The sequence below is a fragment of the Trichosurus vulpecula genome, chromosome 2 (genome assembly GCF_011100635.1).
Source record: "Trichosurus vulpecula isolate mTriVul1 chromosome 2, mTriVul1.pri, whole genome shotgun sequence".
Classification (NCBI taxonomy): Eukaryota; Metazoa; Chordata; class Mammalia; order Diprotodontia; family Phalangeridae; genus Trichosurus; species Trichosurus vulpecula.
Window position 1 is genome coordinate 84,608,037 of NC_050574.1, and position 72,089 is coordinate 84,680,125.

Sequence of the window (72,089 nt, forward strand, 5' to 3'; positions counted from 1 at the left end):
AGCTATGGAAAACATTGTACTGAAGGCCAGGGAGAGAAAGAAACTTGCTTAGGAATCAAGTGAAATGATCCTGGACCAAAATCCTCTGGGAAGTAGGGTGATTTGACCAAACCAAATGAAGGGTCTAAAGTGCTCTAAATGTGTAATGAAACAAGTAAGAACTTCATAATTTATGCACCTAGGATTACCTGCTCTGCAAGGCTTGAAGGGAAAACAGAAGAGCTTGGTAAACCTAATGATCTAGGCAGCAGAAGGAAAAGTGGGGAGACAGAAGAACAGAGAAAGGAGAGAAAGGGAGAGAGAATTGATGAGATGGAAAGAGTAGATGGCACATAACCTCAGAGGGGAAGAAGAATCTGAGGAGTCCAAGAAAGAACATCTCCCTTCCCCTATGAAATCACTAGTCTGAACCAGAAAAAAAATTGAACTTACAATTGTAAGGCTTATTTCGGGTGAAAGTTAATCCAAAAACTCACATGTGTATATTTTCTTGTTTGATCCTCATAACAACTCTGGGAAGTGAAACACCTCTTATTTATCCCAATTTGCCAAATTAGGAAGCTGAAGCTCAGAAAAACTTACTAGTTTGACTATAGTTACTCAGCCAGAAAGTCTTCTACCTGGGCCATCTGTAACTTTCACCATATCCAATTGCCTTGAGATTAAGGAGTAAACCATGGGGAGAAGCATACAGGGGCACAGAGAAGCCAGCAAGGGAGCATTAGCAAATATTTAGGAAAATGTTTTTTAGCTCTGCTATGACAATCCATAATATGTTTTCCTATCAATGTTTAACCTAGAAGGGGACGGGAGATAAGGGGAGAGTTATGTCTCAGGCAAGGGCTTTGAGAGAGTCCCAAACCTTGAGGTGGTATCAATCTAGCCTGGCAACTGAGCTAACAGACAAGAGACCATCTCCTCCCAACCCTCCACCCCCCAACACATGCACCACCCTCTCTTCCACTGGCTTCATTCCAGGGTAGACACACCCAGATTAGAGCCAATAGAGGGTCAGCAGCCTAAAGGGCAGGGCTTTGGGAAGAGGCATAAAAGGCATTACTGAGACAGCTGAGGCATCGCACTGCTTTTGACACATCTTTGTTCACAGGCAGACTCACAAACCCGTCAAAATGGTGCATCTGACTGGGGAGGAGAAGAACCACATCACCAGCCTGTGGAGTAAGGTGGCCGTTGAACAGACTGGTGCTGAGGCTCTTTCGAGGTAAGTAGTAGGGGCCATGGAAAAAGGGTGAAGGAGAAGGGCAGAGAATGGAAACTATGGCTGGTCATTGAATGGCATAAACTTCACTACTTCTCTCTCTCTCTCAAAGGCTGCTCATCGTCTACCCCTGGACCTCCAGGCTTTTTGACCATTTTGGTGACCTGTCCAATGCCAAGGCTGTCCAGTCAAATGCTAAGGTCCAAGCCCATGGTGCTAAGGTGCTGGTCTCCTTTGGTGATGCCGTCAAGCACATGGACGACCTGAAGGGTACCTTTGCCAAGCTGAGTGAGCTCCACTGTGACAAACTGCATGTGGACCCTGAGAACTTCAAGGTAAGTTCTGGGGCTGCTCACCTGAGGAGCCGCAATAGGAGGCTTGCCCCCACACAAAGCTCTAACTAGGGCAGGAAACAGAGGCTTTGCCCCATGGCATTGATATGTAAACAAGACATTAAATATGTACAATTGCTTCCATCAGGTGGAAGCAATTGAGTTCATTGCTTGGCTTATGAGTAATTAGTTAAATTTGGAAGCTACTAAAATGCATTAATATTTTTTCTTAGTTACTTACATTATTTTCACATGAGGAACTACAAGAGCACAGCTTAAAATAGAAGGGATTTCAGAAATCCTCTGCCTTTATTTTGCACGTTAGGAATCTGAAGCTGAGACATGTTAAATAACTTGTCTAAGGCCACACAGAACAACATGCAATTTGAATCCATGCTGACTCCAAATCCAGGGTTCTTCCCACTATACCACACAGAGCCCTCATATTGGGCTATTTCCCTCAGTATGCCACTTCCTGTGGACACCAGAATTGCTAGTCAGATGTTTGCCCCCACAGGGTCCTAAAGGGTAAGTGTCTCAGGAAAAAGGGTTAGGGGCAAAGCTCAGGAAGAGACTCACGGCCTAGTAAGTGAGGACTCCTCAAAGGCTTGTAGCAGCCTCTTGTGCTCCTATCTCTAGCTTGACCAAATTTCTTTTCTCTCTCTTTCTCATCCTTATTATAGCCTTCTTTAATTCGCTCTCTTTTTCTCTCTCTCACTTTGCTTTTGATTTCTGCTTCACCCTTTTTTCATTCTAATATCTCTCCACATCCTGCCTCCCTACTCTCTCACTTTCCTTCCTTTCACTGTCTCTGAGGTCTGCTTTCCTATGTGCCTCATACATTCTCTTTTCCTTCTACTTCGTTCCTTTCAACTTCTCTCCCCTTCCTTCATTTCTCATTCTCCGCTAATTAAATTCCTTTTCTCTTTAATTTTCACTTTTCTGTCTATCTCTTCTTATTTCTCTCTCTGTTTCCCTCCTTTCCCTCTTCCTCTGTCTCCCTTCTTCCCCAATTCCCTTGCTATTTCATTAGGTTTACCAGGTTCTTTAGTTTTCCCTTCAATCCTTCATCTCTCCCTCTCTCCCCGCACCCCTGCCCCCACCAGGATCATGTAGGTCTCAAAGACTCCCCTGCCCTTTGCTAAAGGAGACAGAAATAAAGTTATGGTTGGGTGTTATGGGATGGGGTAAGGGGAAAACTTTTGGAGAGAAAAAGATACTTCTATTCAATAGGAAATGAAATAGTCTAATGATGGAGCAACATCTGGAAAATAGATGTGGGGAATTCAGAGGGGCATTATGAATAAAAGGGACTGGCCTCTACAATTTGGAACCTATTGGGTGAATATGACCCAGGAAACAAGGCTGGATGTGGGGGTGAGGTGGAATACAGATGGGTTGCCTAGGAAGTCTGGACAAAAGCCTCTTTAAAAAGGTTCATTATGTCCCTCTGTCTATCTCTTCCACAGCTCCTGGGGAACATCATTGTGATCGTTCTGGCTGAGCACTTTGGAAAGGATTTCAACGTTGAGGTTCACAGTGCCTTTCAGAAACTCGTGTCTGGTGTGGCCCATGCCCTGGCGCACAAGTACCACTAAGCCCCTGCCCACCTAGAGGCCTTCAGCCAGCTGAGTCCCCTGTGTGCCATATATCCATCTTCTGCACATGGAATAAATGGTGCCTGGCCCTATGGGAATAGCCCCTGACCAATAAATTGCATTCAGTCCAATGAGCTTCATGTAGCTTTCTTTCCCTTCTGTTTGTTTTGTACCTCATTTTAGGGGAGTGGGTAAATGGGAGGAGATGGGAAAGGAGAATTGGAAGCGAGAGAAATGACTTAGAAATATGGGGGGGGGGGAGAGAAGAACTAGAGGTCATGGGAAATGAAAATTTAGGGAAACTAAAGAGACAGGGACCTTAAGGGAGAGGTCAAGAGAGCATGGTTGTGAGGGTTCTTGGTAGAAAATCCAAAGGGGAGGCATTCCCAGATTTATAGCCTGTGGGCAGGACACCTCTCCCTCCCCTGAGCACCTCTCCAAATTATACCAAAGACAAAGGCCCCTCCCCAGTAAATATTGCTTGAATGAGTAAGCCAGTGAAAAAATGAAGAAATGAAGGAACAAATGAAAAACTGAGGGTAGTATTTCACATTGTCCTTATAACCTGGATCCCCAAAGTGTTCTCACCTGAAAAGACAGCTTTTGGAAATTCCCTTGTTGCCCCTACTAGCCAACATCACCACCTTCATTGCAGAGTATCTGGAATTCCCTCTTCTCTCTCAGACTGATCAGATCTTACTCAGGGACAGTGGGGGCCAGCAAGGAGGCGGGAACTTCTCAGCTCTTATGGCCCATAGATAGTCCCCATCACCAAATAGCTTCTGATAGCTTTAGGTGCATGGCTCAGCCTCTCTTGCTTTCTCCCTTGGTCTTTTCCCACAGTCTCCTGAAGTATCATATCCCCCCAAAATCAGGTTAATCAGAATGGGGAAAAGAGCAGCCTATTTTCAGAAGCTTGTCTCCCCAGTCTCTACCCGACTTTCTTCTCTTTTTATTGCTTCCTCAGCCTCGAGAGACTGATTTTAGTCTCTAGGCAACTGAAAGGGATGGGGATGCAGTGGTGTCAGGTTGGGGTTGTGGAGAAGGAATGCATCACAAGCAGCTCCAGTTAGGTAGGCCTTAGAAGTCTTGGAAGGTAATCTAGGCTCAGTCAGGCAGGACCATGTTCATCCAATGGATTTAGTGGAGGATAGCTGCTGAACTAAAGTGAGAGAAGAACTTGGAGAGAGCAGGATAGAAAACAAACTGTCAGAAAACAGGGAAGAGGGGGTGTCCAGGAATAGGAAGCTCAACAGTGTTAAATGCTGCACAGAGGTTAAGAAAGATGTGGTGAAGGCTACTGTATTTAGCAATTTAGAGGCATTGGTAACATTAGATATAATAGTCAAGTGACAGGTTTGGAAGCTGGACAATAAAAGGCTGAGAAGTGAGTGGGAAGCTGGGAAATGGTGGAGTTTGACTTCCTTTATCTATCTATCTATCTATCTATCTATCTATCTATCTGTCTGTCTGTCTGTCTATCTAACTTTCTAAAGATATAATATTTCAATTGCAATAAATAATGGGGAAAGGAAATAGGTGTATTGTTGCTGTTGTGGCTGTTTGTCTGTACTTAAGATCTTAGTATCTTGCTCAGGCTCCGAGTGAAACCATCCCATGGAAGCTTATTTATTTATTTTTAGCAAAGTGCTGAAAGACTGACAATTACTCAAATGTTCATTTTTTTCATTCAGGATTATGCTTAATTTTGCTAGGTATGATATTTTTGGCTAGAACTCCAGTTCTTTTGCTCTTCAACATATAGTGTTCCAAGACCTGCGGTCCTTTAGTGTCTCTGCTGCTAGGTTTTACGTGATTCTAATTGTGGTATCATCATGTTCAAATTGTCTTATTCTTGTGGCTTTTAATAGTTTATCCTTGAACTGGGAGGTTGGGGATTTGAATATAATATTCCTATGAGTTTTCCTTTTAGGATCTCTTTCAAGTGGTGATCAATGGATTTTATTTTCTGTTTCTACTTCCCTTCTTGTTCTAATGCTTCAGGACAATTTTCTTTATTTCTTCTATTATTACATCAAGATACTTTTTTGATCATCGCTTTCGGGTAGTGTGATCATTCTTATGTTTTCTCTTATTGATTTGTTCTCCAGATCAATTGATTTTCTTATAAGATGTTTCACTTTCTCTTCCATTGTTTTTATTCTTTTTATTTTGTTTCATTATTTCTTGATCTCCTAAATTTGCTAGATTCCCACTTCTGAATTCTAATTTTCAAGGTGCTATTTTCTTCCTTAAGATTCTGGATCTTGTTTTCTATTTGGTTGAATTTCTTTTCTTAATCTTCTTGTTTTTCTTGGATTGTTCTTATTTTTTAAAAGTTTTTCCTCAATCTCTCTCATAATGTATTTTTTAAAGTTCTTTTGTAAATTCTTTTTGGGCAGGTGACCATTTGATGTTACTCTTTGGTGTAGAAGAGGGTTTCTTTGCTTCAATATCCTCCTCTGAAGATGAACCTTGGTCTTCTCCATTCCCATAAAAAAACTTTCTATGGTTGTATTCATTCTTGTTTGCCTGTGCATTTTTTTTTTGTAGTTCTCCCTTCTTGCCTGGAACCAAAGCCAAACCTCCAGCCTCCTGTATGTGCTCACAAATGGTGGTGTCCCTGAGCCACTGTTTTTGCACTCACCAGGCATGTGCTGGTTCCTTCTTGCCCACTGTTCCCTAAAGCACTGGCATTCCTTGTCATTCCCTCAATCTCCCCTGGCTCAGATGCCCAATTCCCCTCACTGTCCCAGGGATAAAAGTTCTTGTGGCTGGGGCTGAGGCAGACTCCCAACCCAGCTAATCCTGGGGTTTGCAGCTTGTTGTTTTAGTGGTCCCTATCCTGGAGGTGTTTACTCTTCACAGGGACCAAACCTAGTCTTAGGATTTTTCTTTGGATCTTCTAGGATTGTTCCAGGACAACCTCTGTTGTGCCCCTTTGCTTATTTATTTTTACCCACACTTTTTCACCCTGAGGTGTTATTTAATCTCTTTTGTGGGGGAAAATCTTGAGAGCTTGGAGTTTTCTGACCTATCCCATCATCTTCCCAGAATCCTCTCCAAGATAAATTTAAAGTCTTAAACTTGGCTTAATAAAACACAACTTCCCAAGCGCATGATGAGATATGCATAGTTAAACAGAAGTTTACCTGAGAATTAAGAAAAAAAGGATCTAAAGGTTTTAGTGAATTTCAATCTCAGTAAGGTGTAGGTGGCACAGTGGATAGAGCACCAGGCCTGGAGTCAGAAAGGCTCATCTCCCTGAGCTCAGATATGGCCTTATGTATTTAGAAGCCGTGTGACCCTGGGCAATCACTTACCCCTATTCACCTCAGTTTCCTCATCAGTAGAAAGAGCTGGAGAAGGAAATGGCAAACCCCTCGTATATCTCTGTTGAGAAAACCTGAGATGAGGTCACAAGGAGTTGGAGCTGACTGAAACAACTGAACAACAGTAAAAGTCATCAGTATAGTATGCCAGTTTAAAAAAAAAAACAACAAAAGATAACACATTTCTTAGACAGCATTAAAGTGAGGCATAGGCTCCAGGAGTAAAGAAGTGAGAGCCCTGCTGTACTCTACCCTAATCCAACAATATCCAGAGTATTGAATAAGGGATCATAGATGTAAAGCTGAAGGGACTTTTGAGCTCTTGTAGTCACTTCCTACTCCTTTTACAAAAAAAAGTCAAATTGAGATCCAATAAGTAAAAGACCACACACATAGGAGGATTCACACTTAGGGCATCTAATAAAAATACACCACTCTTTCTACTGCTCCATGCTGCCTCTAGCTGCTGGACACCACTGTTTAAGAGGAACATAGGCAAACTAGAGAGTACCTGGAGGAGGGCAACATGGATCTTAAGGGCATTGTTCTGGGCCCTAAAACAATCAGATGAAAAAGCTGCCGATCTTTATCCAAGAGGAGAAGGGCAGGGAAAGAGAAGAGAAAAGAAGGGAAAGGAGGAGGGAAAGGTATAAGTATTTTTATAACACCTACTATGTGACAGGTACTGTGGTAAACATTTTACAAATATTATCTCATTTAATACTCCCAACAACCCTGTGTGGGAGATGCTAATATTATCCCCATTTTACAGGTGAAGAAACTGAAGCAAATAGAGGTTAAGTGACTTGCCCAAGGTCACACAGCTAGTAAGTATCTGAGACCAGATTGGAAGTTAGGTCTTTCTAAAGAAATTCAGATGGCGGTGGGGGAAGGTAGGGTAAATGTCTTTCTGTATTTGGAAGAGGCATTAGTTTTGTTCTCGGTTATCCCAAGGGGAAGACTCAGAGAAATGGACAGAATTTTCAAAAATGAGATTTCTGTCTTTATGTTAAGACATTTTTTCCTAACAATGAGATCTATCCATAAGTAGAACGAACTACTTCTGGCAGTAGGGGAGTCCCCACTCATTGAAGTTCTTCAAGTAAAAGTTCATTTTATCAGGGATATTGGAGCAAGGATTTTCTATTTCAGTATGGGTGGAACTAGTTGGCAGCTGAAGTAGAAAATTTTTCAGTTCTCAGCTCTTGAGTTATGAATGTATAAAGTTGGAAGATTGTGTTCAGATAAGTGTTTGCCACATTTTAGGGAGAACATTGGGAGTCTGAAGCATCTGAAGAGGACAATTTGAAGCAATTGAAGGGGAGGCTTAACAAAATAATGAAGGGATGGGAGAGCATGCTGTCTGAAGATTGGTTGAAAGAACTGGGGAGAACTGAAGAGAAGAGAAGATTCAGTAGGGATAAGATTACTGTCTACAAGTATTTTAACAGACCATTAAAGGAAAAGCGGTATGTTTTCTGCTTTGCCTCAGAAAATACAAAGAGAAGCAATGGGTACAAATTACAGGAAAGATTCTGGTTCATTTGAAGGAATGGCAATGAGATTTAAGTAACAATTGACAATGAGATTAGTCCAAGGTGGAGCGGCCTGCCTCTGCAGATAGGGGATTCTCCTTGAAGGGGCTGTGTGATTGAAGGCTAGATGACCACTTGCTTTGGAAGAGATCCATGCATAATTCTTTGATCTTGTGAGGTGACAGGTTTTTGTTAAACACATACACACACACACACATACACCATGGCTATTTCTTAAGACTATCTATTAAAGGATGGGAAGGCTTGTATGTGTTTCAGAGACTAAAATATCTACCTCAAGAAAGGTAGCTGGTGGAGATGTATTATAACATGTTAGTAGAATAAGGAAGACAACTGAATGAAATAAAAAGAAAGGAAGGAGCTTGTAGCACTACTAGCTATAAGTTCAAGTGCTTTACAGAGTTTAAAATGTGATTTGAAAAGATCAAATGGGAAGGCATTTGACTGAGCAAAGTTGAGAAGAACCAGTACAACTGGACTAAGAGGAAGTTTGAAGATTAAGAGAGGGAAGGGGGAAAGAAATTTCTTGAAAGTCAGGATAAAGTATCCTGGCACAAGAACAGATTAGGTGATGACCACCATGATAATTTATTCAGATGAAGGGAAGCCATTTCCCTAAAGGTAATATATTTGGCCTGCCTATACAAAATGTCTGTATCCAGCACTTTCCTTGTTGCCTTCAAAGCACACTGCTAATCACACCAGACATGCAATCAGAGCCAAGCTCAAGGACAACTAAACTTCTAAGAGATTACATAGCCCTATCTGACTTCTCATCCTGACATCACATCTCATATCTCCAAATGCTAAATGAAATGGATGTTTAATTTAAATTCAAACCTTTAAACACAAACGTCCAACACTGAACTCATCTTTCCTGCAAAAAACAAATGAAAAGAAAACAAAAAAAACCCATTCCTCTCTCAACTCCTCTATAACTGTTAAGTATACCACCTTCCTCCTAATTGCCCAAGTTCACAAGTTAGGTCTTGTCTTCAACTCCTCACTCTAAGAAGAGAGATAAGAAATAGCAAGAAAGAGTTTTGTCTGTCCAAAAGCTTCCTCAGATTTTTTGCAGGGATGGAGAATATAGCAGATAAGGCAGGTAGTTGTCTATATAGAAAGTTAGGCATCCCCTCTAAGCCATCCCACAAACTTTCTTATATCTTCCATTGCCCCAACCGCTGTAGCCCATACTCTAACCTAACCTAATGCAGGGATCTTAAGAAAAAAGACCTCAGGGCAGAAATAAAAGATAGAGCAGGCCAGTAATCACTGGGGTTTTAAGGAGGTTTTACAGTTCAAAACTTGCTATTTATACATACACACACACACACACACACACACACACACACACACACACACACATATATATATATATATATATATTCCTCCTTTGCTTCTGATACACCTGTACTTACTAGCAAACACATAAACCAGCACCGTAGTTCAGCTGACAGCTGAGGAAAAGTGATGGCACACTTTTCCATCACCAACCTGTGGACCAAGGTAGATGTGGGCTCAGTGGTTAGTGAAGCCTTGGCCAGGTAGGTCCAAGGCTAGGGGGCAGGAGACAAGGGATAGAAAATAGAGAGAAAAGCAGGAGAAGGGAGATGCAGAAAAAAGCTTCCCACTTCCCTTTTGCTCCTCTTCCACAGGTTGCTAATTGTCTACCCCTGGAATTCCAGGTTTTTTGACTGGTTTGGTGACATGTCTCTGCCAAGGTTATTCTGTCAAATGTGAACGTTCTTGCTCATGGCAAGAAGATGCTGACCTCTTTCAGTGACGCTGTCAAGAACCTGAACAACTTTAAGTGTGACTTTGCTTATCTGAAGGAACTTCATTGTGAAAAGCTGCATGTGGACTCTGAGAATTGCAGGGTAAGTCCTGGAGCTGCTCACTTTGGTGCAAAGGTTCTGAGACCCTTCCTGCAGGGCTGCCAAAGAGTTCTAGAAAGGTAGGGGAAGGGGCTCAGGAGTTAGGATTACTACTAGAGCAGGGAAGAGACCATTTGCCCTGTGGCTTAAAGAGATCTTCTCATTCCCCGCTTACAATGGAAACTACACCACTTATTTCCCTGACTTCCCTTCTTTTTCTTCCTACTTCCTTCCTTTCCTTCCTTCCTTCCTTCCTTCCTTCCTTCCTTCCCTTCCTTCCTTACTTCCTTTCTTTCCTTCCTTCCCTTCCTTCCTTACTTCCTTTCTTTCCTTCCTTCCCTTCCTTCCTACCTTTCTTTCCTTCCTTCCCTTCCTTCCTTCCCTTCCTTCCTTCCTTCCTTCCTTCCTTCCTTCCTTTCTTCTTTCCTTCCTTCCTCCCTCCCTCCCTTCCTTTCCTTCCTTCCTTTCCTTCCTTCCTTCTTTCCTTCCTTCTTTCCTTCCTTCCTTCCTTCCTTCCTTCCTTCCTTCCTTCCTTCCTTCCTTCCTTCCTTCCTTTCCTCCCTCCCTTCCTTCCTTTTTTATTTATTTCATTCAATTGTCTTCCTTAATCTACTGTGTTATAATACATCTCCACTAGCTAGTTTCTCTTGGTATTGGTCATTTAGCCTTCTTCAATTACAGAATTCCTTAAAGGAGAATCCCCTATCTCCAGAGGCAGGCCATCTCACTCTTAATTGTCACCTAAATCTCATTGCATAAAATGAACCCTAATCTCTAATGGGGTTTCATGGATAAAGGTTTCTCTGTAGAGAAATCCTTATCACAAGAAATATTCTGTTAGAACTTAAAAGGGAGGAGGGGAAAGTGGAAAGAAAAAGAATGGGGTGCTGATAGAAGGGAGGCCAGTTTGAGGGAGGCAGTGTTCAGAAGCAAAACACTGGTGAGGAAGGGAAGGGTGAAAGGAGAAAGAAAAGTATAAACAGGGGAGAAAATAGGATAGAGAGAAAGACAGTAAGCATAACTGTGAATGTGAATGGGATGAACTCTCCCATAAAACCAAAGCAGATAGCAGAGTGGATTAAAAACCATAATCCCACAATATGTTGTTTACAAGAAACACATATGAAGCAGAGAGATACACACTGAGGAAAGGTAAAAGGTAGAAGCAGAATATATTCAGGCTAAGTAAAAACCAAACCAAGCCAAACCAAACAAACCAAACAAAGAAAAACAGGGGTAGCAATCCTGATCTCAGGTAAAGCTAAAGCAAAAATAGATCTAATTAAAAGGGAGGAGGAAGGAAACCACATCTTGCTAAAAGGTACTATAGACAATGAAGTAATATCAATACTAAACAGACATATACCGAGTGGTATAGTATCCAGAGTCTTAGAGGAGAAATTAAATGAGATACAGGAAGAAATAGCAAACCTATACTAGTGGGGTACCTCAACATTCCACTCTCAAAACTAGATAAATCTAATATTAAAATAAACAAGAAAAAAGTTAAGGAGATGAATAGAATTTTAGAAAAGTTAGATATGATAGATCTCTGGAGAAAACCGAATGGGGATAGAAAGGAATGCATTTTGCTTCATGGTACATGGCACCTACACAAAAACTGACCATTCACTAGGGCCTAAAACTGTACAATCCAGTGCAGAAAGGCAGAATCATTAGCAAATATCCTTTTCTTCTCATGATTCAGTAAAAGTCATGTATAATAAATGGCCATGGAAAATAGACTAAAATTAATTACAAACTAAAAAATCTAATTCTAAAGAATAAGTGGGTCAAACAACAAATTTTAGAAATAATCAATAACTTTGTCAAAGAGGATGACAATAATGAGACAATATACCAAAACTTATGGGATGCAGTCAAAGCAGTTCTTAGGATAAATTTTATATTTCTAAATACTTACATGAATAAAATAGAGAAACAGGAGATCAATGAATTGGGAATGCAACTAAAAAAAAGCTAAAATAAGACAAACTAAAAATTCTCAATTAAATACCAGATTAGAAATTCTGAAAATTAAGGGAGAGATTACTAAAATTGAAATTAAGAAAACTATTGAACTAATAAATAAAACTAAAAGCTGGTATTATGAAAAAATAGATACACCTTTGGTTAATTTGTTTAAAAAGAAAGAAAGAAAGAAGAAAACCAAATTACCAGTATCAAAAAAGGGTGAATTCACCACCAATGAAGAGGAAATTAAAAACAATAATTAGGAGGTATTTTGCTCAACTTCCTTACAATAAATTTGGCAATCTAAGTGAAATGGATGGATATTTGCAAAACTATAAATTTGGCCTGGTTAACAGAAGAGGAAATAAAAATACTTAAATAACCCCATTTTAGAAAAAGAAGTTGAACAAGCCATCAATGAACTTCCTAAGAAAGAAAATCTCTAGGGCCAGATGGATTTACAAGTGAATTCTATCAAATATTTAAGGACCAGTTAATTCCAATACTATATAAATTATTTGGGAAAATAGGCAAAGAAGGAGTCCTAACAAATTCTTTTTATGATACAAATATGGTGCTGATACCCAAACCAGGAAGAACCAAAACAGAGAAAGAAAATCATAGGCCAATTCCTCTAATGAATATTGATGTAAAAATTTTAAATAAATTACTAGCAAAGATGTTACAGTAATTTATCATGAGGATAATATACTATGACGAGGTGGGATTTATACCAGGAATGCAGGTCTGGTTCAATATTAGGAAAACTACAAACATCATTAGCCATCTCAAGAACAAAATTTACAGAAATCACATGATAATTTCAATAGATGCAGAAAAAGCTTTCGATAAAAAAACATCACCCATTCTTCTTAAAAACACTACAGAGCACAGGATTTTAATCGAGTTTTCCTTAAAATGATAAGTAGCATTGATCTAAAACCATCACCAAACATTATCTGCAATGGGGATAAGCTAGAAGCATTCCCAATAAGATCAGATTGGCTAATATGGCAAAAAAGGGAAATGATACATGTTGAAGAAGATATGGAAAAATTGGGACACTAATGCTTTTTTGGTGGAGGTGTGAACTGATCCAACCATTCTGGAGAGCAATTTGGAACTATGACAAAGGGCTGCAGAACTGTGCATCCCCTTTGACCCAGCAATACCACTAGTAGGTCTGTATCCCCAAGAGATTATAAAAAAGGGAAAAGGGGGGCTGCTAAGTGGCACAGTGAGTAGAGCACTGGCCCTGGAGTCAGGAGGACCTGAGTTGAAATTCCATCTCAGACACTTGACACATGTACAAGCTGTGTGACCTTGGGCAACTCACTTAACCCCAATTGCCCTGCCAAAAAACAAAAAAAAAGGAAAAGGACCTACATGTCCAAAAATATTTTACTGTGCTATAATAAGAAATGATGAGCAGGCAGATTTCAGAAAAATCTGGAAAGACTTACAGGAACTGATGCTGAGTGAAGTGAGCAGAATCAGGAGAACATTGTACACAGTAACAGAAATATTTTAAGATGATTAACTTTAATAGACTTAGCTCTCCTCAGCAATACAATGATCTAAGACCATTCCATATGACTCATGATGGAAAATGTCATCCACATCCAGAGAAAGAACTGTGGAGACTGAATGTAGATCAAAGCATACTAGTTTCTTTTTTTTGGTGGGGGGTTATTTTTTTTCTTTCTTGTGGTTTTTCCCTTTTGTTCTCATTCATCTTTCACAACCTGACTAATGTGGAAATATATTTTATAAGGTTGTACATGTATATAGCCTATTAGGTTGTTTGCTGTCTTGGGCAGAAGGGAGAGGAAGAAGGGAGAAAAAAAATTAGGAACTCAAAAACTTATAAAAGTGAATGTGAAAAACTATCTTTACACTTAATTGGGAGAAAAGACGATTAAGTGGAAACAATAAGGAAAAATAAAAATGGAAAAAAAAGAACTTAAAAGGCGTTCTTACATTGTCTAAGGGTGGTTGGACTTAACTGGATTCCCCTTAAGGCATGACTAGAATTCTTTTGTTCAGGCCTCCATATACCTGTGTTTTTCTCACAGCTTCTGGGAAATGTGTTGGTGATTGTCCTATTTGAGTATTTCAGCAGTGAATTCACTCCTGTCTGGCAGAAACTTGTAGCTGGAGCAGCTACTGCTCTGGCCCACAAGTCCCACTGAAACCCTGAGTGCTGGTGGGCTGGACTTGGAGAAAACAATTCCTGGAGCGCATGACCTGAATTGGGGAAGGATCCAGAAGCACAATCTACTAACAATCCCAGACCCTGGAGATCTCTTTCTTTCTGAAACTATATTTGTTCATGGTCCACACTTTAACAAGAAAGGATTAGAGAGGGGATGGGAAAGACATGAAAAGATTTTCCCCAGTGCCAATAAAATAAAAATGAGTACTTGGTCATGAAGGGAAAGGTGAAAAGTTATATCATCACAGATTCAGAGTAAAAAGGGACCCTCAGAGGTCTTCATATCCAACATTGTCTATTTTTTTGGAGGGGGGAAGGCAAGGCAATTGGGGTTAAGTGACTTGCCCATGGTCACATGGCTAGTGTCACGTTTCTGAGGCAGGTTTTGAACTCAGGTCTTCCTGACTCCAGGGCCAGTGCTCTATTCACTGCACCACACAGCTGCCCCCCCACGACATTGTCATTTTACAGAAGCAAGTGAGGCTCAGGGAATTTGTCAATCAGTCAAGGTCACATGTGATAATTATCAGAGGCAAGATTTGAAGCCAAGTTCTATAAGTCACACAGGCAAGATTTTTTTTTTCTCACTACACCAGTTAAAGGCCCTGACTAATTTATATGAACCCCAAAGAATCCAGCACTAATATTTGGAAGAAAAGAGAAATTCAGTGGCATCAGGGTTTGAGGGAAGGTTATAGTAAAGATTCTAATAAATTCCTCAACTCTATATCTTAGTCACCACTTCCACTTATCCCACCCTCCCAAAACATACTGATTCAGTTTTGGGGTCATTAAATGTAAATAAAGTCCAGAGCACTCCATCTGGGGTCAGAGAACCTTGATTCAAATCTACCTCTGACACTCCTTGGATGACCTTAGACAAATCACTTATTCTTCCTACATCTCAGTTTTTTCTCGTAAAATGAGAGAGTTAGACTAGATGATTTCTGGTGTCCCTTCTAGGTCTAGATCTATGATCTCATAAATGTCTTAGATCTCCTTCAGGTCTTGCTTCCTCAGCCTATAAACCTAATCCAAAGCCTCTGGCCTCTCCACCTACCTTCTTTCATCCTTCAAAAATAGAGTAAATCCAGCACATCTACCTTTCAGATTCAGCACACTTTGCTGAACGGAAATGACCAACCAGAAGAAAAAGGAAGTTTACCCCACCCCATTGCCTGCAGTGGCCCCCTTGAGTCCTACCACCTAGATGGAGTTCCTGTGCCCAGGGTTTAAAGCAGGGAACTGAGCAGGAGAGGATGAACTGCCCATGGAACAACACTGACTCTTCCTTTTGACATTTAAATAATTTGAGAGTCATAATTTCTGGCTAATTAATAATTTTATTAATAATATTAGCACTTTATTAGGTGAAAGAGGTTAGTGGCACTTTCAAATGCCAAAGATCCTCATGGTGACAGGCTCATGACTAACATGCCTTTGGAAAAGTGGGTGTTCCAGAGAGTAGCAATCAACTCTGACTGGTTAACAATTAATGAGGAAATGAATATTACAGTGAGAATTGGGCTTACTCCAATAAGGGGCTGAGAGAATGACATCATGTCACTCTTGGACAAATAGACTATGTCTATACCCAGATCACCCCCAGCCTTGGGCAATATAGACAAAAGATCAGCCTCCACTCAAACTTGCTTGAGTGGAACATAATGGGCAGGAATTCACCTTAAATAAGATGGTCTAAGGGTAAATTTTTGACAGAGGTCAGTAATGTCATTTCAAAGAAAACAGCACAGGGAAAAATCCTGGATCTCCCCCATAATTGGTTATTAATAATCATATCTCTCAACCCCCTTAACCCTACCAGTGCCCACAGACTCAAGATAAGCACCCAAAGCAATACACACATGCCAATATGCAAATCAGACTGAGATATCAACAGATAATAAAACACACAGAACCGCTAAGATACAAACACACACAGATGTATGGAGGTTGGTGACTGTGAATATGGAGAGACACAGATGAACACACTGACGCAAACAGACACAGACACAGACACAGACACACACACACACACACACACATGCTTACACACAAATTCACTCAGCCCAGAGAAGCCTTCTTAATCAGCCTCAATTCACTCCATGTCTGTGGTCCATGGGAACAAACTATGCAGACAGGTAGCAGTGTCTGAATATCTTCCAGGCATGATTCCCTAACCTTAACAAAGCTGACAGCTGTGCAGTGAGTTTATGACACACTGTCGACTCCTTCTAATTCTGTTAACATTTTAAATCCTGACAAGGGAGTAAGGATCATATAGGGCCTCAAGATAAGCAGTGTTGAGAGGGAAGACCTGTAGATAGAAGGAGATCAGGAGGAAGGCTTCAAGAATTCACTTAGAGAAAGGGAATCAGGAAAAGACAGGAAGCTAATCAGATCCCTCTCTGTTACTGTGGTTCAAAATAGGGGTCCCAAACAAATAATCCATCATTAATTGTGGTACCCCAAACTGGACATCATTTTCTCATTCTATGTGTCAGATAGGAGTCCATCTCTTCTCAACCCTCCACCCCCAACACATGCACCACCCTCTCTTCCACTGGCTTCATTCCAGAACCAATAAAAAGCCAGAAGCCTAAAGGGCAGAACTGAGACAGCTGAGGCATCACACTGTTTTTGACACATCTTTGTTCACAAGCAAACTCACAAACCTGTCAAAATGCCACATCTGAGCTCTGATTAGAACTCCATCACCTCCATGTGGAATAAAGTGCAGACTGACCAGATTGGTGGTAAGGCTTTTGCAACATAAGTACAAGAGCCATAGAGAAGGGGTGAAGGAGAAGGGCAGAGAATGGAAACTATGGCTGGTCATTGAATGGCAATCCCAGATTTATAGCCCTATAGGCAGGAAACATCTCACTTCCCTGAGTACCTCTCTTAATTATATCAAAAACAAAGGCCTTTGCCCAGTAAATATTATTTGAATGAGTATACCAGAGAAAGAATGAAGAAAGGAAGGAACAAATGAAAAACTGAAGGTAGTATTTCCCATCATCCTTGTAACATGGATCCCCAAAGTGTTCTGACTCTAAGAGACAGCATTTGAAAAATCCTGTTGCCCCTACTAGCCAATATCACCACCTTCATTGCAGAGTATCTGGAATTCCCTCTTCTCTCTCAGACTGATCAGATCTTACTCAGGGACAGTGGGGGCCAGCAAGGAGGTGGGAACTTCTCAGTTCTTATGGCCCATAGATAGTAACCATCACTAAATAGCTTCTGGCTTTAGGTGCATGGCTCAGCCTCCCTTTCTCTCTGCCTTGGTCTCTTCCACAGTCTCTTGAAGTATCCTATCAAACCCACAAAATTAACTCACAAAATCGGGTTAATGACAGTGAGGAAATCAGCCATCTATTTCAAGATGCTTGTCTCCCAAGTCTCTACCCGACTCTCTTCTCTTTTGTATTACTTTCTCAGCCTGAGAGACTGCTGGGTGGCTTTTAGTCCCTAGGCAACTGAAAAGGATGGGGATGCAGGGTGGTGTCTGGTTGGGGATATGGGGAAGGAATGCATCACAAGCAGCTCCAGTTAGGTAGGCCTCAGAAGGTAATATAGGGGGGCAGCTAGGTGGTGCAGTAAGTAGAGCACTGGCCCTGGAATCAGGAGGACCTGAGTTCAAATCCAGCCGCAGACACTTGACACACTTACTAGTTGTGTGACCTTGGGCAAGTCACTTAACCCCAAGTGCCTTGCCCTTCCCCCTCCACAAAAAAGAAGGTAATCTAGGCCCAGTCCTGCTTGCAGGCAGACCTTTGGTTCATCTCCATCCTTCCTATAGCTATCCAATTCTATTATGGCTCTAGAGGACCAAGGAAAGGTATTCCCTCTTTCTGAATATTTTAGCCCCTTGTCTCTTTTATGAAAAATTGCCTGCCCTGATTCCAGGGGTTTTATCCACCGGCATATGGACTTCTCATAGTCTGCAGGTATATGAACATGCATATACACATTCCTTTTATCCCTTTATCCTTCACAAATATTTTCCCACCCCACAAGCCACAATCACTGTCCACTTCCCACTCCCAGCATTGGCCAATGACTTTATATCCCTCCCTCTTCCTTTCACAGACCCTGTGACACCTAGCGCCTTACTCAAAATTCCATCTCTCCTCTCCCCCTCACAGTCAGTGTGGATGTCTATTGCTGGACTTGTCCTGCCAGCTGTCATAGAAGATAAAGGCCTGAAGAGGTTGCCTCATCGTCCTATTACAGGAGTATATATTCAGTCTATTGAAAAATGCAAATTAAACCTATCAATAGGGAGCTCTCAGCCTGACATAAAGACCTTGCCTCCAAGATGTCTACTCTGATACAAACTCACAGTCCTGGGTGGATAGTTAGGAGATATATAGGGCATGAACCCATGTTGAATAAAGAAAACTAATAAGCAATAAAATAAAAATTTGAATTCATATTCTGTGCAGGCTGAGGAGGAATTGGAAGGAGGGACTATGCTGAGAGGTATTGATTTTTCCCATCTTGGTGTGGTAGAAAGAGAAGAGGTGGTTGTAGTTGTGGTTTAAAAAAAAAATAAAAAGGATTTAGGGCATTCTTGATCAGGTGCCAATTGTATTAGATAACCCCTATGGTTCCCTTCAAACTTCATGGCTCAATCCATGATTAGTTCTAGGTTCCTCCAGGTAAGCTCCTCGGAGGGGATAAATTATTATGAGTGATGGAAATTTTACAGAGAGGGAAGAAAGGAAGAGTTGGGAGGGGTAGATATCATTGTCTCTGAGGAGACAACTTTGAGATAGTAGATTGACCGTGGCAACAATGTGCCACTGAGATGTTTGTTTAGTGTTTGAGGAGTGAACAAGATGGATTGTGGGCAGGGAAAGAATTTGAGAGGAGAGGAGAATCTGAAGCACAGTGAAAAGAGGATACTAGATCTAGAAGGTATCACAGAGGTCATCCCCTTCCTTATTTGTTTCCTTTCTCTACAAAATTCCTAGGCAGTGGTTACACAGCCTCCATCTGGTGACCACTAGTGATAAGAGAAGTTTTGATTCTCCATGGTAGCATACATCATTTTTAGAAACCTAAAATTATTAGATTTTATTCCTTCTTTATATTGATGTAAGTGCTACCTCTTTGCAATATCCACCCACTGATCTTACTTATATTTTCTGGCAACAAGCAGAACAAGTCTTATCTCCTTTTCACATGCCAACCCTTCAAATATCTGAAGACAGTTGTGTTATTTACTTTCAGCCTTTTCTCCTGAATAATATTCTTTATTCTCTTTATTGGATTAATTTCAAGTCCTAATCATTATGACCTCCTCTTGACACATTTCAGTTAATATCTTTGATAAAATATGGTGCCCATAATTGAACCCTCCACTCTGGATGTAATTTGAACAGGGGAGAATTCAACAGGTCTATCAGCTCTCCCCCTCTTGACAGGTCTTTATTCACTGAACCTAAAATCACATTTAAATCACTGTTTCAAGAGTCCTGCTTTCTAGATATAATGGGCCTCAGAGGCCAGCTAGTCCAGTGTGCATTGGAACAAGAGTCCCTTCCACAAAAAAACATCCAAAGTGCTCTTCCAGCCTTTGCATGTAAATCTCAAAGGACATAAATGTCTTTGTGTCCTGAGGCAGCCTACTTTCCTTTGGGAAATCTTCAATTATTAGCAATTTTTTTCTTTGTGTAGAGAATAAATCTTTCTCCGTGTTTGCTGCTGGACAGGCCAGTCTGCTGTCCTTCCCTTTCCCATGACTCTGGATTTCCATGGATCAGGTTTGATCCTGGGGACCTGATGCCAAGGTGGGGTCAGCCTCTCTTGGCTTATGTTCCCCACTATTTGCTCTAAATAGCAATTCTCAAAAGTTTTGATTTCAGGACCCCTCATACTCTTAAAGATTACTGAGTATGCTTAAAAAGCTTTGGTTTATATGGATTATATATATTTTTTACTATTTAGTGTATTAGAAATTAAAATATATTATTGTTGTTGTCTTCACCTCACAGATTGCTTGAGAGGCATTCAGAGATCCCAAAGAGTTCCCAGATTATAATATGAGTATCAGGTATAAGACCATTTTTATTTTATTCACCATACAAAAATCATAAAATATACAAATGACTCTTAGGCACTCACAAATACAACAAACAAACAAACAAATAAATAAAACCCCTCAAATAGACAATTACACTTACTATCCTCTCCCTGGGAGTTAAAGACACTGTGAAACTGCTGAACAAATATTTCCTGTTCATTATGAACCTGTTCTGCCCAAGCAACTCACAATGACATCAGAAAGGCCTCCAGGCCAATGTGGAATGGCTTTAATTTTCCAGCTACAGGATCCTCCTGTTGGTGGTCCTTTTTCTCTTCTGAGGACCACACCATTGAGGAAATCTTTCTTCTGAACAGAAGTCAGGAACACTCAGTCTCTGGAACTCTTGAACGTGAGATTACCCACAAGGCAACTCAAAGACTGGAAATGTTCAGTCTCAAGATCCTTAGTTTTTGACCTAGGCTCAAAAAGAAAATAGGGAGCTATTTGAAATCCAGAGATGTAAGTCTCAGGTTCATTTAAGCAAATACAAACTTCTTGCCCTAAGCTTCTCCTAAAAGTCACCCTTTTCTGCTCTTGGGGTGGGAGAGCACACTCTTACAGTACCATGAACTGGAAGTCCAAGGTAGAAAGAATCTGTGAAAGGAAAAAAGGCAAAAGAGGTGGGCCCTTTCACCACTCACTCTTGGAGACAACAGACGGGGTCATCTCATCTGACACTGTCCATCCTCAATCCCAGTCACTGAAAGTGACCAGAGACATTCTCCACTGCAAGAGGTAAGGATTCATGGGACCTCTCTGACCAAGGGGCATATCCTGCAATCCCATGACATTGAAGGGAGATGCCATCAAAATGATATGCTCATTATATGTGACTTCTGCCTATTGCTCCTAGTGCCAGAGCCAACTGACTGTCATTCAGAATACAAACATATACCTGCCAATGTATGTGTTAGCAAGTATATACATGCATACAGAAAAGTCAGTGTATATATGTAAAAATATACATGTATTCACATATCACTTACACAAGCACATACATATAGAAAATGTCTATATCTATGTATTTATGTCTTGATCTAGATGTATTATACTATGGCAACCATTTTTTTGCTGTTGTGTTGTATTTTTTCAACTCAAGTGCAGTAATTCACATTTATTTCAATTAAATTAAATTTTAATTAAATTGATTTGATTTAAATGTACATAATTTAAATGTCTGTTAGATTTCAGCCATCTTTCCAGCTAAATAAGGAATTCTGAAAACCAATAAAATAGTAATAATGAAACAACAACAATAATAACATCAATAGTAACAATTTTATTTAGTGCTCTAAAGTTTGTCAAGCATATCTTGAACCATACAACAACTCCGTAATTTTATTCAGAAGGTATTTATTAAGATCATATTAACCACGAAGAAATGGAGTTCAGAAAAGTTAAGCAATTTGTCACTGGTCATATGACAAGTAAGTGACAAGAGAGACTACCTGTCTCCAAGCCGAGAAAACTGTAACGCATGACCATTTAAAGAAAAAAAATCTATAATTTATCATTTTAACTATTCTTTCCAACATTGTGTCACCTGCAAATTTTATAAGCTAGTCATTTATACTTACATCTGATTCAGATAAATGTTGGACTGAATAGTCAAAAACAAAACTCTGAGCCATTCCACTTCTAGCTTAAAACAGATTAGTCAAACTTTTGGGGAAGTCAGGAAAGTGAAAGTGAGGAAAGTGAAAATGAGGAAAGTGAAACTCCTAAGAATAAAATTCTAAAGAGAGATACAGAAGAAGTTTCCAACAGGAATTTAAAAAATAAAAAGGATCATCTGAAGTTACTGATGTCTAAAGAGACAGTTTGCATCAGGAAATCAATAATCAACTTATAAAAATCCATGCATAGTAGATAGAATCAAATAGGTGATAGCAGATAAACACAAAAACATGATATGTTCCTGGAAGAATACTATTAGAAGATCTAAAGTGTATAGAGAGCTAGCTTAAGGGAGAAAGAACAACAAAGTGGTGGGGAAAAGATAGATAGATAGGCAGATATTTATAGAATTGCTGCTAAAACTGGATGGGATGAAGCTGACTGGCAACAGAGAAAATCGATTTGTGTCCATTTTCTCTACCAAGGAGCATTATCATTGGCTGGGTAAGGATTGAACAAATATGGATAAAAACAAGTCAACATTTCAGATAAGTAAAGAAAGAGTAAAAGAGTACCTAGATATCTGACCCAGAAAATACTGTATTTTTTTGGTTCTGAATTATTATAGAAATGCAATTGCTATGCTACTTCCAGTCAGTGATTTTTGAAAGATGATTATAAACGCGAGATGTAAAAATGGTTGGACTAGGCCAAGGGTGGGAAACTTGCAGCCTCAAGGACACATGAAGACCTCTAGGTCCTCAAGTGTTGCCCTTTCATCAAATCCAAACTTCACAGAACAAATCCCCTTAATAAAAGGATTTGTTCTGTAAAACATGGACTCAGTCAAAAAGCTGCACCCAAGGACCTAGAAGGCCACATGTGGCCATGAGGCTACAGGTTTTCCTCCCCTGATACTAGGCAAATTACCTAGGTTTCAAAATCAGAATTCCCTATGCCATGTATCAGTGAGCTTGATTTTGATTTTTGGCAAAATTCTAAAATGTATCAATAAAGAGATAGTTAGGGAACATCTTGAAAAATAGCCAGGATGTCTTTCTCAAGAAAGGCCAATACCAGACTAACATTACTCACGTTTTTTGAGCAGGTTGATAAACTGATAGATCAGGGGATTGCTATGGATATAGCTGATCAAGATTTTGCCAAATCATTTAACAGTTTTTCATTACATTTTTGGGAAGACCAAAAAATTGTGGGTCACACAATCATACAACTAGATAAAATTCAGAACTGGTTCAATAGCTTGAACTAGGAGGAGTCAACTTGAGAGGGCTTCTACATTGTAGTGACCTAGGGAATTGTATTTAATGTTCTACTACTTAACACTTTCATGCAGAGAGAATATTGAGAGAGGCCATACTGTGATTTTTTCCTGGAGGGAAATAGCATAAAAGTCACTTTTTCGGTCTTCTCCAACTTGCATAAGCAATGCCATTTGGATAGAAAAGAGGAACACAATGGGTAAAGTAAAAAGCAGTTTCTTACCATTTTTATCCAGATCCTTATAATAAGGGTGTATGGGAAGGAAAAAGAACTAAGCATAGTTCCCAACAATAAGTCAGACTGGAACTGAACTGAGGTAATCAAAGGAAACAATAGATGAGAAAGGAGTTCAAAGAATAGGATGCGATCTTAGCCTGAGTACCTGCTACTTTTTCTAGCAAACTGGTTGAGTGTCATTAGCTATTGGCTGCAAGAAGTGACTAAAGAGATATACAATCTTCTTCTGAATGGGGAGAGGCTTACCAACCATAGCATACCACAGTGGATGGAGGTGAGAGTAGTAAGTGGTGCTCAGAATAGCACTGCAGTTAAAGACTGTAACTTAGATACAATGAGAAACTGAATGATCTTATAGAAAAGAATTGAGATTCTTCCTTGAAGGGTAGAAGTATGTTAAAACAACAGTGAACAAAGAAACAAACCACAGAACTCCTCAGTGAATGGGGAAAATGGTGGAGTGAGCTGATTAACAGATCAATAGCTTTTCCTGCAAGAGAAAGGCCTACTAATTTCAATAGTCCTAATGGAAGTTGGCAGGTGTGTTAAGTAAACCTGAAAATAATAGGATAGCTGAGTAGTTACTATAGACAAAATGTGATATTTAATAAGAGCAGCAGAAAGCAATGACAGATGGAGAGCACACCCAGAAGAGTAATTAAATTTAATCACTAGAAGACATTAATCAGTTGCTCTGTGATGTTAGAAACATGAATTTTTGATCTATTCATGTTTGCAGGACCTCTGTGCTTTCTCTGTGTACCATGACTACCTCTTTGTGGCTATGCAGGATATCTGTTACTCTCTTCTCAACAAATGCATCTATATTTGTGGAAGAATGAGGTCAAGGTTTATAAGAAAAGGTCCTTGTTATTTTATTACTATATTTCACCAAATAACTACTTTTAATGGTATCTTCTGAGCTAAATAGACTATAATTATCTGGCCTGTCTCAGAGAGATGATCCTGATAATAGCCCTACGGATCTGTTGGGTCTTGATGCTGTAGATGATAGGATTCATCAGAGGTGGGAAGAGGATGTAGACATTGCCCATCACAATGTGTATGATGGGTGAGGAATGCCTAGCAAACCGGTGAACAATTGAAAGGCCCAGCACTGGCACATAGAAGCACAGAACAGCCAGGATGTGGGACACACATGTATTAAGGGCCTTGAGCTGCTCCTTATGGGAAGCAATGGCCAAAACAGAGTGAAAGATCATGATGTAGGAGAGTAGGATGAAGAGAAAGTCTGACCCCATGGAGAGTAAGATGACAGTCAAGGCGTAAAAGCTGTTGAATCGTATATTAGAGCAGGAAAGGTGGATCATATCCTGATGCAAGCAATAAGAGTGGGAGAGGGTGTTCTGGTGGCAATAGGAGAGCCAGAGCAGCCGTAAGACTGGAGGTATGATAAGCATGGTGCTCCGGAGCCCTAGTACTACTGTGATCTTCACCACCCGGGATCTGGTGAGCATGGTGGGATACCTCAGTGGGTTGGTGATGGCAACAAAGCGGTCATAGGCCATGGCAAAGAGCATGGCTGATTCCATGAAGGAGAAGGAATGGACAACATAGAGTTGAAGGACACAGGCATAGAGGTGGATGCCATGGAGATCAAGCCACAGAACTCCCAGCACTGTGGGCATGGTAGACACACACAGGCCTAGGTCTGTACTTGCCAGCATCGCCAGGAAGTAATACATTGGCTGGTGCAGGGAGGGGTCTGTACGGACAATGTGGATGATTGTGGCATTGCCCACTATGGCAACCAGGTACACAGAGAAGACAGGTATAGAGATCCAGTGGTGGGCCCACTCTAAGCCAGGGAACCCTGTAAGCAGAAAGCTAGAAGAACTTGAATTGATACCCAATGTACTGGACATGATGTCAGATTTGTAGAGGAACCTTACAAATATCCACTTGCTAACAAAGGGTAGAATAACTTAGAATCACAAAAAACTCAGAGTTAAAATGTACTTCAGAGGTCATCTAGACCAACTTGCGCCACATCAAAGATGATCTCTATTGTGTGTGGGACAAGTGGCTGTCTAACCTCTAATTGGGACCCTCCAACAAACACACTTCGAAGCAGCCTCTTCCACAGTTAGATGATTTTTATTGCTAGCAAGTTTACCTTATGTCAAAATGACAAGTGGCTGTCTAACCTCTAATTGGGACCCTCCAACAAACACACTTCGAAGCAGCCTCTTCCACAGTTAGATGATTTTTATTGCTAGCAAGTTTACCTTATGTCAAAATGGAATCTGTCTCTCTGTAATTTATATCCTTAGCTCCTAGTTCTACCCTCTGAAGTCAGGAAGAATAAGTCCAATATTTGTACCACATTACAATCCTTCAAATACTTGAAGGTGAATGAACACAAAGGGTGATTTCCCTGATTTAATACTTCTAATAGGCCAAAATAAAAGGGAAGGAAAAGTGGTCAAGAAGTTAAACGCCTAGAATCCTAGAGGTGAAGTTCCCAACATCAAAATGCGATGTGAACTTAACACTGGTACAAGTAGGGGCTGTCTTCACGTACATCATCCTGCTCCCTGGAGGTGTCTCTGAGACTACAACGGTATGGAGGGAGTGGTCACAGCCAATTGGAGAGTAGGAATTACAGAGCTGTAAGTGTCCACTGACTGACTGGAATGGATACAAGAGAGCTGGGGCCCTGGACTTTGCCTGTCCATGCTCAGGGTTGATATTGCTAGTCAGTATCACTTCACAGCTACAAAGTTATATATCTCAAATCCACCCCCAATGATATGTGTCGTCTCTTTTCTCTTCAGGCTTTTTACACAAGACTCAAGGCTAACTCTAAATATTCATTTGTAGAGTGGTAGTGCAGTGCTGTTGTCCCAGAGACCTCAAAGGAAGAAGAAAAGGAGGAGAATGAGCCATAATAGAGATCTTGGACACAGAATCCGTGGTTTCTTGAAAGAAGATTGGGAGAATATTTAGACTAGGATGTCATGAAGGGAAGCATGTCCACAGCCATTGCCTTGATGAACTGAAGAACAGGACAGGCCGATTGGATAGCAGATTCATCCAATAATGCCATCCTCTAAGTGGACCCTATCTGTGATGCCTTCTCAGAACAAGCTCCTGCTGGAAGACAGAAAGACTTTTGTAAAATATCAGCCCATGCTTCCTTCAGTGGAGTCTCCCATGAGATAAGCTCAGTTCCTGCTAATCTTGTATTCCTTCACGACCTTATTATCCTTATACAAAATCAACTAACCTTTAGCAATTTAGCCTAGTCTGATTATCCCCCTTTAGGAATATTTTTGGTAGCCAAGATGGCAGAAAAAAGGCAAGGACTTGACTGAGTTCTCCCGAATTCCCTCCAAACACCTTTTTAGATAAAGCCTTGAAACAAATTCTTGAGGGGCAGAATTCACAAAATTACTGGGTGAAACAATTTTCAAACCCAGGGCAACTCAAAACATTGATAGGAAAGGACTGTCCCGCCAGAGTGAGAGTGGATCATAGTCCAGTGTAGGCTATACCAGCAGAGGTCTTGCCCCACCAAACCAGCAGTAGCCTTGGGGGTGACTGAATCAAGTGCTGTAGCTGTGGCTTCCAGAACTCTCAGCCCACAGATGGTGAGGGATCCCTTTGCTGGTACTGAGTGCATGACTCTGTTGCATTGCCCATATGAAGATCCAGGTCAAAGTCTTGGGTCAAGTTCCAGGGTGGAAAAGAGTGCTTGTGGTCACTTACAGACCAGAGCATAATCCAGGAGAGTAGTAAATACACCTCTTCTTAGATCACACTACCTTGGAAGAACCGAAAACTTACAACCCCCCAGAACTAGCTCTGAGATTAATTTCACAAAAAAAACCCTGAAGCTTGGGAGTGTTCCCTCCACCCTGGGAGCTGAACCTGTCTAACTTTCACATAAAATTAAAAGTCAAGAAATGGGTTGGAAAAATGAGCAAACAAGAGAAAAAGATCCCGACTATAAAAAAGTTACTATGATGACAGGGAAGATCAAAACACAAACTCAGAAGACAACAAAGTCACAACAGCTACATCCAAAGCTTCAAAGAAAAATATGAATTGGTCTCAGGCCCCAAAGTAATTCCTGGAAGAGCTCAAAAGGATTTTAAAAATCAAATAACAGAGGTAGAGGAAAAAGAAAAAAAAAAAGGAATGAGCGCGATAAAAACCCAATAGCTTAGTAAAGAAGCAACAAAAAATGTTTTAAAAATAATGTCTTAAAAAAAAGAATAGGCCGAATGGTGTAAAAAAAAGGCACAAAAAACCTCTAAAGAGAAGAACTTTTTAAAAAGCAGTATTGGCCAAATGGGTAAATACACACACACACACACACACACACACACACACACACATGTATGTATGTATATACCAAAATCCGATGAAGAGAAGAATGCCTTGAAAGGCATAATTGGCCAAATGGAAAAAAAGATATACCAAAAAATCACTGAAGAAAAGAACTCCTTAAAAAATAGAATTGGTCAAAAACAAAAGGAGGTACAAAAACTAACTGAAGAAAATCATTCCTTAAAAATTAGAATTACACAAGTGGAAACTAATGGCTCCATGAGATATCAAGAAACAACAAAACAAAATCAAAAGAATGGAAAAAAGAAAATATGAAATATCTCATTGAAAAAAAGAATTGACATGAAAAAACAATCAAGGACAGATAATTTAAGATTTATTGGACTACCTGAAAGCCTGAATTATCTCACATAAAAGAAGCACAAAAAAGTTTTTACAGTGGGGAGGAATAACATACACACTCAGTTGGGTACAGTGATCTATCTTACCCTACAAAAAAGAAGGAGGGGAGGGGGATAAGAGAAAGAGGGGGTGTGATAAAAGAATGGATTGAGGGAGGCTGTAGTCAGAAGCAAAACACTTGAGGATGGACAGGATGAAAGAAGAAAGAGAGAGAATAGGATAAGCAGGGGGAAGGGCAAATAGGATGAAGGGAAATACACAGTAATCACAAGTGAGAAAAAATTTACGGCAAGTTTCTCTAATAAAGGAGTCATTTCTCAGATATATAGAGAACGGAGTCAAATTTATAAAAATAAGAGTCATCCCCCAATTGATAAATGTTCAAAGGATATGAACGAGCAGTTTTCAGATGATGTAATTGAGGCTCTCTACAGTCATATAAAAATGCTCTAAACTACTACTGATTAGATAAATTCAAATTGAAACAACTATGAGGTATCAGCTTACACCTATCGGATTGGCTGATATGACAGAAAATGAAAAATGAAAAATTAAAGAATTAATTCATGATTGGTGGAGTGGGGAAGTAATTCAACCACTATTCAGAGCAATTTGGGACTCTGAACAAAGGGTGACCAAACTGCACATACCATTTGACCCAGAAATACCATTACTAGGTCAGTATCCCAAAGAAATTTAAAAAAAATGGAAAGGACCTATATGTACAAAAATATTCATTGAAGAACGTTTAGTGGTGGCAAAGTATTGGAAATTGATGGGATGCCTATCAATTGGGGAATGGTTGAACAAGTTTTGGTATATGATGCGATGGAATACTATTGTACTATCTGAATTACTGAGCAGGATGGTTTTGTAAAAACCTGGAAAAACTTACATGAACTGATGCAAAATGAATTAGCAGAGCCAGGAGAATACTGTACACAGTAACAGCAGTATTGTACAATGAAGAACAGTGAATGACTCAGCTTTTCTCAGCAATACAATGATTCAAAACAATTCTGAAGGACTCATGATGAAAAACAGTATCCATATTCAGAGAAACTGATCAAGTCTGAACGGAGATCAAAGCATACTTTTTAAAAAAGATTTTCTTTACTTTTCTTGGGTTTTTTTGGTCTTTGTTTTCTTTCAGAAAATTACTAATATGAAAGATATTTTTTCATGACTGCACATGTATTCCTATATCCAATTGTTTGCCTTTTTAACAAGGGATCAGGGGAGGGAGGAAGGGAGAGAGAGAATTTAGAAATCAAAAAAATTTTAAATAAATGTTAAAAATTGTTTTTACATGTAATTTGGGAAAAAATAAAATATCAAATATATTTAGAGAGAAGGGGAAAAATAGCATTTGGTGCATCATTCTGTCCCCAGGCTTGTTATTAGCTACATTCTTTACGAGTGTTTTTCCTCTAGTTTGCAGTTGGCTTCCTGCTTTCTTCTTGCCACCACTTCCAAAAATCCACTCCTCATCAAGTTTGCATTGCTTACTCCTGAGCCTGAGTGTAGTTGGCTTTTAGTGCCTAGAACAAAGACAAATAGAGAAAGACTAGAGAGAATAATGATGAAAAGAAATTCATCAGAGCAGACTTGATAAAGACATAATAACTAAAGGCAGGGAGGCACAGAGATCCTTGGGTTTGCCCCAGTATAAAGAGAAAGGTTCATTCAAGGAACTGTCCTTGATGGCACTCAGTCCAGTGCTCAGTCAGGCCCAGCCCTCATGAGGAAAGCACACTTGATCAAGGGCACTTGTTTTGGAATGGATGGTGGAGGTTGTGGCCTGAACTAATAAGCATAATTAGAGAAGTGTAGCCTCCCTGGGGCCTCAAGATAGATGGGGTTGGGGGGGGGGTTGTTGTGTTTGTCCTTCATTTTTGAAGAGGACCATGGCATCATGGAAATGATGACATGACTTGCAGTTGACTTTGGTTTGAGGGAGTGAGGGTTGTGCAATGTCAGCAGCCTCACTTTCTCCGCCTGAGCCATCTGGGTCCAGTGACCAGATATTCATCAGGATGACTAGAGGTGACCCAAGATGTGGTGGGAGATCCTGGCCCTTTTAGGCTAAGGCCTTTTCACGTACCCACTTAGAGTGAGGTAATGCCCATTCAATGAATAGGCCTCTTTAAGAAGTGAGTCAGGGGATGGCCCCTTTAATTAGAAAAGGAAGGTAAGGAAGGTAAATTTTGATGGCCAGAAGCTGCCCACTTAACATGGGATTTACTGGCTAGATTCCTTCCTTCCTTCCTTCCTTCCTTCCTTCCTTCCTTCCTTCCTTCCTTCCTTCCTTCCTTCCTTCCTTTCACAAAACCTTAAACCCAGTTCACTCTGAAGCTCATAGACTGGACAATAGGTCCCTGCCCAAGCTCCACTTAATGGCTATATTTTGGGCCCTCCTGGCTTAGAGTGAATGTCAATGGTAACTGTTTCTCTTTGGAACAGCAACCTTGAGGATCTTCCCTTCTTAGTTGGATTTTTTTTCTTTTTTTCTTATTAAAGGGGCCATCCCCTGACTTACTTCTTAAGCCTATTCACTGAATGGGCATTACCTCATTCTAAATGAGTACATGAAGCCTCAAACCAAAGTCAACTGCAAGTCATGTCATCATTTCCATGATGCCATGGTCCTCTTTGAAAACAAAGGACAAACACAACCTGTGGCTTTGGGGGGAGAGGAGAGCTTAGATCTATAGAGTGAAGGGAAATAAGCTTAGGCCAGTGTAGTGAGAAGGACCCAGAGGACCATTTTTGTCTCCTTATCTCCCTATTTTTCTCCCAATTTTAATGACCCAGTGGGTGTTCTGTTGGTGATAGAGCTGAATGTACATGAGGTCATTTCCTACCTCAGAAATGTATTAGCCAGCTGATTTTGGGCAAGTCACTTAATTTCTCTTAGCTGAAGTTTCCTCAGCTGCAAAATCAGGATAATAATCGTACCAGCTTTACAAAATTATTCTGAGGATCATGTGGGAAAATAAATGTAAAATATTTTGCACCTCTACAACACTATATGAATGTGAACTACCATCATCATCATCATCATCACCATCACCATCATCATCACCACCACCACCACCATCATCATTCAAAAAGTAATCAGGTTAGATTAGTGTGCATTGCTACCTAAAGACAGACCTCAGCCTGGACAGCTTCTCCCCTAGGGGGAAGCAGAAAAAGGAGCCGAGTTTGGAGAGCAGAAAGGAGCATGAGGCAGAGTTAAAGGGATAGGAGGATGAAGGTTGGATATTCTAATTGCTTGTATTAGGCTGAGTAGTAGTCTGCAGATCTTTAATGAGGAATAGGTTAAAGGATTATGGAATTGTAGAACATCAGAACTGGAAAGCACCTGAAGGACGATTTATTCCTTTTTACAGATAATTAAACAGGGCCAGGGAAGGGCTGTGAATTGCCCAAGGTGTACAGCTAATAAGGAAGGGACTTTTCTACTTGTTTTCTTTTTCTTTTTTGGTTGGGTTTGGGGTAGGGGTGGGGGCAGGGGTGTGGTGGAACAACTAAGTGGCACAGTAGATAAAGCACTAGGTTTGCAATCAGGAGACCCATCTAACAGAATTCAATTTGGACTCAGGTACTTGCTAACTATGCAGTCACTTAACCCTGTTTGCCTCAGTTTTCTCATCTATAAAATGAGCTGGAGAAGGAAATGGCAAACCACTTCAGTATCTTTGACAAGAAAAAACCCAAATGGGGTCACAAAGAGCAGGACACAAATGAACAACAAAGCTCCCCACCCCCGAAAGTAAGGGCATGGAGGATGATGCAATAGTGAGTTCTCTTCTCCTTCCCCACCCCTGCCCCCCAACCCACACCAAGTGAGACACTGACCTTCAGGAAACAGCTTCTGGATCTAAGGCCTCTGCTAAGGTCAGCAGTTCCTATAGCCCAGGCCTAGTTCCTGCTCCTCAGAAAGCTCCCTCTCTGAGGCTCCTGGGCAGCATCCTTTCCTGCTTTGCAGTTAGAATGGAAGAGGTGTCCACATGGGAGCAGCAGGGAGTATTTATCTGAGAGTGCTCTGTGCCCAGTACTGCCCCCATGGGAAACTTCCCCTCCCTGCTCCAGAGACTCACTACAGGCATTGAGGTCCTGGGAACTCTGGGGAGATGTTTTCATCTGTCCTGATGTCTCATGGGTTCACATTGCTGGTCTCTCTCTTGCCCAGGGGCCTGGCCACCTCAAGGTAGGCGGCCAGTGAGGCAACCTACCGACCTCGCACCAGATCCCTTTCCTTCCTAGACTCTAGCTCAGTTTAAAATTATTACAAAGCAACTAAGTGGTGTAGTGGACAGAGTGTTGCGCTGAAGAGTCAGAAAGACCTGAGTTCAAATCCTGCTCAGACACATACTAGCTGTATGACTTTGGGAAAGTCATTTAACCTCTCTCATCCTGAGTTTTCTTTTATGTAAAATGGAGATAATACAGCACCTACCTTACAGGGTTGTTGTGAAGATAGAATGAGGAAACAGGTAAAGCATCTTCCAAACCTTATAGCACTATAGAGTCCTGTAGAAAGATAGCACCAGCCTCTTTTGTCTGAACGTATTCCACCCAATTCATATCTCAGCTGCTCCCAGATCCCATTTCGTGTCAGGTGAGGGAAAAGATCATCTTCATAAAACAGATTGGAGTTACAGACGTGGAAAGCTCATCCGGGCCCTTAAAACTCATGCCAGAGCCCAGCTGCCCTCGAACTCACCGTCTAACATGGGGCAGCCCCAGCTCAAGGAGGATCGCCCCGGGATGAAGGCCCGGCTGCCCCTAGCCTCAGCTCTCGCCCCACTTCCTTCTCGCGCCCCGTCTTGCACACGCCCCGCGTCCCCTCCCTACCGCGTTCGTCCGGCGGTCCCGCGTTCCCCCTGGTTACCCTGGTAGCCACCAAGGGATGCGGACGCGGACGGTCGCGAAAACGGACAGGGACACGGACGCGGTGGGTGGGGGGAGGGACAGAGCCTTTTCCACAGGTGCAGGCGTGTCCCGGCCAAGCCAGGGACTGGCCAGGAGAGGAGGTGAGGGAGGGTCCGAGGCGCTGGGCACGGTGCCTTCCTCTGTGCGAGGGCACAGTGGCTGCCCCTCCTCTTGTCTGCCCCCAGTGCCAAAGCACATCTGCCCCCTCAAGAATTGCCCCTCCCAGGAAGGGCATAGCTACCGCTTCCCTTTACTGTCCCCCAAAACCTGGGCACAGTGGCTGCCTCTCCTCTTGTCTGTACTCTCCCTGTTCCAGGGCAGAGCTGCCATCCCCAAGAGTATCCCCCAGGCACAGCTGTCTCTGGTCTATCCTCTAATTTTCCCCCTCAAAATCCCCAGTGTAGGGGGTTGAGGGGGGGTTGTCCATGACTGAGCTGAGTCCCTCAGTGCCAGGCCTGGTTGCCCCCTGCTTCATCTCCACTCCCCAAAACAACCCAAAAATGGAGTTGCCCAGGCTCACTTCCCAATGCCAAGGCCTGGCATGCCCTTCCACCTCCCTCTAGGACAAAGTTGTGTCGATTTTCCTTGTGGGGTGTGTGTGTGTGTGTGTGTGTGTGTGTGTGTCTGTGGGGAGAAGGTAGGGCTGGCAACAATCCTGGGTCCAGGGTTGACCCACCTAGTCTCCTGGCCCCAGATGCCCCTCTTGGCTGGCCAGACTTGGGGCTCATCACCCACTCTATGCCTGGTCTTTGCCAGGCTCATCCTCCCAGTGCCAGAGCCTAGCTCCCCTCTAGCTCACCCTCTAATGTGGGGCAGCCCCAGCCCAGGGATGATCCTTCCAGGTTAAAGGCCCAGCTGCCCCGGCTCACTGGGTGTCCCTGCCAAGACATCATGGCCCCTTCCTCCCTCCTCCCTGCAGAAGGTTGTTCCTGGCCGGGGGCTACATCCCCCAGTTACCCCAACCTCATCTGCAGAGCTGAGCCAAACTGAGACTCGGGGCAGGTTCAAGTGACCCCTTTCTTTTGGGTTGGTAGCTCCTGAAAAGGACCTTGGGGGGTGTTGTGGATTATCCCTGAGCAGATGAGGGAAAGCCAGGCTGCTCCAGGCAGGAGCTCTTGAAAAGTGCCAATGTCTGTGCTTGGAGCCAAGCCAGTCCCCCCCTCTCTCCCCCCCACCCCAAGCCTTTTCTGGGTAGCCTGGAAGATTATGTTCATCTCTGCTCCTCCAAACTGGGTTGACAGCTGGGTTGAGAGATGGTTTTGTAGTGTGAACAGACTGGGGAACCAAGCTGAGATCCCCTACAACCTAGTTGTCTCTGTAATCTGAGTTAGGGGTTGAACCCTGGGCTAATTCATCTTCATTACACTAGTTTTCCTAAGGCTGGGACAGCCTTTGCTTTATATGAGCCCTCTGTACTTGAAGCCTTTCTTATAAGATCCTTGAAAACTGAGAAATCCCTGAGGAGGCATTGAGGTTGGAGTTGAGTGAGCAGGTAGGGGAAGGCCCAGGGCCTGCCTTGGAGGCTCTTCCTGGTGGTGTGGGGGCCCAAGGGAGCTCACCACTTGTCCATTTACTCATCTGTAAAATGACTTCCATAATCCTTAATAGCTGTGATGATCAAATGAAAAAACTGTCCAGGGCTGTTCCACCTGAAGTACATTGCCTAAGGGTCGGGGTTAGTATCAGCTGGTTAGCTTGGACCAAGACAAGGTTCTTGCATGTGACCCAGTCTGTCCTCTAGAACAGATCACAGAATCAGGTATTATTGGGGGCAGGGGGCTGGGGGGAGCTAAAGCCTTGGAAGAGAAGGTGGTCCTTCCTTACCAATCTTATCAGGAGAAAGAAAATGTGTGTTTGTGAAGAAAGCTGAGAACAATCACAAGGCCACTATCCAAACCCCAGCTTCAATAAAGATGTGCTAAGGGGGAGATCCACAATGGAGAGAGCTTGGGGGTGGCCCTCCATCAGGGAAGTCTCCTGCAGGATCCTTTTGAGAAAGGACATCATGGCCAGGCTGAGCCATGGCTGAGATCAGGCACAAAGCTGCTGGGCTTGGCTCTGATAGGCAGCCATAATCTATGTGTCTTGGAGATGCTTTAGAAGCACTTTAGGAGAGCACTTCTCTGCCCCAGCCCAGCTTCCATTTTGGAGGAATCAATCTGGGGAGTCTCATCCCTCCCCTTCAAAGTTCCTTCCCCCCCATCAGTCTCTTCTCAGGGGGTCCCAGAAAATTGCACTAAGTCAGTCAGTAAGCATGGCTGCTCATTCCTTTTTCCTACTTTTGGGAATTTCTACAATTAATCTAGCAGGAAAGACTGATGATGCCCCGACGCAGTGAGCGCCTGATGTGGTGTTACAATGGTGATGATGGAGGCAGTGGTGGCAGCAGCACCAGCAGCAGCACAGAGAGTTCTCTGGTAGCTGGCCAGCACACAGCCTTCCAGGACAGTGCCCTCAGGTAAGCTGTGCCAGAGGGAGCCTAAGCTACCTTCCAGGCCACAACTGCCCAGGGCAACCAAGGGCCTTGGCAGCTTCCATGTGCACATGTCTTTTTTGCCCCCATCGTTGGTGGAGACATGACTCAACTGCTTTCTTTCCCCACAAATGTGAGAATTTCCTGTCCCCAGCACCATCTCTTCCCTTTCTCCCACAACATGGGCTACTGCTGCTTTCGCTCTCTTAGAACAGGGACTAGGGAGCGGCAGCTTTGAATGTCCAGAAAGCTGGAAACCCTGAGGTCTGAAGCTTGGCAGGGAATCTGACAATGAATCTCTTCACCCTAGCACCAATGCCCATGGTTACTAGGATGAGCTGCAGGGCCCAGCAAGAGCATAGGAAGCCACCGAGGGTGAAGAGCCTGTGGGTGAAGAGACAGGTTCAGGTGGCTGTTAATTCCTGTCATATCTCATCATGGTGGTTTAATTTGGAAAGAGGCCCTCCCTGGCCCATGGTAGCTGTGGCTTTGTGTAATCCCACCTCCAACATTAAAAGTTATTCATCAGTTTAAAGGAAAAGAACAGGAAAAGAGGGTTTTGGGTATCATTTCTTTTCATCCTGGAAGTCTCTGCAAAAGTCTCTTCCTCTTTCTCACTCTTCCTCTTTTTGACCCTCTCACCTTCATTCTTCATGTTTGGTGCCCACCCCCCAGGACTATGAGGAGGAAGTCCAGTCAAGTGAAACACCTGCCATCAACCCCTCCCCTGCATGCTGCTTCCAATCCTCACATCGCTTATGAGGAGTTAGTGGTTGGGGAGGCCTATGTCAGGGGACCCTATGCCACCTTGGTGATGGGAAGCTCCCTCTGGCTAGATAAGCTGGACAGCCATTCCTCCTGGAGTGAGCATGGAGAGCTCTGCCCAGACTTTACAAACCTAAGGGCTTGGGCTGGGGAGAAGAAGAGGAGAACCTCCTCTTTCTCTTTAAAAAGATTTCTAGGGAGGCTAGCTTTTAGACTTGTCTTTGCCATGAGTTATTCTGCTCCTCTTTGGGCCTCTGTTTCCTCATGTGTAACATAAGATTGGATTGGGTTGGGTTGACTCATCTGCCTGGATTATCCCACATTTGAGATCCTTCCATTCTCCTGAAGGCCCTCAGCCCCACAGATGGCACTTTTACAGGTCCCTGAGAGAATAACCCTACCTCCTAAGGCAGAAGACTACCTGGTCTTATACAGCCAATGAGTTAAAAATGGTCTTTACATATTGAAATAAAGTTTTTTTTTAATTTAAATTTATTTATTTAACATATTTAGTTTTCAGCATTGATTTTCACAAGAGTTTGAATTGCAAATTTTCTCCCCATTTCTACCCTCCTCCCCACTCCAAGATGGCATATATTCTGGTTGCCCTGTTCCCCAGTCAGCCCTCCCCTCTATCACCCCCCTCCCCTCCCATCCCCTTTTCCCTTCCTTTCTTGTACGCCCCATTGCCTGTGTATCTTATTTTCTAGTTGCATGCAAAAACTTTTTTTTTTGTTTTTGAACATCTGTTTTTGAAACTTTGAGTTCCAAATTCTCTCCCCTCTTCCCTTCCCACCCACCCTCCCTAAGAAGTCAAGCAATTCAACATAGGCCACATGTGTATCATTATGTATAACCCTTCCACAATACTCATGTTATGAAAGACTAACTATATTTTGCTTCTTCCCAACCAATCCCGCTTTATTGAATTTTCTCCCTTGACCCTGTCCCCTTTTGAAAGTGTTTGTTTTTGATTACCTCCACCCCCATCTGCCCTCCCTTCCATCATCCCCCAATTGGGGGATACCCAATTGGGTATGTATGGTATTCCCTCCTCAGGCCAAATCTGATGAGAGGAAGGTTCACTCATTACCCCCTCACCTGCCCTCTCCCCTCCTCCCACAGAACTGCTTCCTCTTGCCACATTTATGCGAGATAATCCACCCCATTCTATCTCTCCCTATCTCCCTTTCCCAGTATGTTCCTCTCTCATCCCTTAATTTGATTTTATTTCTTTTAGATATCTTCCCTTCATCTTCAACTCACCCTGTGTCTGCTCTCTCTCTCTCTTTTATATATATATACATATATATGTATACATATATATATACATATATATACACACATAGATATATACATACATACACATACACTTATATATATACTTAAACATATATTTATATATATATGTATATATATATATGCATATTCCCTTCAGCTACCCTAATACTGAGGTCTCATGAATCATACATGTCATCTTTCCATGTAGGAACGTAAACACAACTTTAAAAAGTTCAACTTTAGTAAGTCCCCTGCAATTTCTGTTTCTTGATTACCTTTTCATTCTTCTCTTGATTCTTGTGTTTGAAAGTCAAATTTTCTATTCAGTTCTGGTCTTTTTGCTGAGAAAGCTTGAAAGTCCTCTATTTTATTGAAAATCCATATTTTGCCTTGGAGCATGATACTCAGTTTTGCTGGGTGGGTGATTCTAGGTTTTAATCCTAGCTCCATTGACCTCCAGAATATCGTATTCCAAGCCCTTCAGTCTCTTAATGTAGAAGCTGCCAGATCTTGGGTTATTCTGACTGGGTTTCCACAATACTCAAATTGTTTTTTTCTGGCTACTCGCAATATTTTCTCCTTGATCTGGGAGCTCTGGAATTTGGCAACGATATTCCTAGGAGATTTCTTTTTGGGATCTATTTGAGGAGCCGATCGATGGATTCTTTCAATTTCTATTTTGCCCTGTGGCTCTAGAATATCAGGGCAGTTCTCCTTGATAATTTCTTGAAAAGATAATATCTAGGCTCTTTTTTTGATCATGGCTTTCAGGTAGTCCAATAATTTTTAAATTATCTCTCCTGGATCTATTTTCCAGGTCAGTGGTTTTTCCAAGGAGATATTTCACATTGTCTTCCATTTTTTCATTCCTTTGGTTCTGTTTTATAATATCTTGATTTCTCATTAAGTCACTATCTTCCACTTGCTCCAATCTAATTTTTAAAGTAGTATTTTCTTCAGTGGTCTTTTGGACCTCCTTTTCCATTTGACTAATTCTGCCTTTCAAGGCATTCTTCTCCTCATTGGCTTTTTGGAGCTCTTTTGCCATTTGAGTTAGTCTATTTTTTAAGGTGTTGTTTTCTTCAGTGTGTTTTTCAGTATTTTTTTGGGTCTCCTTTAGCAAGTCATTGACTTGTTTTTCATGGTTTTCTCGCATCCTTCTCATTTCTCTTCCCAATTTTTCCTCTACTTCTCTAACTTGCTTTTCCAAATCCTTTTTGAGCTCTTCCATGGCCTAGGACCAGTTCATGTTTTTCTTGGAGGTTTCTGTTGTAGGCTGTTTGACTTTGTTAACTTCTGTCTGTATGTTTTGGTCTTCTCTGCCACCAAGGAAAGAATGCAAAGTCTGAGACAGAATCTGGGTGCGTTTTTGCTGCCTGGCCATATTCCCAACCAACCAACTTGACCCTTGAGTTTTTCGGTGGGGTATGACTGCTTGTAGACTAACGAGTTCTATGTTCCACGTTTGGGGGGAGTTGCCAGCTCTGTCACACCAGCACTAGTCCTTCCCCAAGAACCTCCAACCCAGACTGGGCTTAGATCTTCAGCAGGCTGTGCACTCCTGCTCTGATCCACCACTTAATTCCTCCCACTAGGTAGGCCTGGGGCTGGAAGCAACAACAACTGTAGCTGCCCCACCTCCGCTGCCCCCAGGGCTGGAAGCCGAACCGCGAACTCCTTCCACTCCCGCAGCTTTTCCCACTGACCTTCTCCGCTGTCTTTGGTGTTTGTGGGTTGAGAGGTCCGGTAACTGCCGCAGCTCACTGATTCAGGGTGCCAGGGTCCCCTCCGCCCAACTCCTGGTCTGGTTGGTCCGCGCCGCTCAGGCTGGGCTCTGCTCCGCTCCACTCCCAGCTCCCAGCTCCCAGCTCCGTGTGGGATAGACCTCACCCAGAGATCATCCAGGCTGTCCTGGGCTGGAGCCCTGCTTCCCTCTGCTCTTTTGTGGGTTCTGCAGTTCTAGAATTGGTTCAGAGCCATTTTTTTATAGTTTTTTGGAGGGACTTGGCCGGGAGTTCACACTGGTGCCTGCTTTCCAGCCTCCATCTTGGCTCCTGAAATAAAGTTTTATCATCTTTAAAACCATCTTTAGCTCATAAAGAAGTAGGATGTGGGCCATATTTTACCCTTGGACAAAATTCACTCCCTGTTCTAGACCCGGTGGGATGGGCTTCTAGGCTCCACCCACCAAAGGGGTGAGATGTCTGAGTTCTGTCTGAAAAGTTCTGCCAGGCATCCCACCTTTGGCAACTGCTTCTGCTGCAAACTGAGTAGAGTAACTCTAGGACAGTCTGTGGAGATGAGCTTATTATGGAAGGATTCCCAAGCACTGTGAGAGTACCTTGAGAGGATCCCAGTCCAGAAGAGCAAAAAGCAGCTGCAGAGTTGGGAGGCTGGGACCAGGCTAGCTCTAGGCCAGGGTGGGTTTGGAGGGCAAAGCCTTTGAACCCCTCTGCTGGGACTTTTACAGGGTGGCCTTTTGGCCTGTTCTCCTGGTGGCTTGGCACCATCTGCTATTACCTGACCACAGCTGCCTCCCTGATGGACATCACTGTTTTAAACAGGTCAGTGAGGCCTCCCTGAGGTCTGCCAGAATCAAAGATCCAATGCCCCAAAGAGCTCCACAATCCTTGAGATCAATTTCCCCATAGGCTTTGCCCTATTGTTTTTCAGCTTTTTCAGACTTTTATGCAATGAATCTTATGACAGAGGGTCAGGTGTGTGCTGTAACCTGCTGGTGAGAGTCATCTACCAATCAGGGCTTGACTGAGTGTGTTGACTAAGTAAGATAATTGGAGAAGTGGGTTGTGTATGGCTTCCCTTCCTCCAGAGCTGGCTGGCACATGCCAGCCCCAATTACTCTTGGCTCTTCAGGGAAGTGAGTTGGCTGTGAGCACAGGTGCTACTCTCTTCCTGAGTATCTTGGAGGAGCTCTCCCCTCAGTAGTTCCTGCCTCTAATCTCAACTGAGCCTGGTGGGTTCAGCTGTGAGGGGCTGCATTTCCAGGAACAATCCCTACTTTGGGAATAGAATCCAGAATTTTCTTCTCATTCCTCCAGGTAGCCAGGCCATTCTTGTAGTCTCTCTGTGGAGGAGCATGTCCAGGTTTCCAGGCTGCTTCCAGGCCTGGGTCCAAGAGCCTCTAGAGCAGGTGTGGGGAATCTGCTGACCTTGAGGCCACATTTGGCCTTCTGGGTCCTCTAGTGTGGCCTTTTGACTGAGTCCTGATTTTACAGAACAAATTCTTTTATTCAGGGATATGTTCTGTGAAGTTTGGATTCACTCAAAGGGCCAAACTTGAGGATCTAGAAGACCCCATGTGGCCTCAAGGCCAGCAGGTTTCTCAGCCCTGCTCTGGATTCTTGGGGCCATAGGCTAGGCCAAGGGTAACCAGCCAGCCTTAGCAGGGCTTCCTCCTGCAGCTCTTCCAAGTCCAAATTTACAAGCACTGAAAGGGCTTAGAAAAAAGAAGACTGTCAAATTCACTAGCATATTCACACATTTCTGATGGAGGTCTGATAGGGAGAAGCCTTCCACCAAACATGTCAAAGGGCATCCTGTCACCATTCATGACAACATTAATACATTTCCCAAAGGCCAGTTTTCTCCTTCCACTTTACCTCCAGAGCTGTCCATAAAACTTCAGAGCTCCACATCTTGTCTGTCCCTGGATGGGGGCATACCCTTTTGGTTGTTTCACTGGTGGCTCACGGAGCGTATCACAGGAGACTGTGGTGGGGAAGGGCAGGTGCTAGCATCTCCTCCTTCATTTCATCCCCATGAAATCCAGGAGCTTTTCCACTCTAAAGAAGCTGCTCCTCTTTCTCCTATTGCCGTTGCTTCTGGTTTCACTGGCTTATGGTGAGGCTTGCTGAGTCCCCAGGGCAGCCTGGCAGGGAGGATGGCCAGGGGCTTGGGGGCAGGGCCATGGAAGGAAAGTCTGGAAGATAGAGCTTTGAAGAGGAGCCTCTAGGGAGCTGGGACAAAAGCTTGGGGAAAAGGGGCCCTGGCCTCCTATGGGGAAGTTTTCATGCCTAAAATGTGAAAGTTATGTCTTGTCTCTCCTTCTCTCAATCCATTTCAACAAACCTTTATTGTGCTTCTTCTGTATGAAGGCCTCCCTGACTCATGCTATGTGGTTGGGGTAGATGTAAGGCTTCATGGGGGGCATGTTTTATCACCTGTTTGGTCACCGACAAGGCACTTGAGGGTGGGGGATTGATAGAGGAGCTGAGTCAAGAATGAGTCAGTTATCTGGGCAGGACAGAGGTAATGGCAGCACTGGAGGCCTTTGCCCCTTCTCATTGTTGAGAACAGACAGGGTGGTCCTCCCTAGATGATCCCAGAAGGGCTGGACTCTTGCTCAGGAGCCATGACATCACTCAGTCCATACTGTGAGAAAAAGCCAAGCTCGGGAATGATGACACCATAAGACGATGGTCACCAGGACCTGCATTCAGGTGGCATCACTTGAGAGCATCCCTGTCCTTCTTCATAAGGGGGAGAGTTGTGTGTAGACCAGGCCTGGGACCAGGAGGCAGGACTTCTGGCTTCATTCTCCATGTCCTTTCACCAGCTTATTCTTATCCCTCTTTTTTTCCCATAATTCAAAAGTGTATCATGACCTCCTGAGAGGATCATGTGAAAGGGAAACCTTTCCTGTAGGATTTTGTGGTGGAAGGGGATCTAGCTGTAGCCTTCCATATCATGGAGCCTATCGGGCATCTGCTTTTCTTAGGCTGGGGTCTGAGCTTGCATAGATGTGACACTGCCAGACTCAGTCCAGATGTAGGTCCTCACCCTATACTTCTTGCTCTTCTGGTACCTCAGCCTTGCCTTAATTAGCCTTTCCTCCCATGTGCTAGGTGCTTGGTATTTCTACCCCTATGCGCTGCAGACTTTCCACCCTACTATGCTCTCCTGGTGAGCAGCAAAGTGCAGCAGCAGGAGAGAGGAGGTGCAGGAACCAGGAAAATCTACCCCATATTTCCAGGTGAGTGCCTGGGATTTTTACCAGGAATGGTTTGCATACTATGGGCAGACAACTTGCTCACAATCAAGTTCATTTCTCTCAACCCAGTGTTACTCAGTCAACCAGCTCTTATTAAGGATGGCTTACTGAAGCCGACCAGCAGCTTTAGGTGCTCTGTGGAGAAATGACACGAGTCTGAATCAGAGCTCAACTTTATTCAAGCAAGCAACAGACTGTTTCTTAACTGTTACCTAATGCTTCTGAACCATTACTTAATGCATGGTTTTGTTACTTTACTGGGACATCTTTGATACTTTACTGGAATATCGTGCCTCGTGTCTCACGTAGTCCGTGTAGCTCCAATGCATAGATGCTGACTATATTGCAACATTCCTGATCATTCCCATGCAGATACCCATACTGAAACATTTCTGTTCTTTCCCATGCACATCACAGCCGTGAGGGTGGTTCCAGACCCACGACCTCTTATCTTGTACAGTCTTGCCTTGCACAGGCCTAAGAGGCTTACCAAGATATAGCTGGATCTCCACATGCTGTTCTGCAAGTCCTCAAGGGTAGCTAGAACAGGCTTAGGCTTAAAGGAAAACATGTCATTCACCTCTCTCACCATGGACCGTTTCAGAGCTAGCCCCCTACAGCTTACTGTGTGTCAGACACTATCCTGAGCCCTGGGGATTCAAAGAAAGGCAAAAACAAACAAACAACCCTACAATCCTTGCCCTTGAGAACCTCATAGATTGATGAGGAGACAATTAGGTACAAACAAGATCTAACAGGATCAATGGGAGCAGAGCAGTAGAGGGCATTGGCTCTGCTGTTTCTTGTAGGGTGGCTATAACAATTATTGCCATAAGATCCTTGAAGGTTTCCTTGGCCTTGCAAGATCTGCCAGATGGTGTCCTCTTCTGGCACCATCTTTTAGACCCCAGGGTCAGCTCTGCAGCACCATGAGGCATGGGAGGATGTAGAAGCAGGGTTAGCCATAAAAAGCTGCTTTGCTTTCATTTTTTAATTAAAACAATCTGTTTTCTTTTCCTCTCACCTCCCACCTATTTGGAAAAATGGAAAACAAATTACTTGTAACAAACATGCAGAGTTAGGCAAACCAGTCCCTCCTTGGACATGTCTAAGAGATGCATGTCTCCTTCTGCTTCTTGACTCTATTCCCTCTCTGTCAGAAATTGGCTCATTTGCCAGAAGAGTAGTTGGTCATTGCATTAATCAGATTTCCAAAGTCTTTTAAAGTTGTTTGTCTTTGTGGTTGTGCTTACTCTTCCCAGCATCAGTTAATACAAGCTAATGGTAAACAAAGAGGGACTATTTGCTTTTTCTTTTGGAATGCTTCTCAATACTAAGACAATTGAGTGCCTTTGATTGAGTCTTGCCTTTGTGTGAATCAAGCAAGAGTCTTTGATTGAATCAGAAGTCCTTGATTGGGAACAGTATATATACTCTGAGGTTAGCATTTTGCTTTGGGGCTCACTCATTGGTAGAATGTTTGTGTAATTTGGCCAGATGAGACTATGGGTGGCTGTTAAGGAGCCCCCAGATTTGAAAACCCAGATGTTTGTGATTCTCTCTCTGGTAACTATGTATGTATTTCTATGGCCAGACAATTAGAAGCCTGTCTATTTTCTCTGTTTGTAATTTCTGTTTGTATTTGCTCTGAAGTTCAGGGTGCCGACTTTTTCCCTGAACTAAGTGAATGATATAAATGTATATGTTTAATTAAAGTAAGACTCTTAACCGATTAAAGTTACTTTCCTTTAGATAAGCAGATCAAAGGACATGTGCTAGCAGCCCTCCTATGTGCTGGTGTTATTGGCTTTACCCCTCCACAGTAGCTGCAAGTAACACTGTTCTTACAAAATGATGCAGTTGGCAGGATCTGCACATTGAAAGGAAAGTTTGGGGTTTGGGGGGGACTGGGATAGAGGTTGGATGTTTCCCACTTATTGGGTTGCTCTTTATACTTATGGTGGCTATGGTTCTGTGAAGCCTCAAAAGCAGAAGCAGCTTGAGGGGAAACAGGCAAGTAGCAGTGATGGGAGTGGTTTCCCAGGTGCCTAGAACAGGAGCCCTGGGAGATAACCTCTCCTTCCCCCTCCCTTCCCCATTGGCACTCTGGAAGAGACATGTCAGAGCACTGCCTATGGGAGGAAAACAAGCAGAGGCTTGGGGGTCCTAGGTCTCCCTCAGTCCTTAGACTATCTATGAGCATGACTTGAGTGGTTAGAGTTCTTCCTGTATAATCTGAGGGGCTACATGGAGTGGTGGGGTAAAGGACCTGGCTCTAGAGAGCAGCAACTGTGTGGTGCTGGATGTTAGATGAAGACTGAGGCCCGTGAGTTTGGAAATAGCCAGTGTCAGAAGTTGATTTGCCTGACTTCTCATGTTTACTGCAAGGATTTCTTTTCAACTGGGGGAGGGGGGAAAATCAGTGGAATGATTACTCACAGGTTCCCCTTGGAGAGGACAATTATCCTTAAGAATTTGATTTTATCACATTTTCAAGGCAGCAAGAAAGCCCCAAAGTTATACTCACAATGAGCATGAGCATAAGCATAAGTATAAGCAATGAGCATAATAATCAAACACCATTTTTACAGAGGGCAAAGAAAGTCTCTGAGGAATCTGATAAGATCATTTTGTCCTTGTGACCCCAACACCCAGCACAGGAGTTTATCAGTGTTTATTGAATGGAATTGTATTTATTCCACAAAACAATGTGCAAGAGAAGAAGACACGAATACTATTTTTCAGTAAGAGAGGCCTTAAACACAAGATACATGGTCAGCACCAGAAGACATCACGAAGAAAACAGGAAGGGACCAGAATGAGAAATGCTGGTTACATACGTCATTTCAGCATCAAACATCAGATCAGTGACTGGGCCCAACAAAGGTCAAAATCAAGAGCAAATTAGAAGGAAGAGGGACAAAAAAGGCGGAGTGGGAGACACAGTACAGATCCAACAGCTCCATTCCTTCTTGTTCAGATGTGTAAACAAGTCATGCACAGACAAAAGCAACACTGACTCATAGCATCGTTTCCCAAGGATGATTGACTACTGCCTCAAAACACCACATTTCAGTGAGAAGGCCAGCAAGCCTGGAGGCTGCCTGTGAAAGAGACCAGCTGCTCTTTGCCAACCGAAGAAGTCATGGCAGCAAAAGGCAAGACTGTGTTTGAGGACAGGCCACTGGCAAAAGAGATGAGGGTAGTGAATAAAGAATACAAACAGTGACCTCATGAAACAACAAAGAGCAGGAAGGGACCTCAGCCTCCCTCTTCACCCTAGTCCTGAGAATGGAGGCCCTTGACCTCCTGAGGTAGCCCCTTCTCCTTTCACTGACTTGCCTTATTAGAAAGTTGTCCTTGCCTCTGAAATGTGCATGACTTTTGTCCAGCTGGGGCAAGCAAAACAAGTCCCATCCCCTGACAGACAAAAGTCTGCAAACAGTTTTCATGCTCCCTTATTGTTTTTGTGTATTTGCTGATTTGTTTCCAAAATTTTCTTATTGTCTTTTGTTTTTACATAACCTACCTTTCCCAGTGTATCTTCTCTCCTCAGAAAGAGATGCAGGTAATTTGGAAAAATCCTGACAAGTTTGTGTGATCTATTAGTGCAAATAACTAAGAGTTAGATATATCTTTATATGTATGTATATATAATATGTATTTATATATGTATATGTATATATTTTGTGCATATATGTACATATATATCTATATCTATCTATCTATCTATCTATCTATCTATCTATCTATTTATCTGTCTATCTAACTGATTTTAAAGACTTGTTTCTAGCTTTTGTTTGAATGTCACCCACCTTTCTCAATATATCCTTCCCATCTCTCCCTCCCACAGAGCCATTCCTTAAACAAAAGAATAAAAAAAAGAAGGGAAGGAAACAGTTCAGCAAAACCAACCAACTTAGCACCCAAGTCCAGCATTACATGCAGGATCCATCGCAGTAGTATCCCACCCCTGCAAAGAAGGGAAGGGAAGAATAAACTCACTGGTCATCTTTGGGGCCACACTTCAGCCTGATCTTTTCACAACATTCCGTTTCAGTTGGTGGTTGTTCTTTCTATTTCCATGGCTGTCTGTGGTACTTCTTTGTCATTCATTGATTTTACTTTGTCCCAGTTCATCTAAGTCTTCTCATGTTTAGTTTTATTCATCAGAGTCATGGTTTCCTACCACTATAATATTTCATTGCTTCCATAAGGCCCCCTCCCCCTCTAAGTGTATTTACTTTCTTTCCCGTTCTTTGCTACCAAAGTACTTTTTGGGTAGTTTGTTTGGTATGGCACTGAATAAGTAAGTCAATGTAGGTAATATTGTCACTTTTATTCTATTGGCTTGATGTACCCATGAGCAATGAATATGTCTCCAATTGTTGAGATCGCTCTCTGTGAAGATTGTTTTGTGATTGTGCTCATATAGTTCCTGTGCATGTCTTGGCAAGTAAACTGCCAGGTATTATATACTGCCCACAGTTATTTTCAGTGGAATTTCTCTTTCTAGCTCTTTCTGCTGGACTTTGTTGTTGATATATAGGAATACTAATGGTTTTATGCATTTATTTTTTATCCTGCAACTTTGTTGAAGTAATGGTTTTAACTGGTTTTTAACTGACTCACTGGGCTTCTCTAGGTGAAGCATCATGTCATCTACAAAAGGGATAGTTTTATTTCCTCATTGCATATTTTATCCCTTCAGTTTCTTTTTCTTGTCTTATTGCTCTATCTAGGAATTGCTATAGTTAGTACAATATTGAATAGTTAGGTGGTAAGGGACAGGCTTGCTTCACCCTGATCTTATTGGAAAGGCATCTAGCTTATCCCCATTACACATCATGGTTTCAGCTAGATAATACCTAACATTTTAAGGATGACTCTATTCATTCCTGCACTTTCTAGTGTTTTTGACAGGAATGGGTATTGTATGTTGACAATAGCTTTTTCTACATTTGTTGAGAACATAAAAATTTTGTTCTTTTTGTTATTAATATAGTCAGTTATGTTTATAGTTTTCCTCGTAATTGACCCAGCCCTAAGTTTCTGGTATAAATCCAACCTGGTCACAGTGAATGATCCTTCTGATATATTCCTATAATCTCCTTTCTAGAATTTAAGTTTTTGTAATTAATACTCATTAGTAAAATTGATCTATAGTTCTCTTTCTCAGGGAGAGTTGACTCTCTTTGGTTAGGGTATCAAGAGCATATTTGTGTCATTGAAGGAATTTGGTAAGATTTTATTTACCTATTTTTTCAAATAGTTTATGCAATATTGGAATTACTTATTCTGTAATTTGTTCATCAATTTATCTAGCAATGGGTTTTTTCTTAAGGAGATCCTTTATAGCATGTTCATTTTCTTTTTCTAAGATGGGGATATTTGTGTGTTCTGTTTACTGTTTTGTTAACCAGGACTATTTATGTTTGTAAGTATTAATTTCATTTAGATTTTCAGTTTTATTATTTGCACAAAGCGGGGCAAAATAGCTCCCAATAATTACATTTATTTCATCTTTGTTGGTTGTGAATTCACTTTTTTCACTTTTTTGATACAAGTAGTTTGGTTTTCTTCCTTTTTAAAAAATTAAATTGGCCAAGGGTTATTTATTTATTTATTTTTACAGCTTATAATTTTATTTATTAGTTCAATGTGGATTTTTCTTTCAATTTTATTAATCTTTCCTTTGATTCAGGATTTCAATGTTGGTGTTTAAGTGGAAAGGGATTAATTTGTTGGTTTTCTAATTTTTTGAGTTGCATGCCTAGTTCTTTAATCAGATTTTTTCTCTCCTTTACTGATACAAGCATTTCTAGATGCACATTTTCTGCTCAGTGCTGCATTGGCTACATCCCCAAGATTTTGTTATGTCATTGTTGTCATTATCTGCAATAAAATTATTGATCATTCCTGTGATTTGTTCTTTGACCCTTCCATTCTTTAGGATCCATTCTTGAAGATCTGTTCTTTTGCCCCAACTCCTTCTCTATTTGTGTATCATTCTGTTTCAAGTGTATTTCTTATGAAGACCATATTGTTGGTTTCTGGTTTTTAATCCATTTTATAATACTCTTTCATTCTTTCATCCCATTCACATTCACAGTTATAATCACTAAATGTATATTTTGCTCCATCCTGTTCTTTTGCACTTGTCCTTTTCTTTTTTACCCTGGCCCCTCTTCTTGCCCTTTTGCTTCCAACCATTGCCTCCCTTAATCTACCCTCCCTCTCATTCTTCCCTCCCCCTCACCTTTCTCTTAACCCCTTTTCCTCTTACTTTCCTTTGGCTAAGATGGATTTCCATATGTAATTGTATGTGTATGTGTATTCTTACCTCCTTTAACCAGTTCAGATGAGAATAAGGTTCAAGTGTTTCCTGTTCCTCTTTTCTCTCTCTCCTCCATTGTATAATCTCTTCCTTACAGATGAGATAAGTTTCCCCATGCTTTCTCTCCTTCCCCCTCTTCCTATACATTTCTCTGCCTCACCTTTCCATTCTTTGGAGATCATCACAACAGAATAGTATCATTCCTGGACAGCTATCTAATTAGACTCCCTCAAAGGCCCCTGGTAATCATAAAATTCTGAAGGGGTTACATCTATCATCTAGCCACATAAGAGATGCAGACAATTTACCCTTGTTGATTGCCTTGTCATTTCTCATTCCTGTTTACCTTGTTATGCTTCTCTTGAGTTCTGTGTTTGAATGTCAGATTTTCTATTTCTGTCTGGTCTTTTCATAAGGAATGCTTGAAAGTCCTCTATTCATGAAGTGTTCATATTCCCCCATAGGAATATGCTCAGGTTTGCATATTCTTGCAATATGCTTGGCTCTAATCCTAGATCTTTTGCATTCAAGAATATCATAAACTAAGCCCTGTACTCCTTTAATGAGGAAGCTGCTAAATCTCATGTGTCCCAACAGTATTTGGATTATTTCTCTCTGGCTGCTAGCAGGATTTTCTCCTTGACTTTGGAGCTCTGGATTCCATACAATTCCCGGAGTTTTCATATGGGGGTTTCTTTCAGGAAATGATTGGTAGGTTCTTTCAAGTTCTACTTTGCCCTCTGGTTCTAAGATATTTGGGCACTTTTACTTTATAATATCTTAAAATATTATGTGGAGCACCACCCCCTTTTTTGTTCCTGGTTTTTAGATAGTACAATGACTCTTAAATTATCTCTCCTCAATCCATTTCTACATCATTGTTTTTTATATGAGATATTATACATTTTTTAATTTTTTCATTCTTTTGAATCTATTTTTTTCTTGTTGTCTCAAAGTTATTAGCTTCTATTTGCTCAGTTTTAATTTTTAGTGAGTTTTCTTCAGTATTTTTGTGCTTCTTTTACCAAACTATTAGATCTTTCTTGCACTGCTCTTGTTTTTCTTTTATTTTTCCTCTTCCACTCTTATTTAGTGTCTAAAATCATTCTTTTTGCTCATTTTTGTCTCATTCTTTAGTTCTTTTAGGAATTCTTGTTCAGCTTGTGTCAATGGGCACTTTTTCTTTGAGGCTTTCCTTGAAGATGCTTTCAAGTCACTGTCTTCTTCTGTCTCTCTCTTGAGCTTCCCTGTCACCATAGGAGCTCTTAATGGTTAGGTTCATTTTTTGGTATACTCATTCTTTCAGCATATTTCTTAACTATGAACTTCATGTTGGTTTTGGGATCTGCTCATCTCTGGGCTTTCTCAGAATGCTGCAAGAAACTGCAAGGTTTCAGTGCTTCCAAAGTGGTGTGATCTGTTCACTGCTCTCCTTGTCTGAGTTGTGCAAGTGCCTGACCCATGTTTGGGTCTATTGGCTTGTGGGTGCTTTAGTTTCTATAGAATGTTATTGAACTCAGTCACTGTTAACTCACTTTGATGTTCTTCAGGTTCAGAGGGAGCAAGCTTACTGACTGTCCTTTTGTTTGCATCTCCTTCCCCAAGTATCCTCCTGCAGGCTTACATGCAGGACTAAAGGGCCCCAGGGCTCTGTTTGCAGAACTTCTTCCTTGGTTAGTGCTCAGCTAGGACCTTGATCCCTGGCTCACTCATGACTGCTCCTCTCTGCCCTATGTCTGTGACCCACAGGTGCCAGCTGGCCCCATTCCTGCTCCCAGCACTCCTACAGGGTCCCCCAGGACCTGCTCCTGCCCAGGAATTCAGTTGCAGCTTTTTTACCATCCTTGGGCCCTGAAATACTTCCCACCATCCCAGCTGCCATTATGCTGGTCTGCTGTCCAGCTCCCACCACCATGTACTCATCCCTCTCTTTCTTTTTAAGCTTCTCTGGGCTGGAAAAATGACTCATGGGGACTTTTTCTTGGCTTTCCTGATCAGAATATGATCTGGAATGTTTTCTAGATGATTAGAGAGGAAGTCGGTCAGCAAAAATGCTGACCATCCCTCTGCTATCTTGGCTCTTCCCTGGCTCTGTATAAATACTAAGGCATGGTGAGGGTGGACCTTCTGCATGCTTGGCCTCCTTTGCACCTCTTGGGGAGGTCACTGACCCAGACTTTTGCCCTGAGCTCTCTTAGCTTCTTTGCCACTTCTACCCTCCTAACCCGGGCCACCCAAGTTCAGGCCCTTATCACTCTCTCCTGGGTGTTAGAAATACACTTGACACTGAAATTCAGGTATCAAGGGCAATTTATTATTAATGAGGAATCCAAAGGAATTGGTAACTGTTCCTGACCAGGAGTGGACTCTTCCCTTCTTTAGGAAGAAGGAATGGGGAACACAGGAGCAAGACCAGCTTTATTCTGTTAGACTGACACAGATTGATGCAGCATCAGCTCAGTACCTCCCTTCAGAGATTGGATTGGTCTGCTCCCTTCTAGGTTACAATCTTCTCTATATGCTCCTCACATGCAACTCCTTGGTATGTAACCCCCCACCTCCATACTTCCCATGTTCAAAAATGGTGGAAAACTTCTCCCTGTGGGTATGTAAAGCAATATTCAATTAGCCAATTAAGCATGCATGGTAGCCAGTTGACCCAGTTCCCTCTTCATCCCTGACTGTTATCTGGCTGGTTTAGGCCAGTTTTTATAAACGTCCTGAGTCTGTGGTTTATGCAAAACCGCAAACTTTATTCGGATTGACTGGGGGCCTTCATCCTGGTTAATTTTTACTCCTTCTTTGTTCAAGCTGACCCTTAATGAATTATTCTTTGGAACTTAATTACTCTTCTATAGAAACCTAACTTTGCCTAACCTTTATCAATCTTTCACATGGACCACTTCAGCAGACTCCTGAGTGGCCTCCCTGCCTCCTGTCCATTCTTCACTCTCTTCCAAAGGAACTTTCCTTAAGGAAAGAGAAGCCTGGGGGTAACTTCCCTCCTTAGCCAACTCCAGGGGTTTCCCTTTGCCTCTAGGGTAAAATAGTTCCACCTTCTCTTTCTAGCCTTAGCCTCACTGGGCCTCAGTCTTCCTTCTATACTTGGTAACCCTGCCAAAATGGTTGCCCCCGTGCTAAGAATTCATTCTGTGTTCCCTTTCCTCTTTTAGTTCTGCACTCCTCCCCCCAAACTGGTGCCGTTTCTCCATTTAACCTGTCAATCCACAGGTCTTTATTAAGCACTTATTTATTATGCGCCAGATCCTGGCCTTGGTCATTCAGGTACAAAGAATGAAACAATTCCCATTTGCAGGGAATGTCTATTCTAACAGGAGGGATCAAAACAGCATACAAAAATGTAAACGGCATAAATGTAAAATGAAGAATTACACACATGGCAGTTAAATACCTGGTGGTTTGGAATGTTCCTGTCTCCTTCAATAGGGTGGAAGTTCCCAGTGTGTAAGAAAGGTTCCCTTCTTGGTCCTTGTGCGCTTAATAAATGCAGGAGTCTCTAATGCCCGGTGTTCCTTGATCGTTCTCCTAAGACACTTTTTGTCTTTGTGTGTTTTCCTCCTTGTTCCCAAGGCTGAACAACGTGTCCTGTCAAGGGTCCATTCTTCAGGAAAGCGACTGGAGACTCTGACTTCAGATTACTCTGCTCATTGGCAGAAGGAGGCTGCCAGGCTGAAACACCTGCAGCTACAGCCAGAGTCTACTGGGAATGGAGGTGGCAAATGCCTGAACCACAAGGACATTTTGACTGTCCTGAAGGGCTTGGTGAGCTGATGGGAAGCCACTCTGAAGGAAGACTTCTGCAGGGACAGCACTGCCTACCTCTGGGTGAGGAGAAAGCAGGAGCTGCTTACTTGCTCTCCCGCTCAGACCAGTTCACCATGACTGGCTTCTCTCAGTTTGATCCAACAGGGGTAGCAGGGGGCATGGAGGTCTTGAGGTGAGGCAGTAGTCTGGGCTCTCCAGAGCCCGCCAAGTTCCCTGGATCTTGTTGAAGGCCTGTCTCCTTTTCTGTGCTCCTCAGGAAGTGCTGGCCACCCTCAGGGCTGAAAATCATCAAGATTCGAATAACATCTTAAAGAAGATTACTCCAGTGTGCCAGGTAATCCAGAAACTCAGCTTCTTCTGGAGGCAGAGACAGTGGGGGTGGGCATCTCAGGAGAAGCCTCTCAGGGGGCCTGGCCCTTGTCTATGGGGTTCTAGCCAGATTCCTTACTTGTCTGGGAGCATCTTAGATTGAAAAAGACTCTGGTCATGCTAAGAGAGAGCCACTTGATAACAGAGCTGCCTGAAGACCCTAGACCCTCTTGTCTGAAGGATGAGCATGGAGCTTACTGACCTCAACCAAACCTAGGCCTCCTCCTGCAGCAAGTCTCTGAAAACCCTCCCATGTGCTGAGCACATCTATGCAGGAAGACTAGGGCAGGATAAGACTGTCAAGGAGAAGAATGAGACTTAGGAGCTAAGCTTGCAACTTTCTTCAGGGACTGAGAAATGACCTCACCGCTCTGGGGAAAGTGGTCAATGCCTAATCCTAGCTGAGCTTGGATTGATCTTTCTTAGGTGCCTCCTCTTGGTGGCATGGTAGGGCAGGAGGTCAGTCTCTGAAAGGTCTAGCCTGGACCAAAGATCAAGATTTCTGGAGCCCAGCAGTTTGTAGAGAATAGGATTCTGCTCAGCAGACAGAGGGCCTACCCAGAGAAGACCACGAGTCCCCAGAATGAGGAGTTGCTATTTTTATCAGTCTTAATGTAGCCTCATTTTCCTTACAGGAGGAATGAATGAAAGAAGAAGAAAAGCAAATTACCAGTATCAAGAATGAAAAGAGTGAATGTACCACCCATGGAGAGAAAATTAAAGCAATTGTAAGGAGTTATTTTGCCCAATTACATATCAGTGAAATTAACAATCACATGGCTGCCTTGCTCAACCTGCTCTCCCTTCTGTCTCCCCTGTTCTGTCATATTATTGTATTGGTGATCAAGATGGGCTCTTAGCACTTATTCAACCAAGAGCCCTTGAAGAGTTTTAGCCTTTATCTCCTTGATTAAATTAGGCAACTAAGGTGTAGCTCCAGGTGGGGCCCATGAAGGGATGTCTGATTATATCTTCCCTCCCATGTAGGCCCAAAACCCCTAGCTTGATGTGGGCGTGAAGCCCTCAAGGTCCTAGGCCCAGGTGCTAGTTCCAGAGCCAATAGTAAGAGCTTAAGTTCTGGTCACTCAGATGACATTTGATGACGGCTAAAGAGTGCGTAAAAAGAGAAGACAGAGCTATTTGCTTAAGGCTCTCACTCTTGGTGGTGTGCTGATGTGGAGACTCCAGGCAGCTATAAAGCCCTCCAGCTTGTAAACCTGGATGTTGGGACTTTGTTAAACTCTGGTAACTATGCATTGAAATTTGAATCAGACAAGGTCTGTCTGTTGATGTTTGTAATCTGTTTGTATTTGCTCTGAAACTCAGGGTGCTGGCTTTTCCCCCTGAACTGAGTGAATGGTATTTGTGTGCTGGATTAAAGTAAGATTGTTAACCCCTTAACCTTGCTTTCCTTAGTAAAGCAGATCAAAAGAACCTGGAGTTACAGAGTTCTGTGAGCTGGTTGTTGTTGGTTTTACACCCCGCAGAGCAGCTGCTAGCTGAATTGTTGGAACAATTATCCAATCTGATTAGTTGGTGGGTGTATCAGGAAGGCAATAATAACAACGTAGACAATAATTGTCAAAATGCCTATGTGGTTCTGTATTGTAAAGTACACGAGACTGTCCACATAGAAGGTAGAAGAAGTAAACCATTTATTCAGACACAAGAGAACCATATCCTGCAAGCCATTTACCTAATCTATCAGAGAAGCAAAGTATTCAATACGTAATACCATAACATGGAGCCTCACCATCCCCAAACCTCTCAGATCCCCTGCTGGGGTTTTCCCAAAAACAAACTCATAGTACAGCTAAGTCAGTCTCTTCTGCTCTATCACAAGGGCCATTAACAGCCATAACTGCTCTCTTTCTCTCTCTCTGCATTTCCTGTGATATAACTTCCTTTTCCTGTCAGGAAGCTCCTCCCAGGACATGTGACTTAGGCTTCCTCTGACGTAAGCAGGTCACATGGCCTATTAATGGGTGGGAAAGATCTTCAAACCTAAATTGCTACTACAGTTGGTTGTCATCGTTCATTCTCAAAGGAGACCAAAATGAAATCATTATGTTGGAATCAAGGTAAATGTTTCCAATTGTGGCTAATCAGACCAATATGAGCTTGGAAGACTCTACCACAGGTCAGGCACAAATAGTCCCCATGAACATTTGGAGTGGAGATGTTTTTAATTCGGGTATCTCACATTTCTTTTGAACTAATTCAATTCTGCTTTGCTAATAAAGCAAACAAGCAAATGTATTGTTGCTGCCTGGAGTTAAATGTCTTAAGAAATGAATTAGAAGAAAAGATAACATGTCATGGAAATGAGATGATGAATTTAAAAAGAAATATTATGATTACTGCTGTATGGAATTCAGGAAAAACTGCTAGAATTGAGGAACATGGTAATATCCTAGTGGAATGAGAAGAGAAGAGCCAGACCGGCCTTCTAATTTCTTTGTTCCTGGTCCTCAGATGCCCTGGAAAGGAGCAGGAGGGAGAGGAGTCAACAGAATTGCATGAAGTTTCTCCTTTTGCTTTAGTTCCATTTTAGAGCAAAGCCAAAACTCATTTGGCTAGTCCCAGGAGCTGATTTCCGGCTTCTGGGATTGCAGGGGATTGGAACAGATGGTTCAGGGCAGTGATGATCACGAGAGTGACAGAGACAGAATATGAGGGTTCACACCTACTAAACACTACAGTATCCTTTGAATTAATGGTTAATGCATAAATGAATTTGCCAATTATTGAGAGAGACTCTCAGGGCTTAAGAACAGCCACTTAATCTCACTAACACCTGATTGAAGATTAGAAAGAAATTGGATTTGAGAGTTAGGAGATGTTATTTCTGATTCTGCCACTAACACAGTGGCTGATCCTGGGGCAAGTCACAAGCACTCTGGCCTTCGATTTCTTAATCTGTAAAATGAAGAACTAATAGCAGATATTCAACAAAAATTGTTTAATGTAGTTGAAATATCAAAATGTACCAGCAGTGCTGGGTCTGGAGTCAGGAAGAGCTGAGTTTCAGTACTGTCTTAGATACTTTCTAGCTGTGTGACTCTGAGTAAATGACTTTACTTGCCTTTGCTTCAATTTCCTGATCTGTAAAATGGGGATAATATCACCTACCTGCTAGAGTCCTTGTAAGGTTCAAATGAGATAATAATTAAGAAGCATTTAGCAGAGTTCCTGGTACACAGTAAGCACCATAGAAATGTAAGTTATAATAATAAAAATCTTATCATTAATATTATTATCAATGGAAAACTAAAAAGGAGTTTGGCAATAAATAGATTTAGACCAATATTTTACATGATATACCACAATAAACTCCAAATCAATATGCAAGTTAAATATAAAGGTAACATTGCTTTTTTTTTGTTTTGCTTTAGATAAGAGAATTAATATAAGTACTTTTTGCAACTGTAGATAGGGGAGACTTAAACAAATTAGGGAGAGAGGTGACTATTAAAATAAAAATAATTTCAATTAAATAAAATTTTAAAATCTTTTACATAAACAAAATAAGTGCAAAGAGAATTAGAAAAGAAATTATCTCATGAGAGATAATGCAGTATGACAGAATACTCAAAAGCACTTATAAAAGAAATGAAAATTCTTAAGTTTTATACTTGTCAAACACGACGTCATTATGTTTATTTGCTGCTATAAATTGTATTTCTGCTCCATTCTATTAATCCACCCCTCCATTTCTCAGCCAGTACCAGATAGTCTATGATTCTGATGGAACAGTATTATGCTTTAAGAAATGATGATCTCAATGATTTTAGAAATACTTGGAAAGATATATACAAAATAATGAAGAGTGAAATGAGCAGAACTAAGAGAACATCGTATACAGTAACAGAAATATTGTTTTTAGAAGAACTTTGAGTGAATAAATTATTTTGTCTATTGTACATATTCAACTTAACTAAAAAGTACATGTGAAGAAAGATACTATTTGCATCAAGAGAAAGAACTGATAAATAGAAGTATGTATAGAATAATTTTACATACACACACATTATATATATACATATATGCATATATATATACATATATATATATATATATATATATATATATATATATATATATATATATATATTTGTGTCAAATGATAGCCATCGCTAGGACAGGAAAAGGGGAGGAAAGAAAAAAAAGAAAAAAAAGAAATTTACATGATAATTTTGTTGTATATTTGAAAGAAATAGCAAGTTGCGCATAGTAGATTTATGGTTTCATGTATAACCATTTTTTTTTATTTTACTTGGTTATGGAAATGGTTGCTTCATTCCATAAATTGAAAATAAAAGAAATAGAAACTGGAGAAAAAAGAAATGGAATTGAAACAACTAGTTTTTACCTCAAAACCGTTATACTGGCAAAGACAAAAAAATCACAAATTTTGGAAGGGCTTTGGACCATATGAATTTAGAGCAAAACTGAGCCCATCATTTTGGAAAATGTATTGGAACAACTACACTGGAAAAAAGTCACTAAATGCCCTTAACTCAGCAATCAATACTGGTCTTACCCCATGGAAGACAAAGACAGAGGGGATAGATCCCATAAGTCCCAAAATATTTATGACAGAACTTTGTGGAGGAAGCAAAAACCTGAAAATGAACTGGGTGACCATCACTTGATGAATAAGTAAATAAACTGATGAAAGTACTGGATTATAGCTGCAGTATAAGAAATGATGAATATTAGGAATTCACAGAAACTTAGGAAGACTATGAAAACATGCAGAAAAATGTAAGTAGATTTGGGTGACTATTCACACAATAACCACTATAACATGAATCAAACCTACATGAAAGAAAAACAACAAATTTTGTCCAAGATCATTACCAATCCTGAGTCCTAAGGTAGACTATACTTCTAACCTCCAGTCAATGAGATAAGTGACAGATGCAAGCATACAAACACACATACACACCTACAAGGAAGTGACATCATTTTGGAAATATTTCTACTTTTTTTTAAATAAGCAAAAGTGTAATTTCAAATATGAAAATCGGCTTTTCTAAGACACATAGAATGTATTTCTAAAGACAAATCAGGAGTGCATATTATATATATGGTATCAAATTGGGTCATTCGTGCTTAGTCTTTGCAGTAAAGATCTCATTTTTCTGAGTGTTTTTCAAGTAAAAATTGAAACGCTTTCTGAAATCCTAACCTAGCTATGCCTCACCTCCCATGTAATCCGTCCATAATTACCTAGTAAACAAATGAAAGATTTCAGTTGTGATAGGATTATAATTATAGAGCAGGAAGAGATCTCAGAGGGCATTCATTTAGTTCAACACCCTTATTTTACACGTGAGAAAACTAAGGATCATAGAGGCTGAGGCCAAGAACACACAGGTAGTAAATGTTTTGAACCCAGGTCCTCTGACATCACCATCATTGCTGTTTTCGTTATCATACTGAATGTCTAAATGAATGAGTTAGGACCTAGATCAGAGGCTAGGGACTTGTATCATGCCAGAGATGAGATATTTATCCCAGGAGACAGGTACTCCAGCCGCAGCCCAGGGGCTGAGATCTTACATAAATCCTCCCCTCTTGCCATCCTGATCATAAGGAGCAATAAGAAAAAGAACCTGCAGACTGATACTGGAAACAGCAGAGAGTAGGAACATATTGGGTGAGTTAACCAATGTAACATTGGGGAGCACAGATGAAAGGAGAGAGATCCTGGGGTAGGAAAAGAAACCACAAGGAGCTTTCTCTGAGGCTGACATCTTAGGTGTTATCACATATTCCAGATACACAAGGACTCTTTTCCTGCAGTCCAATTCCATCTTTCTAGCTGTCACTCTGCCCCCTGCTCCCATCTAGCATCTGAGCAAAATCATCGCTGATACCAGGACTTCTCTTAACAGATCCTCTAGCCTAGTTCTTTTTTTTCACCTTCTCTCTGATTCCTAGGAATAAAATTTGAGGTTAGAGTGATATGACTGAATTCTTGACCCCATCAAAATTACCAGTACTCTGGATCAGTACGCTGGTGGTGTCACCTCTTTCTCCTGGGAAATAAATATTTTATTTTTCCAACATAACTGCTTAATTATGTCACTCAGGACATTTTCCAGTAAGAATTGTTTGTGCTCCTACAAAAGTGGATGCAAAAGTTTCTTTTAAATTGAGGGAATGAAGATTTATTACATGGACATATCCCTTGATCTTACTTAAAAAGGGCATTCTACACTCATGTCTACTCAACCTGGGCACAATTTCAGCACCTCCACCTTCCTCCTCACAGGCTTCCCTGGCCTGGAACAGTCATATGTGTGGATTGCCATCCCCTTCTCATCCATTTATGCCATGGTTCTCCTTGGGAACTGCATGATACTCCATGTTATCTGGACTGAACAGAGTCTGCATGAGCCCATGTTCTATTTCCTAGCCATGTTGGCCCTCACTGACCTGTGCATGGGGATTTCCACTGTACACACAGTGTTGGGAATTCTGTGGGGGCTCAGCAGTGACATCAGTTTGGATGCCTGTATTGGGCAGTCTTACTTCATTCATGGTCTGTCCTTTATGGAATCTTCTGTTCTCCTTGCCATGTCCTTTGATCGTTACATTGCAATCTGCAACCCACTGCGCTACTCCTCTATCCTGACTGATGCCAGAATAATCAAGATTGGGGTAGCCATTATAATTAGGAGCTTCCTCTTTATCACTCCTGTCATCATCCGCCTTAAGTTCTTCCATTACTGCCAGCCCCATATTCTCTCTCACTCCTTCTGTCTACACCAGGACCTGCTTCGCTTGACCTGCTCTGACATTCGTTTCAACAGCTTCTATGCGCTGGGATTAGTGATTTGCACTCTAATGTTAGATTCTGTCCTCATCCTTGTCTCTTATGTCCTAATTCTGAAATCTGTCTTGGCTATTGCATCTCGGGATGAAAGACTCAAATCTTTCCAGACTTGTGTGTCCCACATCTGTGCTGTGCTAGTCTTTTACATCCCCATCATCAGCCTGACTATGGTACACCGTTTTGGCAAGCACCTCTCCCCTATAGTGCATGTCCTTATGGGTAATGTTTATATTCTCTTTCCACCTTTGATGAACCCAGTTATCTACAGTGTCAAGACCCAGCAGATCCGAAGCAGGATACAGAGGCTCTTCTCATGGCAAAGGTACTGAGTCACTCCAGTATTGTGCGAATATACGTATCTATATATAGATATATATCTTCACACAAGATATCTATATCTATATCTATATCTATATCTATACATATATATGCATATATATCTCTATATATACATATAATTTTTAAAAATATCTTGTACCAGTAGTAACAGTAGTAAGGTCATTGTTTTAATGATCTACCCTTTCCATTAGCATTGTTTATGGGACAACTTGAATACTAAATGGTCAGACAGAAGGTGTTCAGAAAGGATCATGAAATTAGCAAGTTTCTCATCACAGATTGACTATAAAGACATACAATGCTTCTGAATTAATTCTCTGGGGAAAATGTGCAACAGAAGAATCAGATGTTGTGTGGGTCACTGAAATAAAGTGACCACAAGCATAAATGATTGTAGAAATGTTTTTTAGGATACTCTGACTCCAGCTTTTAGCAGTGTTGCGTGATTGACAAATGACCCTTATAGATAACCTTTAAAGAAAGGTGATAATAAACACAACCTGATGTGGCCAAGGGCATAATAGCATATACTCCACAAACATTTGTTTAATGTAATTGAATCACAAAATATAATAACTTCTTGAAATGGTTATGCCAGTAAAGAACCAAAGAAATGTAAATCATCTACACCCCTGCTAGTTCATTCACTGGTCTTATTAGACATTAGTTTTCTTTTTACAACGTTACCATAATCATCAGCCATCAGGACAATGTCACTCTGTCAGAGCTAGAAAATCCTCACCATTTCTGTGCTGAGAGGTCTCAGAGACATTAACCCCTTCAGGGCTCAGTGACGTCATACTAGCACATTTCTCTAGATATGCAAAGGAATTCCATGGGATAGAACTCGTAAATGTAAAGAAATCCTGATTTTGCTTTTTATATAAGTAATAGAGCAAGGGCTCATGTGATAAAAAGGAACTGTGCATAGCATACATGAGGGCTCTATCCTTAATAATCAGCTCTTATTATCAGCTAAGGTTTTTTCCCTCTCATGGGGTTTGGACATGCCTAAAAAGGAACAAAGTGTCCCTTTCTTTCCTCCATTATACCAAGACATATCACACCCCTCCTTCAAAATCTGAGACAATATTGACCTCTGTATTGGAGCCTTCCAAACTTAATTTCTAGTTCTTTTCTCCTTCCTCAGTAGACAAGGTTAGATTTCAATGTGCCCATTTAAATTTTCTATCACAACACATAGCAAAAAGCTCTTAATATATTATTTATATTTTCCTTCTACAGGAGTTATTTTAACCTTATCAACAATAAATTCCATTCCTTCTTTTTCTTTCATGTCTACCATGAAAGGCAACCTACTTAATTTTTCTATCTGACAGGAGTACCTGTTAAGATATAGCACTTATTTTACGTATATTACATTGAAGGTGATTACCTAAGTATGCAAATGTGTTTTGGAAAATATTACCATTGTAAGGACAAAATAGTGCTGGGATAGATGTGTTAAGGCTGAGAGAGCATCTGTAGTGAAAATGTGAGAGGACACGTTTTTTCAACAAGTCCAAAATGGGAAATTGTTTTGCTTAGCTATTTTATTTGTCTTATTTTTTTATTTGTCAATGGCAGAGTACGGGGTGAGAAGGAAGAAAAAAATAAATGTTTGATTATCAAAAAAGTATGATAGAGGATTTAACTTTGAAAGGAGAGTATGGAGATGATGAAAAATGTGGGAGACAGAAACAGAGAGGTGATATGGAGAATCCAAAATGGATGGAAACAAAGGAGTCATCTTGGGGAGACAAGTGAGCAGTTTATGGAAGGTAGAATAAAGTAAACAAAGATTAGGAACTTATTGGAGTTGACCTTAGCTTTAGTGAGTAGTGCAAGTGTTAAAGGTGTTAGTCATATGATTCTGTTTGACTGAGTTGTAGGTTGTACTGGAAAGAATGACAGAATCATATAATTCCATTGTAGAAAGAGGACTCAGTTTATCCATTACAGTTTCAATTTGGTCAGGTAATCTACTATTTGGACAGCTAGGTGGTTAAAGGGATCTGTAGTCAAGAAGGTTCATGGTTCTGAGTTCAAATGTGATCTCAGACACTTCCTAGCTGAGTGAGCCTGGGCAAATCACTTAACCCTGCTTGCCTCAGTGTCCTCATTTGTAAAATGAGCTGGAGAAGGAACTAGCAAAACATTCCATTATATTTGCCAAGAAAACCACAAATAGGGTCTTGAAGGGTTGAGAATTACTGAAAAAAGAACTGAACAACAATCTGCCCTCTGTTTAGAAACCCCTAATGACTGAGAATTCATGACTATTCTGGCTGGTCATCCAGCTTTTCTTTTTAAGATCTTATTTTTCAACAATGCTTCTTGTATTGAAAGCAAAGTATACCTTTCTTCCCGTTTCTCCTACTATTCTGTGATCAAATAGAAATGATATTTTCCTTCTAAATGTCAGCTCTTCCTGCATCTGAAGACAGTTATCAGCTAGGCAAATATCTCTAATTTCTACAATTGATGCTTATGTAGCCTGGTTTCCAGTCCCTTCCTTGGCACATACTTCAGAATATCAATAATTCAGTAGTTAAAAGAATCTAGAATCTCACCATAATAGGCACAGGCTTCATTGGTATACATCACAGGATTAAAGGCTATGGAACTGAATGGGATCATCTAGTCCAATCCTTCATATACAAATGTTAACTATGATGCTTGGGAATGGGAGATGACTTGATTAAAAATACATATGGTAGTAAGTGGCAGAAGCAGGATTCAAATCTAGGTATTTTGACTCCAAACCAATACTCTATCCATTAAACCATACCAAGCAATTTGTTGTGGGAGAAAACTTTATTGTTCATTAAATTCTTTGAATCTTGCTTTGCATGGTAAGATATTGCTTAACCTAGAATATATAGTATATATAGTTCCTGCTGAACCTGGAGACCCTGCAAGGACCCAGACAGAGTTTGCTATTTGGAACCCAACCAGGTTTTGTTTTGGGACCTCACATTAAGCTTGTATCATTGCTTAGCCCAAGTTTTATTGAATATTTATTTACTTGTCTATATATATATATATATATATACACACACACATATATATATATACACACATACACACAAACATACAAGCATACAAACACATACACACACACACACACACACACACACACACATATATATATATATACCAAGCAACCTACATGCATTATCTATATGCATATTTTAAATAAAATGCCTGTGTATTATCTAATCAGTTTCTTCTATTTGCACCTTTTTCTCAACTCTGTATAATGTAAAATCTACAAAGGCTGAGTGGCATCTCAGCTATGCATATTTCTTCTGGCTCTTCCCCAGCTGTACAACTTAATAAAATTCTTTCTAAAAATCTGTATAGATTTTGGCTTTGTTATTGATTGATAATGGCCATGTTCTTCCATATTTCTGCTTCAAAAGATCTACTTTCTGCTTTTCCATATGAGCCAAGACTTGTGTGTGTGATGGAGTATGTTTAGGTATGCTAGTGGGTTATATCTGGTGGTAAGTATTTTGTAGACATTGTACCGACTAGGGACATTACTCCAAAGTCCACATGGAGATTGCATCAGCTAAACATGCTGAGCATGGCTATAAAGATTGGTCTCATTGGACCAATTCCCCTGCTTCATTAGAAACAAAATAAATAACCATACCTTGGATTGTACTAGACCTTAGAGATCAAAATATTGAATAGGGAAATGAGTCAAATGACAGGCTGAGGAGTGACTTCCAAGTGAATGTGGTTGACCTCATCTATTCTACTACATGTGGAACTCTTTCTACAATGTATTTCTTCTGTAAAAAGTGGTATACAGAACATAATTAAGCAATTTGGGGATAATGTGGACACTCTAAATAAAGTTTCACATCATTTATTTTAATTTGATAATACCATTTCATATCTTGGTACTTTTTACTTACTAGACTTATTAGTGTACTAATAAACTTCATTTCTCTGAGACTCAATTTCCCTATATTTAAAATGATGATAATATTTCTTGTACTACTTACTTCATAGAGTTTTAATGGAAAGGGGTTTTGTGAACTCTAAAGTGCTACAAAACTGTGAGCTACTATATTATTTTTATGAAGGAACCTAGGTGAAATTCCACTGTGTCTCTGTTCCTTTCTCTCAGGTTTTTTTGTCTAATATGGCTGTGCTTGGTACCTACCAAAGGGAAAGGAGATAAATCAATCCCTGGAATGGTAAAGATGTGATGACATAGTAATTTAGTTTTTATCTGGGGTGATTGTCTCATAAGGGAACTGGGGTTAGTTAGGTGCTACAGTAGATGTAGTACCTGGCCTGTAATCAGGAAAACTTATCTTCCTGAGTTGAAATCTTTCCTCAGACACTTCCCAGCTGTATGACCCTAGGTAAGTCACTAAAACTCTATTTGCCTCAGTTTCCTCATTTGTAAAATGAGCCAGAGTAGGAAAATCAGACTTCTTGGTAGCAACCAATATCTAATAAGGTAGGAGGGTATGGACAGCTAGTCATATAAGGCCAACACAAGGTTATCAAATATATCACAATCTACACATAAATTTAGGTCATTCCATCTCAGCAATGCACTCAGTATTTGAAGGGAAGAATAGGCACATACACAAAATTAGCACAGAAACACAAGTCAAGAAAACCCATTGATTTGAGGTGATTTACACCTCTGGAACTGTAAACTCCAGGATCCTCTTTCTGTCTCAGCAGCTGGCCACTGAAATTCCTTGATGAATAGGGGTTTTATGGTGAATTGATGGTTCCATTCTTAAGCTGAGTTGATATACGCTTGGCTTTATTAAGACCTCACTAGGCAGTAATCAATGCACTGAGTGACTTTACTGATTCCACACTGTTCCTCTGCTCAGCTCTTCTGACACTTCAACAACCATAACATCCAGTCCCTTTAGCTTGAAGGTGAACTCTTGTGTGTTGCACATGAAATAATGTACTTTCATGAAAAGTTGATGACCACTATCCTAAAATTAGCTAAAGGATTTCTAAATCTCTTCCTTTTCAGGTTTCTTCTTTATCTTCTTTACTCCTCAGCAATAACATGAGACAATGAAAAGAAGTATATTTTGCCTTAAATTGTTTTTAACAATTCTTTATTCTTTTACTCTTGTTAGAATGGGATAAATATACAGTTAGAAATAAAGTAAAAACAGAGTATATAAGAGGAAGAGATAATCGCCAGCCAAGGACATCAGGGAAGATTTTAAGGACAATTTGGCAACAGAGGTCCCTGTTTGGCGCTAAAATAATAATTCATATTATGCAGAACTTTAAGGATTACATTTTCTGCACAACTACCTTGACAGGTAGGTAGCTAAAGTATTTACCTTAATTTAGAAATGAGGCTTAGAGCATCTCAATGATTCCACAGGTATTGTTGGGGCTCTGACTCTAACCTAGGTCTTTCTTACTCTCAAGATGAGGGATGTTACCCAACACGGCAACATCATTTAATATGTTTTCATGTTGGATGCCATCTTTCTGGACTGCTAGATGCTTCTGACCAAATGGTTATATTACATTTAAGGCATTTTCATAAAACCAGGAGGAGAGAAGTCAAGTAATGATACTTAATTGCTCCATCAAAGGCAACATTAGGAACTTTTTACATTCTTTGATTACTTCACCAACTTTTTGGACTGCCCATGACTTCTGGGAGATTCCTGAAGTTTAGAGAAAGGGAGAGATATCATAGTTGGAGGGGAAGCTGAATTACTAAGGAAAGTCTGGGTTCGGGTACACCTACTGATCGTGGTCCATGACTCATTTGGCAAATGGCAAGGCATTAAAAAATTAGGCACACAAATTTGGAAATCATTTTGCTACATACCAACATCCCTCATTATCCCATGCTTTTAGTGCTAGTGAGGGGTATAATCTTTTCATACTATTTCAGTGTATGTTTCCAATTATCATGGCAGTAAGAATATTTTTGATATTGGGGTGGTCTGTGTATATACATATTTATTTGTAAGCAGGGGTATTTAATATTGGAGTATATGGACATTAGTTTAACATTTATCAGTGGGACCAGAACATTTACAAATGTAAAGAATAAAGAGAAATGTTTATGGATTTAAACCTATGGGACTCTGCCTTCATGATCCAATTCTGAGCAGGGATATTTAAGATACTTCATCCCCTGGGGTTGAGTGAGACTCTGAGAGAGAGCCAGGCAGGGGGTACAAACAACACATTTCTTGCATTGTGTACTTTCACTCCTTTTTGATCCTGCCCTGACTGACCTGTCTGCCTCTCTTTTCATCAATGGCACAGGCAAAGCAATCCAGTGCTCTGCAGGGGAATGTGCTTAGTCAAAGGGGTGGGGAGGGACCCTGGAGTTTGTCTCAAGGGGAAAGAAGTCAGAAGAGAGAGGTGACAATAAGGAGCAGGAAAACCAGATGAGGAGCTGTGTCTGTAGAACATGTATGGCCAGAATCACAGGCAATCAGAGACCTTCATTGGGAATGGAGGAGCTGACATAAAAGGTGCTGACAGAAGTGCCTACTGACATGAAACACAGCATCTGAAAATAGCATGGAAAACCAATTTCCTTTTTTGATATCATATGTCTTGTGATCACATCAAGTCCAGATCTAATTGTACTTCCTATACAAACAAATGAAGAAGAGAAGGGAATATATCTGTGTTCACCCTGCCTCACTTCTCTTCCAGGGAGCTGGTGGGCTCAGCAGGAAGGAAAAAAAAAAAACAACAAAACCCCCAAAAACTTTGTGTAAAAACATTGACAAGTTTGAGCATATTCAGAGGTAGACAAGAAAAACAGAGGATGTTAAATTAGCTCTGACTGATGAAAACAGGAATGTTTAACTTGGAGAAAAGAAGGCATAAGGAAGATGTGAGCACTGAAGTCAAATACATGAAGGGCTGTCATAAGGATGAAGTCTTGGCTTTCATCTATTTGGCTGCATTTGGAATGACTAGGATCAAAGGGTTAAAGGTACATGGAGAAAAATTATTTTATTCTTTTTTCCTAATAAAGAAAAAAAGAACTTCCTAACAACTAGAGCTATTCAACAATGTAATGGAGCTGCTTTGTAGAGTCACTGAGTCTTGAAATCACTGAGCCAGTGAAGGTATTTAAGTATAGGCTGGAAGATCACAATTTGGGGATTTTGTAGAGAGGATTCCTGCTGAAGTAGATTTTATCAAGTCATTTCTCATGATCTTCAATGTTTACATTTCATTGAATCATAACTTTAGAGCTCAAGGAGTATATTGAATTCATCTAATACAAGTCTCTCATTTTACAGATGAAGAAACTGAGGCCTAGAGAGATTAAGTGACTTTCCTAAATTCAGAATGGTAGGAAGAGGCAAAGCTGGGATATAAACTCATGTCTTCTGACTCCTCAAATAACATCTGAAATCAAATTCTGGAGTGGCAGACCCAACACAATGTCAGAGGAAAGCATACTTCCAGCCCAAAACAATATAGGAGGTCAGAAAAAGAGATCTGTGACATGGGGAAGTAGGCTAAACCATAGCCCACGTGGATGAAACACTAGTAGCCAGACTTAGTGGTTGTGACAGAAGCAGCAGCAGCTTCAGGAACTCTCAAGCCAGAGATAGTACTGGGGTGTGGCATTTAGTCAGAAAGAGATTATAGAGCACATCTGTGCTAGAACTGGATGTAGGAACAGACACTGTTAGGCAACTCCCTTGCCTATGCCCACTTATGTGTCATGGTCCAAGGGCAGAGAGGAGTAGATTGAGATGGAGTGGGAGCCCTGAGAAGCAACTGTTTGGCAACTCCCTTGTCTATACCCATTTATGGGTCATAGTTCAAGGGGAAAAGAAACATTTCAGTCAAAAAGGGGTGGAAGGTCTGAGGGAAAGTATCACTTCCAATCCCGAGTTAACGGAGACCCTGAGGAACCATAGCATTTCCAGTCCCAAGGTAGGATGGGCACTGAGGAGCAGTACCACTTGCAGTCCCAAGGGATTAGGGTCCTTCTTGGGTAAGGACCACAGTGAAGATCAAGAGAGCAGTGACCACACTTTGCCCCAGGTGACACCACTTGGGAGGCACTGAAAACTTCCAAATGCCCAAAACTACCTCTGAAAACAGCAGTGCAAAAAAGCCTTAAGCTTGAGACAGTTCTCTTGCACCTGCCCCCAAACTGGAAACAGGGCCCAACATTGTCATAAAGTTCAAATCAAGAAATAGTGTGGAAACGAAAGCAAACAACAGCAACAAAACATGACCCTAAAAAAGCGATTATGGGGACAGGGAAGATCAAGACACATAGTCAGGAGAAGATAAAGAAGTCAAACAGCTACAAGAAAAGCCTCAAAGAAAAACAATTGTAGATAGTACAGAAACCAAATTCCTGGAAGACCTAAAAAGTTCTTTTGAAATCAAATAAGAGTGGTAGAGGAGGAATAATAGGTAAAGAAATGAAATGAGGAAAAAGACTCATATGTACAAAAAATATTTATAGCCGCTCTTTTTGTAGTAGCAAAGAATTGGAAATCAAGGGGATGCCCATCAACTGGGGAATGGCTGAACAAGTTGTGGTATATGAATGTTATGGAATACTATTGTGCTATAGGAAATGGGGAAGATATAGATTTCACAATAACCTGGAAAAACCTACACAATATAATGCTGAGTGAGCGGAGCAGAACTAAGAGAACATTATACACAACCACAGATATATGGATTCTGTGATGACTGACCTTGATACATTTCACTCTTCTCAGCAATACAAGGTTCAAAGACAATTCCAAAGGACTCATGATGGAGAGAGCTATGTACATCCAGAGAAAGAACTATGGAGTCTAAATGCAGATTGAAGGGAACTGTTTGCTCTCCTTTATTCCTTTTATTTTTTTTTCTCTTTTGTTTTTTTGTTTTGATTTTTTTTTCTTTTTTCTCTTGATTCATTCCATTGGACATAATTCTTCTTTACAACTTGACTATTTTGTAAATAAGTTCAATGCAAAATTATATGTAAAAGATATATCAGATTCCATGCTGTCTTGGGGAGGGAGGGGGGATAGGGGAAGAAGAAAATCTGGAACTCAAAATGATGCAGAACCAAATGTTGTAAACTAAAAATAAAAAAAAAATTAAAAAAAAGAAAAAAGAAATGAAATGAAATGAAAGGAAGAAAATTTATGACAAGACAATTAATATATTGGTTTAATGAAAGGAACAAAATACTAAAGAAAATAACACAATGAAAAACAAAATTCACTGAATGGAAGAAGAGGTACAAAAGCTCACTGAAGAAAATAATTCCTTAAAAGTTAGAATGGAGCCAATGGAAGCTAATGAATTGATGAGACATCAAGAAAAAAATCAAATAAAATCAAAAGAATGGCAAAAATAGAAGAAAATGTGAAAAATCTCATTAGAAAAATGATTGACCAGGAAAATAGATTGAGGACAGATAATTTAAGAATTAAACCATAATCAAAGAAAGAGCCTAGACATCTTATTTTGAGAAATTAATCAAGGAAAACTGCCCTGATATTCTAGAACCAAAGGGTAAAATAGAAATTTAAAGAATCTTCCTAACATTGTCTGAAAGAAATCCCAAAATGAAAACTCCCAAGCAAATTTTGGAGCTCTCAGAAAAAAATCATTCAAGTACTGTAGAGCCACTGTCTGGATAACACAAGAATTAGCATCTACCACATTAAAGAAGCAGAGTGCTTGAAATATGATATTCTAGAAGGCAAAACCTCTGGGATTACAACCAAGTTAACCTACACAGCAAAACTGATATAATTCTTCCAGGGGAAAAAAAAGATATTTAATGAAATAGAAAACTTTTAAGCATTCCTAATGAAAAGGTCAGAGCTAAATAGAAAACTTGAATTTTAAATTCAAGACTCAAAAGAATCATAGAAAAATAAACATGAAAGAACTGTTTACCTCTCTATATGAGATGATACAAGTAAACTTCTAAGAACTTTATTATTATTCAGTCAGAAGGATTCTCTATGGAAAGAAGGTATGTGAGCGGGGTGATTATGTTGGGATGATGTAAAAAGAAAATGTATAAGTGAGAAAGAAAAATGCCCTGGGAAAAGGGGGAAGGGAGAGGAAAAATGGGGAAATAATCTCACACAAAAGAGGCAAATAAGAAAGAGCTTTTATACTGGGGGGGGGGGGGCGGGCAAAGCTTGAACCTTATATCTCATTTGATTCATACATCCAATTGCTAATGGAACTCTCTTTTACCCAACAGGAAAGTAGGAACAAAAGGGGATTTTTCAAAGGGGTGGGGAGGGTAATAAAAGGGAGGGCAGATAAAATAAGGGAGTGGTTAAAAACAAAACATTTTAAAGGAGGGACAAGATAAAAGAGAATGAGAAGATAAATAGAAGAAAATAGGATAGCTGCAAATTCACAATTAGTAATCATAAATGAATGTGGATAAGATAAAACCCTCAATAAAATGGAAGTGGATTGCAGAGTGGATTAAAAACCAGCATTCAACAGCATGCTGTTTACAAATATACTATATATATATATATGTATATATAGATATAGATATTACACACATACATATATATATGTACACATACATATGTACACACACACACACACACACACACACACACACACACATATATATATATATATGAAACTGAGAGAGACATACACAATTAAAATAAGGGGCTGGAGTAGAATCTACTGTCCTTTAGCTGAAATGAGAAAGACAGGGGTAGCAATCATGATCTCACACAAAACCAAAGCAAAAATAGAACTAAATAAAAGGGATAAGCAGGGGAACTATATCTTGCTGAAAGACAACATAAACAATGAGGTAATATCAATATGAAACACATACACCAAATAGTATTCAAATTCTGAAAGTAAAAGTTAAAAGAATTACTGGAGGAAGTAAAGAGTAAAACTATACTACCAAAGGACTTCAAATCTCCCCTTTTAGAGCTAGATAAATCTAACCTTAAAATAAATAAAAAAGAAGTCAAGGAGATGATTAGAATCTTAGAAAAGTTAGATGTGATAAGACCACTGGAGAAAACTGATAGAAAGGGGTATACCTTTTCCTCAGTTATACATAGCACCTTCACAAAAATTAACCAACCATAGGATAGGGCATAAAAACCTCACACCCAAAGGCAAAAAAGCAGGAATATTAAATGCCGACTTTTAAGATAATAATTCAATAAAAATTATGTTTACTAAAAGGCAATGGAAGCATAGATTAATTGGAAACTAAATAATCTAATACCAAAGTATGAGTGGGTCATAGAACACATCATAAGAAACAATCAGTAGTTTCATTAAAGGGAATGACAGCAATGACACAACATTCCAGAATTTGTGTAATGTAGCCAAAGTAGTACTAAAGTGAAAATTTGTATCTCTAAATACATACATCAATAAAAGAGAGAAAGAGTTGATCAATGAATCGGAGCAGGCAAGTAAAAAAAAAAAGCTAGAAAAAGACAACTGAATACCAAAATGGAAATCCTGATAATCAAAGGAGAGATTAATAAAACTGAAATTAAAAGACAACTGAATCAACAAACATTGAAGTAATAAATAAAACTAGGAGCTGGTTTCATGAAAAAAAAAAACATTGGTTAATTTGATGAAAAAGAAGAAGAAAAGCAAATTACTTGTATCAAAAATGAAAAGAGTGAATATACCATCCATGGAGATGAAATTAAACCAATTATTAGGAGTTATTTTACCCAATTACATATGAGTGAAATTGACAATCAAGTGACTGCCTCATTTAATCTGCCCTTGTATTGTTCCCCCCCACCCCCGCACTTTCTCTTATGCTATTTTCCTCCTATTTTCCTTTTGGGTAAGAGATTTCTATACACAATTGGGTGTGTAGACTATTCC

The 72,089-nt window shown here is 40.9% G+C and overlaps 3 protein-coding genes and 1 pseudogene across 3 annotated transcripts; 3 read left to right on the forward strand and 1 right to left on the reverse strand.

Moving 5' to 3' along the window:
* The first annotated feature begins 1,075 nt into the window (after positions 1-1,075).
* On the forward strand, positions 1,076-3,283 carry LOC118837956 (hemoglobin subunit beta-like). The gene is made up of 3 exons (XM_036745120.1): positions 1,076-1,222; positions 1,332-1,554; positions 3,021-3,283. The coding sequence occupies exons 1-3, from the start codon at positions 1,131-1,133 to the stop codon at positions 3,147-3,149; spliced, it is 444 nt and encodes a 147-aa protein (XP_036601015.1). The 5' UTR covers positions 1,076-1,130; the 3' UTR covers positions 3,150-3,283.
* A 5,051-nt stretch (positions 3,284-8,334) lies between these two features.
* On the forward strand, positions 8,335-14,080 carry LOC118836548 (annotated as a pseudogene).
* A 10,196-nt stretch (positions 14,081-24,276) lies between these two features.
* LOC118835775 (olfactory receptor 51V1-like) lies at positions 24,277-25,224 on the reverse strand. Its single transcript, XM_036743025.1, has one exon. It carries the CDS (start codon positions 25,222-25,224, stop codon positions 24,277-24,279), a length of 948 nt encoding a protein of 315 aa, XP_036598920.1.
* Positions 25,225-59,251: 34,027 nt separating this feature from the next.
* LOC118840301 (olfactory receptor 51V1-like) lies at positions 59,252-60,196 on the forward strand. The gene has a single exon (XM_036747782.1). It carries the CDS (start codon positions 59,252-59,254, stop codon positions 60,194-60,196), a length of 945 nt encoding a protein of 314 aa, XP_036603677.1.
* Positions 60,197-72,089: the final 11,893 nt, after the last annotated feature.

Excerpts from the sequence above, each read along its gene's own strand:
- LOC118837956 (XM_036745120.1), top strand. The coding sequence starts at position 1,131 with ATGGTGCATCTGACTGGGGAGGAGAAGAACCACATCACCAGCCTGTGG. Across the intron at positions 1,223-1,331 it reads GGTGCTGAGGCTCTTTCGAG|GCTGCTCATCGTCTACCCCT; the intron begins GTAAGTAGTAGG and ends TCTCTCTCAAAG. Across the intron at positions 1,555-3,020 it reads TGGACCCTGAGAACTTCAAG|CTCCTGGGGAACATCATTGT; the intron begins GTAAGTTCTGGG and ends TCTCTTCCACAG.
- LOC118835775 (XM_036743025.1), bottom strand. The coding sequence starts at position 25,224 with ATGTCCAGTACATTGGGTATCAATTCAAGTTCTTCTAGCTTTCTGCTT.
- LOC118840301 (XM_036747782.1), top strand. The coding sequence starts at position 59,252 with ATGTCTACTCAACCTGGGCACAATTTCAGCACCTCCACCTTCCTCCTC.